This window comes from Phoxinus phoxinus (assembly GCF_949152265.1).
Source record: "Phoxinus phoxinus genome assembly, chromosome: 8".
Lineage (NCBI taxonomy): Eukaryota > Metazoa > Chordata > Actinopteri > Cypriniformes > Leuciscidae > Phoxinus > Phoxinus phoxinus.
This window is the reverse complement of record NC_136883.1, coordinates 17,752,691-17,813,638: the sequence shown is the minus strand read 5'-3', so window position 1 is coordinate 17,813,638 and position 60,948 is coordinate 17,752,691. Positions and strand designations below refer to the sequence as shown.

The window sequence follows — 60,948 nt, the reverse complement described above, 5'->3', positions numbered from 1 at the left end:
TTCATTAATGATTGCCTCACTAGCAACTAATGAAGAGTCTGTCTGATTAATATATTAGTTCAGAATTGTTATTAATTAAATATGTAATTGTGGATTAATTCCATAATCACTTATTTTATTAACTAATAGTGTTAATTAATTTGTTAATTACCACAATGAGCCAAAGCCTTATATTTCAACTTCCAGATAATACAGGTAAACTAATATGCATTAATACATTATTAATTACAGCATTAGTAGTGTGTCAATTACTACAATTACTAAATGATGAGTTAATAATGATGTGCCTCAACAAGTCACAACATAATGATATATTTGCAAACCATTAGCTAATGATTAATTAATAATTAAAGACCATCATTACCGTTTATAAAAGCTGTTTATTAAACACTGTGGTTTCCAAAAACACATTTCCATAACACATTACATTAAAATAGTGAACAAATATAAAAATGGAATAATGTATGTGTACACCCATTTCTATGACAACTGTTAGCTTAAACACTAAAGAAAAAGAAAAGAAACTAGCTCCTGGGCTGAGCTGTACTAAATAAAAAAGGGAAGATTATTCTAAATTCTTATTCTAAATTATTTAACCACTAGAACAAAAGCAGTCATAACCAGTAACAACACTGCTTAAAATATACTTGTTTGTCATAGCTTTCAGGGCAATGTAACTACTTTTTAAGAATGTCTAACAGGTCATTGGCCTGTTTCATGGAACATATGAGACTTGCATTTGGCTCTAAAATGCACTGAGACAAGCATTTGCCTGCAAATTTTTGCAGACTGTGTCCTTTATGGAAACCAGACCTCAGGAGCTTGAACATGTCAGGGTTAACTGCAGCCAGCTCTGCAATTGGTGCCTGGTTGACGATTGTGTTCCGGTCAACCCCCACGTGTCACAGTGTCTGGTGGTTCCCTGGGTTTAACACTAGAGGTCTCCGTTTTCACGGTGTCTAGGCATTTTCACTACATTTCCCATAATCCTGTCTGTCACTGATTGTTAATTTCCTTCAGCTGTTTCTCGTCACCTTGTTTGCACTTGTGTATATATACCCTGTCTGTTTCAGTGTTTGTCACGGAGTCCTTGTATATTGTCCCCACACTTCCGTTGTTATTCCGAGCCTGTTTTCTAGTGTTTGTGTTTTATGTTTTTGGATTGCCTTTTTGGATTTTGACCTTTGCCTGGACTGGTTGTGAGTACGGATTACCCTTTATTAAAATACTGCTTTTGGATTTCTAATTCCCTGTGTGTGCGTGTCGTGACAGAAGGACTCCGTCATGCAGAGATCCAGCGGTATGGGGTCTCCTAAGTCTCCAGCCACTGAGAGGGGGAATTCTCAACCTAAAGAGATTCCTCCTCGTATGAACATTTTTGAGTGTTTTGCTTATTGGGCCCGATTGACTGAGGAAGCTGATAGGAGGAAAGCTTCCACACCCCTTTCAGAAGCTCCCAGAGAGTCATTCGAGGGAACCTGGCTGGCAAAATTTTCTGGGACCCGCGGAGGTCATAGGAGAGGAGGTACTAGAGGGGAGTCCAGGTATCACTCTCCACCTCGATCCTTCATGGAACCTGAGGTGGTGAGGTCCAGCCCAGACTTCCATCCGCCGCCGATCCCATCCAGTCCAGAGCCTGCCTGTCGCCATCAGAGGCGGCAGAGGAGGAGAGGGAGAGCTTCCTGCACTCCTGACGTTCCCGAACAACCCACTGTTGTCCCGGAGACCGTTCCGGTACAGTCCGCTGTCATCCCGGTGGTTGTTCTAGTACAGCCCGCTGTCTCCCTGGAGGTCGTCCCCGAGCAGCCCGCGGCCGTCCCGGAGGCCGTGCCCGTGCAGCCCACTGTCATCCCAGAGATCGTTCCGGAGATACCCACCATCAGTCCGGCCACGGTAAGGAGGGCTGTCTTCCTTTTTTATGCTGTGGCAGTACTGCGTGCTTGGAGGAGGCACAGCACGTCTGCCGATCCAGAGCCTGTTCACGTCACGTCTGCCGAGCCTGTGTCTTCGGACAAGATGGCTGCCACAGAGATTGTTCACGTCACACCTGCCGAGCCTGTGTCTTCGGACAAGATGGCCACCGTCGAGCCTGTTCACGTCACGTCTGCCGAGCCTGTGTCTTGCGACAAGATGGTCGCCGCCGAGCCTGTTCACGTCACGTCTGCCGAGCCTGTGTCTTCGGAGAGGATGATCGCCACCGAACCTGTGCCTGAGCCGGTGGTGTCTGTTCCTGTGCCTGAGCCGGTGGTGTCTGTTCCTGTGCCTGAGCCGGTGGTGTCTGTTCCTGTGCCTGAGCCGGTGGTGTCTGTTCCTGTGCCTCAGCCGGTGGTGTCTGTTCCTGTGCCTGAGCCGGTGGTGTCTGTTGCAGTTCCTGAGCCGGTGGTGTCTGTTGCAGTTACTGAGCCGGTGGTGTCTGTTCCTGTGCCTGAGCCGGTGGTGTCTGTTCCTGTGCCTGAGCCGGTGGTGTCTGTTGCAGTTCCTGAGCCGGTGGTGTCTGTTGCAGTTCCTGAGCCGGTGGTGTCTGTTGCAGTTCCTGAGCCGGTGGTGTCTGTTGCAGTTCCTGAGCCGGTGGTGTCTGTTGCAGTTCCTGTTCCAGGGTCTGTCCCTGTCCCGCCTTGGTCTTCACCGCCATGGCCGCCCGAGTGGTCGTCTTCACCCTGGTCGTCTCCGCCGTGGCCGCCCGAGGGGTCTTCACCGCCGTGGCCGCCCGAGGGGTCTTCACCGCCGTGGCCGCCCGAGGGGTCTTCACCGCCGTGGCCGCCCGAGGGGTCTTCACCGCCGTGGCCGCCCGAGGGGTCTTCACCGCCGTGGCCGCCCGAGGGGTCTTCACCGCCGTGGCCGCCCGAGGGGTCTTCACCGCCGTGGCCGCCCGATGGACTGTCTGCTTCGCCCTGGCCGCCCGATGGACTGTCTGCTTCACCCTGGCCGCCCGATGGACTGTCTGCTTCGCCCTGGCCGCCCGATGGACTGTCTGCTTCGCCCTGGCCGCCCGATGGACTGTCTGTTTTGCCCTGGCCGCCGCTTAAGCCATTCCCCCTTGTTCCTGTTCCCCTCCACGGACCTGGCCCCCCATCCCACCTCCTGATCCTCCACCTTTCCACCTCCCGCCTGGACTCTTGTTTTGTTTGTTTCTTGTGGTCTTGGAGCGTCTGGTAGCCGCTCCGTAGAGGGGAGGTTATGTCACAGTGTCTGGTGGTTCCCTGGGTTTAACCCCCTGAGGTCGGCAAACGCGTGGGCGCGTTTTGCTCGTTTTTTTTTACATAGCAGCAAAATAGACCTAAAATACTCCGTCGGTTTTGGTCATACAGACTTAAGAAATATGAAAAAATAAGCTGTTAAATGTCTACTTTTTTATGTGTCCACTTACAATCGAAATAAAACATTGTGCTTTTGTAAAATAAAGAAAGTAAACAGGGAGTGCTTTATGCCTCTCCGTCTCCGTGAACTTTTTTTCTGAAGCACTTCTCTAAACTCAAACAAAACTCAGCGAATACTTTTCACTCAGACATGAGCTATATATCTCTATAATCATTTAAGTGTGTAGTTTTAAATTATCTAATTCAAATCTAAAACAAATATTCTCTGTTTATGTAATCTATATAAAAAGAGCGAGAGATCAATTGTGCTCATTATCGTTCTGGCACCTCATTACTCCGCTAATGTGACACGCCCATCGAGAGCGCGCGCTATTCAAACACAGATAATCTGGAGCAACACATGCAAACCAGTCAACGCCCACAACAGCTGGACAACACACTCGCTGTGAGGAATAGCTCTGCTAATAATATCGTGATTATCCTGGAAATTTTACCTCAAACGTGCTGGAGTAGCCGAACAACGGATCCAGCTGCGTAAGTGCTTTGTTCTAATCGCGATATGAACTGGTGTCTGTAAATTAATCCGCAAAAGACTGTTTAAATTTGAATCGCGTTTCTGTGTTTGAATGAATGCACGGCGCATGTGCATGCGTTTGTTTACTAACGTTACAGCTCGCGCGTGTCTGTGTGTGTGAATGAAATATCTATTGCCTACTGAGATGAGTAAAAATCGACTGAATACGTTGAAATAAAATGTCTTTGTATAAGCAACATTTTAAACTGCAAATTAACATTTATGCCCTAATATAGGCTATATTATAAAAGACGATATGTTACAGACGAAATATGAAAGACAACATTTCGTTTTGGATAGATTATAAAGTTTGTACTGCCACATCAAAACCTAATTTCCAAGGTGCAAACAAAATCTTAAAAGGTCAATATAAGCCTTCTCTTTAAACTATTTTTGTGTTTTATTAGTGACAAATTTGGGGAGAGGATAGCCTACATAATCCAAAACTTTCTGAAAATACGAATGAGAATTAACTGCACAATTACTAGAAATGTTTACCTTGGATATTATACAATTTGCAAGCATAGGCCTACACAGTTTGTGGAAAAATACACTTTTTTTTTCAAGATGTTTCCAACTCTGAACCAATTCTGTAGATGTGTGTGTGTATGTATGTATGTATATATATATATATATATATATATATATATATATGTGTGTGTGTGTGTGTTGTCTTTGCATTCTTTGCATTCTGTGTGGCTCAGTGACACACTCAGTGAAAGGCTCATTAGTATGCAGCATTAGCAGGTCTTCTTTGTCTCCAGGTGTGAATGAGGACATTATTCATGACCTTGTTGGATCATTCACGCCCCCCTGCATATTGCCTTTCCAAACAAAAAGTGTCTTACAAAATTTAAATCAATCTATTGTTTAATGTGAACGATTAGCCCGGATGATTTTCAGATCATTTTGAAGTAAATACTCTAGCCGACAAGATCCATTAGTCAAAAGTATTGTGGGAATATGTGAAGTTGGTCGTTTGTGGTCTTATATCAGAACATTTAAGTTTGAGTTTTTTTAATAACCACGCATAAATAATATTCTCTCAAAAATGCAAACATGTACATACATGTTGCTCACATATTATGATAGTCATGTTCGTGCTAAATAGAGTGTAATTACACCTTTGCCATTAATATGTTTATAAGCAACTGAAAAAAATACAAATATCAGGTCATGTCAAAACATCTCAAGGACCCCAAAAACACCTTAGACTCCAGAGGGTTAACACTAGAGGTCTCAGTTTTCACGGTGTCTAGGCATTTTCACTACATTTCCCATAATCCTGTCTGTCACTGATTGTTAATTTCCTTCAGCTGTTTCTCGTCACCTTGTTTGCACTTGTGTATATATACCCTGTCTGTTTCAGTGTTTGTCACGGAGTCCTTGTATATTGTCCCCACACTTCCGTTGTTATTCCGAGCCTGTTTTCTAGTGTTTGTGTTTTATGTTTTTGGATTGCCTTTTTGGATTTTGACCTTTGCCTGGACTGGTTGTGAGTACGGATTACCCTTTATTAAAATACTGCTTTTGGATTTCTAATTCCCTGTGTGTGCGTGTCGTGACACCACGCTGTTATAGGCATCGGTCTTTGTTGAGCCACTTTTGACAAGTCGGAGGACTTTCTGGTATCGCAAAACACACTCCTCAGGAGTTCTTACTGGAATAAATGCATGAAAGCAGAAAAACAAATGAGAAATCATTCCATAGACAAAGCCTGCTGCTACTACTAACACTAATAAATGCAAATATGGAACTTTTTAAGGCCATAGCACTGGCTTAAAATCAATCTAACCCAAACCATTCAATCATGTAGTTTTAATTAAAGCTGATCTATTATAACAAATTTTAGAAGTTACACACTGATGGAGATATCTAAAAAGAATGAAGGTGCGTTTATTCAATTTACAGACAGTGAGTGTTTTTCGGTTAAAAATAAATATAATGACAGCTCTGGTCTCTGTGAATACATTAAGAGACAATAGTAACTAGTAAAGTAGTACCTCTTTAGAAATCACCGCCCAGTGATTTCTTTTATTTCTTCTTTTTTGATTTCTTTTTATCCTTCTTTTTCTTTCATGAAGGCTCTGATGAATCAGAGCTGGAGTCATCTGAAGATGTTGTATCTTCAGATGACTCCAGCTGGGATGTTGTAGGGTACTTGGACTGTTCCGGAATCTCAGCTTTCAGTTTAAGGGCTGTGACAGACAAAATAAAATGTACAGATAAGTATATCTTCTTTGAGTCTTGAACTACATATAGGCTGCGTTTACACTTGGCATTAACAGGTATCTGGATGTTGTCCACATACACATTGAAAAGACAAGTGTAAACGCGCTTCTGATCGGAATGTTATCCGATCAGCGTGTCGAGGTTCGGAGGTAGTCGAGGACGCATTGTGATCGGATCTCAGTTTAATATAAACGCAATCCAGTCATCGTGTCTGCATTCACAGGTGGACGTCATATAAATCCCCGCCCAGTCTCCCCACGTGCTGTCAGAAAATAATGGCCAGATGCAGTTTAGACAATAAATTCAATTTATTTGAACTTTACAATAATTGTCAATATTTAAAACAGTTTATTAAGACTTACATGATACTGTGTGTGTCATTTTTCATTTTAATTGTGCAACATTATCTGAAGAGGCGATCGCCTGTACAATAGCAGCTGTGATCATGAGATCTTAAAGTCCCACTCTGATCATATTTTGAGCTATTTTTAAACATTCCCAGTGGTCTTTAAATTATGATTATGCCATTTTTAGCCAAAATCTCAAAACCTGTGTTGTTTTCTGGGACTTCGCTTCAGCAGAGCGGCAGTAGCTCATTAGCAATTCGCCTCTGCGTTGTGGGCGGAGCCGTTGGCACGGAGACGACCCTCCCTCTCCCCGTTGCTGAGAGCTCTGATCACCGATCATTATTTCACTCCGAGACGTCGCGGTAAAAAACAGCTCGACTTCGCCTCGATATTTCATCCCTCCCACAGTGATCAATAAGGACATATTTAGTATCAGTGGATTGCTCGGAATTTTGGGATTATTATGATGCTAATGTCACCGCTCTATCTGAAAAACTGACTGACTCTCTCACGAGTGATGGGCTTGACACACGAGGGGACAAACGACTGCGACAGGCGAAACTCGACGGTGAAAGTGACTTACTGTTACAGTATGTGTTCCAATTTCAGCGCCACTATCGGAGCTCTGTTCACAATGACATGCAATGGCTTGTGTGTGTGTATCTGACCCTGCTGCTGAGTAAAATTAAACACAAAACACAACTTCAAAAAAGCCCCTGTAAAACGCATTACATTACATTACATTATAATCTACATCGCTTTAACACAGATGAAGTTAAGTTAACAGAGAGTTAACTTTTTTAACTAACTAGCCCTGCCCAGTGGAGTTACTACGTCACAACTCCAGTCTATTTTAGATGGCATTTTAGCGTCTGCTACTGATTCACAGTCATTTGAATGTAGAAATACTCAGAAATACAACTTTGAGCTTATTTTTCTCAAGATATGTTCTCTAACATCAGAAAAATGCCACAAGAACATGTTAACACCTAGAACAACATGATTTTTATCGGAGTGGGTCTTTAAAGGAGAACTCTGGTCAATTTTAACATTGAGCTCATTTTTTTGTAAATTTGGAGTGCTGTCAATACAGAGAACAACGACACAAATCGGTGTTGCCTACACAGTGTTATCCTATTTTTAAAATTTGCACCCTGTTGACTTGAATGGGGCACGTTTTAAACCTGCTTTTAGCCTCTTAACATCTTTGATAAGTCATTACAACACGATGAATCTGACTACAGTAGATGTGAAAGATATTAATAAAAATGATGTTATATATCAGCCAGCGCTCATACCTGTATTTACATCCTGTTTGCGGTCAAAGTCCAAAGTAGTCGATTGTCGAGTTCACGCAAGTGATCATAGGTAACTAAACCTATGCGCGTGAAATCGACTACTTATTTTCACTTGCATGTCTCTCTGGTGTTGAGGACTAGTGCATCTTTGAGCCTATATTAAGTATGAGTAAAATACTTAAGAACTGTTAAAATCAGATACTCTAACCCTTTTACTCAAGTCGTATTGGAATTGGGGACTTTTAACGAAGACATTTTTGTTCTAAGGTATCTGTACTTTTACTTAAGTATGGTTTTCAGGTACTCTTTACACCTCTGAACTCACCATCTTCCAGTCTCTCTCTGAGAAAGTTTCTCTCTTCAGTCAAAGACTCCACTTTTTCCTCCAGAGCATGGATCTTCTCCTTCAGCAGCTCAACTGTTTGTTTTGTTTTGGAAAGAGTTATATTGGAAGTTGGAGCCTCTTCTAAAAGACAAATCAAATAAAAATATGTAGGAGTGAACAAAGAGTACAATTGACAATGAAATATTTGCATAGTGTAGGGCTGCACGATTAATCTCATGATAACAAAAATAACATTGAAAATCGCGCTTAAACAATTTGGTTAGTGTGATTATTAAATCACAAATGCTGCGATAATTTTTTTGCGCATCATGTCAGTGACGCACAGCTCTTTGATCGGTAGTAAATGCTAATCCATCTGAATTCTGAAAGCACTGTGAGTTTCAGTCACTTATAATGTGCATTTAAAAAAGCAAAGCACGCCAAACATCTTTCCAAACATGAAAAGCATTTATTAACCTCTTGTCCAACAACATTTAGTAACATGTTTTTACTCCAAAATCACTTCTGCGGCAGGGCATATTTGGAGTTTCTGCGCCAGAGCGCCCTCTGGCTTTCAGACGGAGCATTTACTACTGATCAGAGCCGTACTTCACTGACAAGCTGCGCATAAAGTAATCGCAGCCTTTACCAAATCGCTTTTGGTTTAATTGCGATTTATCATTCAGCCCTAGCATGCATATTGTCAGAAATTTTAAGTTTTATGCTGCTCCTACTATGAAAGTTTTAATATTCCTTCTTTAATTTGTTATTTCTAAAATAGTAGTATTTCCAATGTTCAACATTTTATCACAAATGTCCTGTTTAAATGATCAACAAAATCATTTAAATGACGAAAGTACCCAGATTTCCAATGTTTTCACGGACCAACTTAAATGTATTTGGTAAATATAAATACATTTCGATTTGAATGGCTGCAACACACTCCAAAAAAGTTGGAACAGAGGCATATTAGAAGTGAAAAGATGAAAGAATATCAGAGTTAAACTGTTTTAAAACAGTCCACAATAAGCAGGTTGTCACGGTTGGTAGATCCGCTGTCTCATTCTAGTCTGTGTGTTTACGTGTGTGAGGGTGTGGGTGTGTCTCAGTTCATTCATTGTTTCATGTGGGCGTTGTCACTGATCATCCTGATTAGCGGCAGCTGTCACAGCCTATTTAATGCCCTGTCTTTCGTCTCATGTTTGTCAGATCGTTGTTTGATGTTTCCCCGTCTGCGTGCCGGTTCCTGTTACCCCCTCGTGTTTCGCCTGCACTGCACTGCACTGGACTGGATTATTCACCGCCGATCTCACCACGGATTCTTCACCTGCACTCTCACCACGGATCGCCTGTCTCAGCCCCTGTGTCACGCTCTCCTCTTGCTGTGTTCCTGGCGATCTCACCAGGAGGAATCCGTTGCCTGTCATCAACCTGGAGTATTTGTTAATCAATAAACATATTGTGCACTCGCACTTGTTTCCTCTCAGTTTGTCGTTACACAGGTGAATTGGCAATACAGTTGGTGATTGGATGTAAAATGTGCATCTCAGTCTTTGCCAGGAAAGCTAGATCATGTCTCATTAGTTTATGCCAAATTTCATGACACACTGTACATTTTCAGCCATCTGCTTGCTTTTTGATGAAGAAGTATGCTGATGGCTGTTGATACAAATATTTACAGTGAAAAGTAGTTATATTGTGGGCTGTTCTCACCTAAAACCATATGGATTGCTTCAGAAAAGATTTAAGTGACTGAAGTTTTGGTGCCCGCTCATTAATGGTGCGTTCACACGGGACGCGAATAGTGCGTCAGGCGCGAGTGATTTCAATGTTAAGTCAATGCAAAGACGCGTTACGCGCATAAAAAATTCCTGCGGCGCGAATGAGGCGTAGAGTGCCGCACGGTAGATGAGAATATGCGAATTGGGCATCTGGCGCGCTAAACGCAAATTATTTTATGTAGTGCTTTTTGTGCATTCACGCGTTTGACACGAATTCGCGTCTGCCGTCCGAGTAGTAAAATCTGAACTTCTGCGTCAATTCATGCCGCGTTAACCAATCGGAGCCTGCTTGCTGCTGTCACGTGGTGAAGTGACGTGATAAACACGGGCAGGCCCAACATCTTTTTAAATGTTTGGCCTCAATAACTTATTTTGTAATAAACACTTGCAGTCATAGGCTACATTTCTGAATGAGATGAAGAAAAACTCACATAACGTTAATTAAAGAAGTCGTTTGACCTACGTTATAACGAGTCATTAATGTATCTTAACTTATATGTTTCATATAATAGAACCGAGGCTATAGATTGTGAATTTAAACATTTCTCGTTTACCAGCGGCAAAAGTCAGGAGGACTAGTCGAGGTAAGGCTGTTCCAGGCGGGTAATGTGAGCGCCCGGATCTCACAACTTCTCACACTTTTTTAAATAGGCGCTATCTTTATAAACAAACCACAGATTTGAGCTTTAAACAACTACAATCTCGACTGAACAACTCTTAAAACTACATTTCGTGACACAATGACAGTAGTATTTTAAAATGTCCCGCCTAGCACTTGCCCTTTGCCCTAACGATTTCGCTTTGGACGCGCAAATGCATTCAAAATGTTCAAGCATCAAACTAGACACGGCAGACGCGAATTTGACGCGTTATTCGCGTCTGGTGTGAACACACAGTTACACTGAAATTACCTTAAAGAGTGGTTTTCCTTCATTTAAATTCAACAGAATAAATAAATTAGACATCTTGGATGATGTGGTTAAGGAAATTGTATGGAATTGTGGAATTGTGAGAGAATTTTCATTTTTGGTTGACCTATTCCTTAAGGTTAAGAAAATACTGTAGGATTCATCTCTGAAGATGTCTGGCTCAACTGGAGCAATCAATGTTTAGTCAAGACTCACAGAAACCTACCCTGCACATCATTCTCCACCTCCTCCTGAGCAGGTTTGCGGACTGGCATCTCTGATGGTTATGAAGAGTAAGGGGGTGGCAAAGACATATTCAGATATAAAAAAAAACAATTTTCATTCCATACAGTTTCTTCCAGTTTGTGATACTTGTACTTGAGAAGTTTTTTTTTTTAATGGAAGCGGTTTCCATACGCATTTCCACCACTAAATAAATGTAAAAAAGTAATTGCGAGTTCTCTCAGAATTCTGACTTTTTTCTCGCAATTGAGAGAAAAAGTCAGAATTGCAAGTTTATATCTCGCAATTCTGAATTTATAAGACACGTTGTGCATTTATATAATGTTTTTCTTACTTTATAACTCGCAATTGTGAATTTACATCATGCTATTTTAGTTTTTTTTTAAAGTCAGAATTAAGAGTTATAAAGTAAAAATTGCAAGTTTATCGCACAATTCTGCCATTTATCGCGCAGTTCTGAGATAAATATCAGAATTGTGAGATGCAAACTGTCAATTGTGATTAAAAAAAAAGTCAGAATTCTGAGACAAATAGCTACTCAAACATCTTTTAATTTATTTATTTTATTTATTGGTGGAAATACGTATGGAAACAGCTTCCACACGTTTTAGTTGCAATAACATGCTAGCAGCACAAGTCGGCCTCGTGCACGTTACCTTCAGTAATTCTGCTGAATGTTACTTTAACGGGGTGGTTTACTGCTTTTTTTTCTTTGCATGATTGTGTTAATGGGGTGCAATATAACATGTCTTCGTTTTTTTAGTTTTTTTTGCCTTATTTTTCATAAATTTCCCCTTTATTGTAAGACGCTTTCTCCTCTGTCATTTGAACGACCGGTTGACTTCCTGATTCTATGAAACCACTCCCTCAGAAACAGGCAATGGGCTCAGATTGGTTAGTTGGGCCGGTGCATTGTAATTGGCTAAACTACGCAGTGCACGTTGTCCGGAAACTTCACGCCCATCACCTTTACGGGCGAAAGTTGCATGTGCTCTGGTCAAATGTAAATAATGGTTTCAATACTGCCGTCAGTTTGAGCCAGAATCAGACCCAGAAAGCGGCAATGAAGAGAGTCAAGCAGAACCTCCCCAAACACGGCTCTTACAAAACGTTTCTGAATGGTACATTTTTTTTATTATTATTATTCTATTCTACTATTATTATATAATAATTTCGATACGCTGTTACTTGAAAATGCCACTGCTGACACTTGTTAGCTTTTGAGATACGGGTTATTCTCCTGATTAAACATTTAATATAACTGAATAAATGACTGAGTAATACCGCAGCTGAAGTTTGCTGTTGCGATTACATATGTATTTTTTTTTAACTTTATACACGTTTGTCTTACACACAAAATAGCATCGAACTAACTGGCTACTATAAACAAACAGCTTTGGCATTGGTTTACGTTCTTGATCAAATCGAAAAATTACTTCATAAAGTAGGAAAATACATTTACAAAATTAGTACATAATTACAAATTGCAGGTTCAAAATGTTTGAACGCGTTTGTCATAGAAATAGCATAATTAAGTGGCTATAACGCGAGTGCTGGCATTTGTTTACGTCCCTGATAAAACTAAAACATTACGTCTGAAATTATACATGCAAACATTTAAAATTATTAAGTCTTACTTACAGGTTGTGGCCCAACAACGGCTGCCTCTGGGTTTAAAGTTGGAACTGCTTCATGTTTTAGAAACAGTTTCTTGTTTAATCCGGCATTGAATTCGTGGGGATTCTGGAAGCTGTCTTCCGTAAAATGCGCAGCACAGAGAGCTACGATTGTAATTTTCAGGAACATAATAAAACAGAAATTGTAGCCATTGTTGACGAACTACAGCGTCCATAGGAAGCCCGAACACCGAAGACCTGACAGCTGGGTGAAAATAACACACTTTCGACGGCATGGCTACAGCTCTCCACTATAATTCTTCCTCTTCCACAACGCCGCAGAAATATGGCCACGCTCCATTTTTTGCATATTCCGGAGGGAGGGTTGATGTAAATGTATGGGTTAGCTACGTATAAAACCCGGGAAGTATCTCGTTGTAGTCCCATTCGAGTCGTTTCTGTAGGCATTAAACTTCCTGATTTTTAAAAGACGATATCTCTGCTTATGTTGAACTTTCAGCGCAGCAACTTTACAGATACTGTTCATGCACCAACAGCAACATTACACACTATTTAAAATGAAAAAAGTGAAATCGCAATCAACCACCCCTTTAAGGCAAAGGTCTCGAACATAACTGCTAGCTTTACTACTCACCAAACACATCAGAACTATATTTAGATGGTATTTTGCGATTTATCCGCTTACTTCATTTCGTGCTTTGGCTTGCCATTGCTGCTGTCACAGTTACAACGTCTTTGTATGTCTCCAGGTGCTTGCACGCGTCTTGCTGCGTGTCTTCTGTCAGATGGTTCGGTCCGTCATCCTCATCAGGAAACATTGGTTCCACTTTAATCACAGAGACCTGGCGCTCCCCCCTAAACACAACGTGGAGCTCAGGTGGATCTTGTACATCTTTGGTGTTGTCAAATGATGTAACTAATGTCAGAGTGGGTGCTATTCCATATATTTGAACTTTGTTTAAAATGCGTAAAATATTTACACCCCCCGGGCCCTTCTCCTTCATGTTCGGTTCGTTTTGTTATGCAGTTCGTATAGGTGGCCAGATGGTGGCCTGGCTTGCTTTTCTTGTACGAGTTAGTATGTAAGATATGTAAGTCACAAAAAAAAATAATATGGCTGACTGAATATTATAACCAATATTTTACGGACACCGTTTATTGTCTTCACTATTTTAGACAACCACTATTTTGTTAACAGTTTAAACAAATTTTTTTTATCATTTAAATAACTATTTTCTGCCACAATATGTTATCTACATAAAGTTAATTTGTCACCAATAAATTATTTAAACAAACCTAACCCCTTATGTCTATTTAAAATGATAAATGTTCACAGGAAGTATGGTGTGAAAGTTGCAAGGTTTACAAAAGTCAAATAGTCTCGTCAATATCGTGGTGCGCATTTTCGCGGCTAAATTTGGGGTCATGAGGTCAAGAAGTCGTCAATTTCACACTGCAGGTTGACTCTCTTTTGGTGTACTAGTGTACACACATTTGTATCACTGCTTGTAAAAAAAGAAAGAACATGAATCTAACGACAGAACTGTTACTTCTGCTGATCGATAAGCCAACTAAGAGGACTACTGCAAGACTCGTAAAATGGCTTCAGAAAAAGAGACTTCTATCTAGGAAGATGTTGTGTCATATGTGGTCGTGGCATGAAGATGAAAAGACGACATGACATATCAGACGGCTTTCACTGGTAGGTTGTATTATTATCATGAATACCCTCTAGTACGGTTTTATTTGACCTCTTAAATGCTATTTTATGCCAAGTAGTATACATGCCTGGTAACTTTTGTCCCACCTAACACCGTAGTTTTTAATTAAAGACAGAACAAGTAACAAACATAGTGTGGCGACCGAGTTCTTACAACAGGGACACAAAATAAATAAACCAACTACGCCACCCTGGGGGCTTTTTACCAGGGAATCGCCCTTGACATACTAGGAGCACACAAGGCTCACAGGCTCGTATCGGCTGGAGTCAGGCATGAGACATGGGTGAGGTACAAACAGTAAAATCACTTTTATTCATTAAAATGATCCAAACAATCACATAGAAGGAAAACCACGATCAACAAAAAGGATATACAAAATTGGACGCTCCTGGTGACGGAAATTGGGGACGGCAGCCAAGTCCCTCAACCCAAGGGGCCTCTCTATTCTCCTAAAAAGAAAAAAACAAAGAAAACGTACTTGGTTACTAACGTAACCTCGGTTCTCTCTAGAAGAGGGAACGAGTACTGCGTCGAAAGACGCTACGGGAAAGATTTCTTTTCCGAGATTGAAGCCTAAAAATTAATCCTTAATTTTGTAAAATTTGTAAAACGCTTTTCTGTAGCATACAACCTTAGGCGGAGCAATTTGCGCGCCTATTGGCTGCTCCGCCAGAAAAGCACAGCCTATGCGAGGCCAGTGACGCTTGACCAATGAGGGCGCTTCGCGCCCTCTGCATCACCTCCCGCCGAAACGGGCGTGGTCTTGGCCTTTAAATACGAGCATAGCTGTCTTCCACTCTGATTTTCGCCACTGAAGCGACGCAGCGTGGGCACGCACGGCCTGAGATGCAGTACTCGTTCCCTCTTCTAGAGAGGACCGAGGTTACGTTAGTAACCGAGTACGTTGTCTTACGTAGAGTTCTTTCGTACTGCGTCGAAAGACGCTACGGGAACCCCTGTAACACGCCGTGCGTGCTCTTGGACCGACACAGACACCCAAGGGCGCGCGCCCTGGCATACAAGCGCCTACACCAAGAATGTATAGGGAGAGCGGCTAGAATTAGCATCATCCCTTCATAATAGTGCCCCTGAGGGCATAATAACATATATATGTAAATAAATAGATATATATGAGGGGTCATAGCATGCTCATGGGACACATTGTCAGTGAGTGATGCTTAAAACATTGGAATGACCTGGGCTGCAGCGCGGGGCAGGAACACCATAGTCTTCTAGACCGAGAGCAGTTTAGCCTGCAACGCAGGAACCTCTAGGTTATAGAACCTTATAAATGTAGACGGGGAGGCCCAGCCTGCCGCCATACTGATATCTTGTAACGAGATCCCGCTATACCAAGCCCACGAAGAGGCCATGCCTCTCGTAGAATGTGCTCTGATGCCCAGAGGGCATTCCAAACCTCTAGATGCGTAGGCCAACGCAATGGCGTCCACCACCCACCGAGACAGACTCTGTTTCGTCGCGGCTCGCCCCTTAGAGTGCCCACTGAACGAAACGAAGAGCTGCTCCGTCTGTCGAAAAACAGCGGAGCGGGACACGTAAGCTCTTAATGCCCTGACCGGGCAAAGGGAGCTATTTCCGTCCTCAGAGGCCGGCAGAGCCGACAGGGAGATGACCTGAGCCCTGAACGGTGTGTTGAGGGACTTAGGTACGTACCCATGCTTCGGTTTCAACACGACTACAGAGTCGTTGGGCCCGAACTCCATACAAGACGCTCTAACTGAGAGTGCTTGCAAATCCCCCACACGCTTCACTGAAGCAAGAGCCAAAAGAAACACGGTCTTGAAAGACAGGTGTTTCATGTCAACTGAGTGAATAGGCTCGAAAGGGGCCCCTTTCATAGCGTTCAACACCGTAGAAAGGTCCCAAACGGGGACTGAAGGAGGCCTTGGAGGATTTAACCTCCTGGCTCCTCTAAGGAAACGGACCACCAGGTCGTTTCTGCCCAGTGAACGGCCAAGCGTTGGATTAACGAACGCTGATATGGCTGCCACATAGACTTTGAGCGTGGATGGGGTTCTACCCTTATCCAATAGCTCCTGCAGGAAGGAGAGAATCTCTGTTTCCCCGCACTGAAGGGGTGACAGACCTTGGTCTGAACACCAACCAGAAAACACAGACCATTTGGAAGCGTAGAGCCGTCTAGTAGACAGAGCTCTAGCCTGCTCGATCGTGTCTAACACTCCCCTTGGGAGGTTAGCGGGTTCCCGTTTATGGCCCACACATGTAGGGACCAGAGATCCGGGCGAGGATGCAAAATCGAGCCCTTGGCCTGCGAGAGGAGTCCCTCCTCACTGGAATCTATTTCCGCTCTGCCGAACGTTCTCCACAACAGGCGCACTGTCTGTGTGTGTAGCGACCACTCTCCTGTCGGAACGTTGTTCCGTGAGAGTCTGTCTGGGCCTACGTTCAGGTGACCTGGCACATGCATTGCTCTCAGCGAGCGCAGGTTGTGCTGGGCCCATACCAGGATGCGTTCCGTCAGCCTGAAGAGGTTTCGGGATTTCACGCCACCCTGGCGGTTTATATAGGCTACTACCGACATGTTGTCCGAACGGACCAGGACGTGGTGCCCTTTTATCCGAGGACGAAAGCGCCTCAGCGCAAAGTCCACCGCCATCATTTCCAGGCAGTTTATGTGCGGTAGTCTGACTCGTTCTGCCCACTGGCCAAAGAACGGTCTGCCCTCGAGCAGCGCTCCCCAGCCTGAGGTGGACGCGTCTGTGGACACCACCTTCAGGCTCGAGGAAGTCCCCAGGCTTACACCTGACCGGTACCAGTCTGACGCTCTCCATGGTGTCAGGGCTGAAATGCATTCCTGATTGACCTTGAGGCGATAACGACCGTGAACCCATACTCGGCGCGGTACACACGCTCCCAGCCAGAACTGCAGTGGGCGCATGCGCAGCAGGCCCAACTGTAGTACTGCCGAGGCTGAGGCCATGAGGCCTAGCATTTTTTGAAATCTCTTGAGCGGCACTATATGACCGCTGCGGAAGGATTTCGCCATTTGCAGGGTGTTTCGCCTGCGCTGTGATGACAGCCGTGCTGTCATAGACAGTGAGTTCAGATCCAGTCCTAAAAAGGAGACCCTTTGACTGGGAAACAGTGAACTTTTCTCCCAATTGACTCTCAGACCTAAGCACTCGAGGTGATTGAGTATTAGGGTCTTGTGGCGAGTGAGTTCTGAAGGTGATTGAGCTAGAATCAGCCAATCGTCCAAATAATTCAGAATTCGAACGCCTCGGAGTCTCAGGGGTGCCAGCGCCGCGTCCATGCACACTGTAAATGTACGAGGTGCCAGGGACAGGCCGAATGGCAGGACTGTGTACTGATATGCCCGGCCCTCGTAGGCGAATCTCAAAAATCGCCTGTGACGTGACGCAATTTGTATGTGAAAATACGCGTCTTTCAGCTCTATTGCCATAAACCAGTCTCCTCGGCGAATCTGCGCGAGGATTTTTCTGGTCGTGAGCATTCTGAACTTTCGCTTTGTTAGCGCTTTGTTCAGATGCCTCAGATCTAAAATGGGTCTGAGACCCCCGTCTGTCTTCGGTACCAGGAAATATCTGCTGTACAGACCCCCTTCGATCTGAGCTTGAGATAAAGGCTCTATGGCCCCTTTGCTCAAAAGCTTCGCTATTTCGGCTCGAAGTAGATGTGCTACTTCTGCTTTTACCGTGGTTTCGACTCTCGCCGTGTAACGGGGAGTGCGTCGATAAAACTGTAGCGAATAGCCTCTTTTTATAGTCTCTAGCACCCATTCTGAGACCCTGGGAAGTCTTTCCCATGCATCTGCACGCGTGACTAGGGGTTGAATGTAATCTGGGCCCTGGTCGCGAAATGGCGGCGACACGAGAGCAACCGTGTGCTGTAACATGGACGCCTGTTACACACATTACACCATCAGCCGTGGCCGGAACACCAGAAATTAAACTCTTTTTTAGATTTATCTGGGTCGCCGTGAAAACGGCGTTTGTGTGCAGGCAAACGGGCTTTACGGCAGGTTTGTTGGCTGCTGAGTACACTGGTACAAACGCGGAACTTAGGGCTGTACAAGCGGGAATCTTTGGTGGAAGTCCGGCCGCGGCGGGACCCGAACACCGTCTTTTTCCTAGTCGGGCTAGGATGGCGCCGAGGCCTCGGGCTTGATTGAGATCTTAGGCCGAGGTCCACGCGGCGGCGGGCGGCGGGGCCTGTCTCGGGCCTGTTGCTGCTGAGCTGGCGCGGCGGGCGCGGGGCGCTGCTGAGTTTGGACAGACGGCTGTTTAGGGCGGCCTGTTGCGGAACTGGAGCGCTTCGGCAGGAAATGTTTCATGGCCTGCGATGTCTTCTGTACCTCAGCGAATCGGTCCGCGAAGTCTTTGACGGACGATCCGAAGGGGCCAGTCGCTGAAACGGGAGCGTCGAGGAACGCAGAGCGCTCTGACTCCGCCATTTCAGAGAGCGTCAACCACAAGTGTCTCTCGGAAACAGTTGCTGAGGCCATAATCCTACCGATGGCGTGTGCGGCGGACTTTGTAGCACGAAGAGCGAGGTCTGTGGCGCTACGTAAATCCGGCACGTTGATCGCGCCCGGGCCTTCCTCGTCTAGCTTGCGGAGGAGGTTGGCCTGGTGGATCTGAAGCATCGCCATGGTGTGCAGCGCCGATGCAGCTTGTCCGACGGCGGAATACACGCGGCCGTTCAAAGCTGATGACTTGCGGCAAGCTTTAGATGGTAGGACTCCCTTAGCCCGCCGTCCCGCAGAGGGTGGGCAAAGGTGAGTCGCTACGGCCTCCTCGACCGGAGGGAGAGCGTGGTAGCCTCTGTCTCAAGCACCGTCCACAACGGAGAATGCTGGCGAGGCAGAGGTACATACCCTGGCTGAAAAAGGCGCCTTCCAGGATTTCGCCACCTCTTTGTGAAGCTCAGGAAGAAACGGGGCGTGTCTGGAGGGAGGCGAAGCGCGGTCTCCAGAGAGGAAGCAGCCATCCAGCCAGTTGAAAGCAGGCTCTTCGGGCGTCGACCAATCGAGGCCGAGGCTCGACACGGCCTGTGAGAGCAGACGCATCAGCTCTGCCTCGATGCTGATCTTCCCTCCTCGGCGTTCCGGAACAGCGGGGGAGGGGAGGTCCACGGAGCTCGCCCATCCCTCGCTTCCTGAAGCGAGAAGCGAACAGCAGTCGTCATCCCCCTCAGATAAGGCTTGCTGGTCGTCGTCCATGACGGACAAGGCGGCGGGCTGCGGCCGTTGTCCGTCGGTGAGCGATTCCAACGAAGCGGTGAGAGGAGCTAGCAGCCGCGAGCTCCTCGTGGAGGGAGGTTCCGGGACCCGCTGAGCGCGGAACTTTTTACGGCGCGGCGCTACAGGGGGTGGTGGAGCAGCTTCGGTGAATGATGCGAGGCGATTCCGCAGAGTTGCGATGGGCATCATATCACAGTGATGGCAGCCGCCATCACCGAGAGCGATAGCTGCATGTTCCTCGCCCAAGCAGGAAACACACAACACGTGGTGGTCCCCGTCGATGAGCAATCACGAGGCATCTTGATAAAGACACTCGTACTCTTTTGTGATAAAAAAATGTGTGACGGAGCGGCGAACACACACAAAACACACACAAAGTTGAAAGGATATTCCACGCCGGAGAACCGCAGCAGGGAACGACAGCTGAAGGCGGCGAAGACCAGCGGCTTCAGGTAAAGGGCTCGTCCTGCTGAGGTGCTTGTATCAGACGGCTGTGGCGGCTCGAATCCAGTCCTACGATGCGTGTAGCTTCGTGAAGAATAAGAAAATCAGAGTGGAAGACAGCTATGCTCGTATTTATAGGCCAAGACCACGCCCGTTTCGGCGGGAGGTGACGCAGAGGGCGCGAAGCGCCCTCATTGGTCAAGCGTCACTGGCCTCGCATAGGCTGTGCTTTTCTGGCGGAGCAGCCAATAGGCGCGCGAATTGCTCCGCCTAAGGTTGTATGCTACAGAAAAGCGTTTTACAAATTTTACAAAATTAAGGATTAATTTTTAGGCTTCAATCTCGGAAAAGAAATCTTTCTCGTAGCGTCTTTCGACGCAGTACGAGAGAACTCTACGTAAGAGAACCACAAACACACGTGCACTCACACTACACTCAGTCAAACACCTCCGGGTGGCACAGCAGTCACTCCAAAATACCACCACCAAGATGAGGAGGGCTGCCGCCCTTAGTTTCCTTGCCGCCCAGGCCTACAATAAAGAACACAGACTCGCACCACAAAAATGAAGAAAACCAAAGGAGAAGACAAGAAATACACAAAAACAATTGTTTGACCAAAATGCACAATGTTCATCTCATTTCAGTATGATAAAAAGCATTCTCATCAGACAGATACGTTCCAGATGATCGTCACCTCACAACATTGTTGGATTTTACACATTCACAAATGATAAATAGATTCAAAAAAGAAAAGAAAAGAAAAAAACTTAAATCAAAACAATGAACAGTGATGACTAAGAATAATGAGCATCAAAAGCCACTTTAAATACAGCTCCTTACATTCTGAGTAGCCTACCCAACGAAAACATCCACACCAGTTCTCATGGAATGAAAGAAAACGTTGACGTTATTGGTGCCGTTGATGTCGGAGATGTCGCAGTGACGCTAGTCAATAAGGCCACACAGCAGAGCAGCGCGTAATCAGTTTGCGGTCGCTCAGCAGTCATATATCCGTGAAATCAAGCCAAACAGCAGCATGCAGTAAGTTTGTGGTCACTCAGAGGTCATATATCCGTGAAATCAAGCCAAACAGCAGCACTGCAGTAAGTTTGTGGTCGCTCAGCAGTTTAAGTTATGTCGAACCGGACTTCTGATTAAAGCGTCCAGTGAACAACAATGACGACGAAACAACCCACCATAACCTGAACAGGCATATGAAACACACATGGATTAAAACAAAGAGGAAACTCACTAAGCGGACCTAAGTCGGACTGAGGCATTAAATATAAAAGATTGAAAACATACCTGAACAGCACGTCATTAAAGAACCACGAAACTCATCCGCTTTTCTAGAAGTTCGCACAACAACGAGCGCCGCCGAGTGTATGCCGGTTAGTTCCCCTGTCCACTACAACAAAGAGTCAACATCACCCAGTGCCACAGAAATCATTTGCAACAGAGTCGCTAACCAGTACCTCTCCAGCTCTTGCACACCGCGCCGGAACAACAACAATGACATCACGTCACGTGTAATGCCCTCACAGGTAATGTACACCAACCCCATTTATAGTCCTCATAACTAAAGCCAAATCACCATCCAGCCGAGCTTTAATAGGCGGAGCCGATGCCTACTGCTACAATAGCATAGCATACGAAACAAAGTGTGGCATAAATTGGTAACAGGGGATCCAAAAATAATTTCATATTATTTTAAACACGTTAACTTAATGACTTTTTGTTTCTTACCAATTTTAGAGAAGACATAAAGCAATCAAATTCTACTCTAAACACCTTAAATATTGGGGATAAATTTACATATTTTTGTTTATGTATAACTTTTGCCAGCAGTATAATGAATTAACAGTGTGTTCAAGACCTTTGTATGTATTTCTTTAGTTGTATTATTAATACATTATTTAAAGGGGTTTAACCAATCAGTCTTTCAATTAATATTATCAACAATTGAGTTCCAAAAAAATTTTTTTTTCTATTTTATTTTGTTTTTGAAATATTGAATTTTTTTATCAGTCAATTCAACACCGTTTAATATCAATTTTGGATTTTTCATTAATGTTGCGTTATACTGAATATGACTTTTAACAAGATGAATCAGAGGAGAAATAGCTTTAACAACAGAATACAATTCCTTAAAATGCACAGTAAGGGAAACTATAGGGTTCGCATGAATTGTTCGGAAGTTAAAAGATTTAATAAATTTTATCAATTGTCAAACATTTTGATAAACAGATTAATATCCCTGTTAAACCAATTCCATAAAAATAAGGATTTATTGGCAACCAATGTATTGGCATTATTCCAAATAAAGGAAGTGTGAGGAGAGAAATTGTGTGAGTAGCAAATGTTCCAGGCTAAAATAACTTGCTGGTGGAATTTGGACAATTTAATAGGGAGTTTAGAAATATTAAAGTCAGTTAACAGAAATACTAGACCACCTATTTGGTTAAAGAGACTATGTGGAATGTGGTTCCAGAGGGAGTTACCATTAATCAAAAATCTTTTAAGCCAATTGACTTTAAAAGCTCTATTAACGTCTTCAAAGAAAAGTACCCCCAGTCCCCCTTCAGCTTTCTTATTAGTAAGAACCCTTTTCTTAAGTCTTTGGGATTTGTTTTTCCAAACAAAAGACCACCTAACACCGTGTCTACATAGGACGCGAGCGTCAAAAGACAATATGACCCATTATAGTCTGTGATATTGTCTACACTGGATGCGGCACAGCGCGATGTGACAATACATAATACTAATACATAATACAAAGGATCACAGAGGAATAAGTACTTTTAATTATATTTAAAGTACAGATGATGTATCTAGATATTATTATTTAACATTGATTTAACTTTTCCTTATAACCATAAGGGAATGCAGACATCGAAGCCACAGAGGCAGAAAATGCAGTAGGACTGTCAGAGCAAAATCACTTTTTCAGAATTCAAAAAAATCCCTTTCTTCATGGATGACATTTATTTACCGGTAAGTCAACATATGTCAATCTTAACCGTTATATTTCATCAGAAACGACCTGAAAACAGGGCTTAAAGTGTAAAATACCGAACTTGTCCTTTAAGTGTTACCGTATAGTTCTGATTCTCTTTTACTTGCCATGACTCAAGAGCACATCCTGGAATATTAACTAGATTAAATATACCACATTATGTTTGAAGTTTGTTTAATGTTAACATAATTCTGTTTTGAATGCATTTGGTTAAGAAATAAATGTACTAAACATGACTGTTAACATTAGAGAGACATTTTGTTTTAAATCCAAAAAGTACTAAAACATGTTATATTATAATGCTTTTTCTCTTGACTTTATTTACATATCTGACCTTGAAGTAAAACAGAAATAATCAATTACATTGATTTCATGTTGTTCTGTATAGGAATACATTATTATTACAATAACCCTCCAAACCTGTATTTGGCATAATCTTACCTAACCTGAAATGCCACATAGTTTGTTTCAAGAACCATCTGGAATGTCATCCTAAACTGTTTACAAAAGGGTAGACATGGGTGATTGAATGAATGTCTATTTGTCATGGACTAACTTACTTCAACCAATCAAAATAACAAACCATATAAGAGGAAACAGAATTTAATTAAAGGGCAGTAGAGTAAAACATTTTTTGCCATTGAGAAGAGCCTTCAGTGCCATTCTTTGCTCTTCTTTCAATAAAGAAATACTCTCCAGTCTTGATATAACAGATGCTGTATAGTAACTGTGTTGTTTTAAAATGAACAGTCACTTCTGTCATCACACCTAAAACACCCCCGTAGCTTCCGGGCATGTTAAGTGAAGCAGTCAGTAATATGAAAAATAACTAAGCTATGCACTTATCTTCAATGCCACCAGGTTCTCTCAAGGCTTGCACCTCAGACAAATCGACATGATGCAAGATGGGATTGCAAGAAGTTCCCGAACTATGTCCAAGATGGCTGAAACATTAAGAAAGGTTTGCAGGTGTGCTATGAGGCGTTATACAAGAAGAGGTGCGCAAATTATTGGAGATGCCAGAGAATTTGCTGTTATTGACGAAAGCAGCTTCCGTCATAAACGTAAGGTGAGTTAAAGGGTGTTCTCTATTACCATGGAATATTTACACAATGTGAAGTCACAAAGGATTAACCTACAGTGGAGATCATAAATAGAGAACAATTTATGAACACGTGATTTTTTTCTGAAATAATGTTCTTCATCATTCAAAATTTGAAAGAATTTTAGTTGTGGCCATTTAGTTGAGGCATTTCAACAAAAAGCTTTATTTTGTGGAAAACACAGTGATCAAAATTAGAGAACCGCAATGATAGTTGCACGAAGAAAGATTACAACTAAAATGGTTGATTACAGCAGTCAAAAGATAGTAGGAAGTGTACCGCCCCTTGCTTTGAATGACTTCAGCACATCTGCGGCCACAGGACACCACTAGTCTCTCATACTGCTCTGTTGTGATCTTGGTCCACTCTTCTTCCAGTATTTTCCACAGGTCGGTGACTGTAGTGGGTTTCTTAGCCATTACTTTGTCACCAAGGATTTTCCAGAGATTTTCCTTCAGGTTTAGGACTCTGGGCTGGACATTTCATTATTTCAATGTTTTCAGCTTGCTTTCATCACTGAAGTGAACTTTGGACCATTTCTCCTCTGTCCACAACATGCTCCTCAGCAAAGGTTAGTCTAGCCTTTTAATGAGAAGTTTGGTCACTGGGACAGCAATTCCAGCTGCAGTGTTGAACCGATTGACCATTGAGATTCTCCGCATTATCCTGTCCTCTCATGCATTTGTCTTTCGTAGACGACCAGCCTTTTTGGGGGACTTGAGATAGTGACATTGTAAAGATGCAATATTCTATAAATCACAGACTTGAAACTACCAACTTTTCTTGCTATGACACTAAAGGGTCATCCCTTAGGCCTTCATCTGAACATCCTACTGTCGAAGGGCTCACCATCTTGCAAAATCAGTGGAAATTGTAAAGTTAGGCTGCCAGTTAAATAGGGTTTGTCAGATAATTAAGAAAATTAGCACCGGGTGCCAGATTAAGACAAATAACTGGGAAGTATCTAAAAGTGTTGTCTAATTTTGATCAGTGTTCTTTTTCAAGTTTTTATACTGTGCTTCAGAATATATTTAACTCTTGAAATATGCTTAAAAACTGCACTTTCACTCCTATTCGGATAACTTAAAATAGGACTAAGCAGCGACCTCAAAATTTAGGAAATTGTAGGTTGTTTTGTAATATTGATGTCCACTGTATTTTAATAATAACTTTTGTGTATTAACTCTAATTTTAAACTATTTTTTTTTAAACATTGTGCTCCTGAAGACATTATTATTCATTATTCATTATTATTATTCATTGTAACTGCATTCGCTTTCCTCTTTAATAGTAACTTCTGTCAACTTTGAGCAAATGACAACGGACTCAAATTATTTTCTGTTTGTAATTAATAGTATATAATACATATTTTGACCCATTACAGGCATACTAAGCATGCATATGTATTTTTGAGTGCTTATATGGAAGCCATTTCTGTACTTTTGCCATTGAGTATATATTTTGTTTTTGTGTCAGGTCTTTGCAGACTAGACGTGATATAATTTGTTTTAACTTTTATTACAGTATGGCAAAGGGAGGGCAGCCACAACTTGGAGACGAAAAAAGTGAGTCTTTGGTATACTAGGAGTAAAGGATGAGCGACGACGTCCAGTATTACGACTTGTAAATTTTTATTTTATTTATTTATTTGTTTATTTGACAGGGACATTGTACAACAAATGTGTTGCACAGACCAGAAATAGCTACAAGCTCATTTTCATCTGTAGTCCCTGGACAGAGGCAAAGTGACAGCAGGTTAACCCCCTGGGGTCGGCAATCACGCCGGCGTGATCTGCTCGCTTTTTTTCTTATCAGTGCAAAAGAGATTCAAAATACTTTGTTGGTTTTGATCTTACATTTAAGTGTTTTACATCATTCGATCCAGTTAAGTTTCTATTTTTTTTGTGTATACTCACAATAAAAACAAAGTGTTGTGTCTTTCGCCAAATAAAGAAAAATAAACATGATGCGAGTTCTGCCTTCTCTCTGTCAGGGAAGTCCATTCTGAAACGCGTCCGAAAATGAACTGTAACTCAGCGAATACTTGTCACTCAGGAACGAGACATTTGTCTTTATGAAGCTAGAATTCTCTTCTTTTAAATGAAGTAATTTATATTAAAAAATACATATTCTTAGTTTATGTAATCCGTTTGAAACCAAGGAGAGGCGCAGTTTTTCGTTCTCTCTTCATTATTTTTAATGAGCTGATGCCGCCACGCCCCCCGGCGCTATTCACATGCTAATAGTTGAGGTGATCTATACGCATCGCACACGCCCTCCGATCAATGCCATGATGAAAACAGAAAACACGCAGTTTCTCGTCAGATTCACGGATAGTTCATCGCGTTTTGAGGATGGCACGCTTCTCCGGTAAAGATCGTCCTCCAGATGATTATGGACAGCGAGGAAGAATTCACCTTTTCCTCAGAGAAACGGTTGCATCTCAGACGGAGAACGGCTGCATTTTCAAGAGCGAATTGATCCCACAGAGGATACAAGTTCGAGTAAGTTGTTTAGTGTTTATATGATTCTTTTCTGATTATATAGAACTCATGTGAATTTTCAGACTATATTTTGCTTAGTTTTGGTTAGCTTTTGACATATTACAGGAAAGATTGCCTTACAATATCCCTAACATTCGTATATGGTCGTGTTTCAATGTGATATTACTCTCTAAACATATTTGTATTATATTTCAATCCATTTTGATTAGCTTATGACACTGATTATCATGCTAAAAATACTGACTTTTGCGAATATCTGCTTAGGTGTAAATATGATTTCGTGCAAATATATTTCAGCCTCCGGTAAAATGTGATAGGCTACTGTCTAAATACTAGACATTATATTTTTATATATAAATGTTCGGTTTTGGTTAGCCTATGACACACGCTAAAATATTGCCACAGATGATTGTGAATGCAGGTGTAAATGTTTGAAATGCGTGCGCAGATAATGGCCATCAACAGCGCGATCTATGGCCCATAAATAGATATTTCTCCGTCCTATGGCCCATCAACAGATATATAGACTACATGCATTGTGCGTCCATACCCATTAATCGCCCATCTTTGGATAATGTATGCTAACAGTTGTTTTTATTTTTTTAGGAATGTGTTTGCATCACACTCTCCTTCTCCAGCACCACAGAGGACGCAGGTGTCGTTCAGTTCTCAATCGAGAATGATGGTAAGTGCACAGACGTAATATTTTACTGATGAAATGTAATTGTGTTTACAATATACATAATATACTCGTCATAATATACAAGTAGGGCCTACCTATTCTTGTGTGAAATTACAAAATCGTTTGTCTTTTTCTTAATCCATGGCCATAGTGATTGATAGCCTCCGGAACAAACAATCGACTCGGTGGGCAATCGGGCGGAGGCGTTACCCCTTCTAAGGCCGACTTGACCTTCGATTCGACCTCCCATGTGAGTGTGGAGATAACTATCTTCTCAGGCAAAATGCACTCGGGAGTAACCGGGCGTTCGGATGGATCAAAAATGCGAGATAAACAATCGGGTTTGATGTTCTTGGACCCGGGGCGGTACGAGAGAGAAAAGTCAAAACGTCCGAAAAAAAGTGCCCATCGAGCCTGCCTGGAGTTGAGTCTTTTAGCAGATCTAATATATTCAAGGTTCTTATGATCGGTCCAAACGATAAAAGGTACCCCCGACCCTTCTAACCAATGACGCCACTCCTCCAACGCTAACTTGACGGCCAACAACTCTCTGTTACCAATGTCATAATTACGTTCGGCAGGTGATAAACGGTGGGACAAAAACGCGCACGGGTGCATCTTGTCATCTGAGGAAGAACGTTGGGATAGAACTGCACCTACCCCCACCTCTGACGCGTCGACCTCCACCATGAACTGACGTGTGGAATCAGGGGCGACTAAGATGGGAGCCGAAACGAAGCGGCGTTTGAGGTTGACAAATACAGCCTCGGCTGTATCGGACCACCTGAACGTCGTTCTGGGGGAGGTCAAGGCGGTCAGAGGCGCGGCTAGTTGGCTGAAATTGCGAATGAAACGCCTATAGAAGTTGGCGAACCCCAGAAACCTCTGTAGGGCCTTACGGGAATCTGGACTTGGCCAATCTACCACAGCCTTAACCTTGTCAGGATCCATACGCACTCCCTCAGAAGAGACGATGTAACCTAGGAAAGGAACAGACTGTGCATGAAAAGCGCATTTCTCCGCCTTGACAAAAAGCCCATTCTCTAACAACCTCTGAAGCACTCGTCTGACATGTTGAACGTGTTCCTGGAGAGACGAAGAAAAAATCAATGTCATCCAGGTAGACCTGATCTACCATGTCTCTCAACACATCATTGACGAGTGCCTGGAAAACCGCTGGGGAGTTGGATAGCCCGAACGGCATAACCAAGTATTCAAAATGGCCCCTGGGGGTTTGAACGCGGTTTTCCATTCATCCCCCTTCCTGATGAGAACCAAATGATAGGCATTACGTAAATCCAATTTTGTGAAGACGGAGGATCCCTGCAACCGCTCGAAGGCTGAAGACATCAGCGGCAAAGGATAAGTATTATTTACCGTAATGTTGTTCAACCCTCGGTAATCAATACACGGTCGCAGAGAGCCGTCCTTCTTCCCCACAAAAAAGAACCCCGCCCCCGCTGGAGAAGAGGACGGGCGGATGAATCCGGAGGTTAGAGAATCAGAAATATATTTCTCCATGGCCTCCCTTTCCGGAACAGAAAGCGAGTAAAGCTTGCCCTTAGGCGGAGACTTACCTGGGAGTAAATCTATAGCACAGTCATAGGGACGATGCGGAGGGAGAGAAGCAGCACGGGACTTACTGAACACCTCCTTCAGGTCGAGGTACTCTGCGGGCACGTTAGATAAATCCACTGCCTCCTGCTGAAAAACAGAACTACACACAGACGAACAGGCAGACACAAGACAAGACTCATGACATTGAGTGCTCCAAGTTGAGACAGAATGGTGTCCCCAGTCAACCCTCGGGTTATGTTGGACCAGCCAAGGGTGACCGAGGACAATGGGAGCCAGGGGTGAGTCCAGGATGAGAAATGATACTTGTTCTGAGTGATTGCCAGATGTGATAAGTGTCAGAGGGATAGTGGTAAGTGTTATGGCGGGGAGTTCTTGACCGGTGAGTGCACTGACTGAAATGGTGTTCTTGAGAGAGGTGACAGGTATCTTGAGTCTCTGTGCTAGTGTAAAGTCCATAAAATTTCCCTCCGCCCCAGAGTCCAGAAGAGCCTGACAGGTGTGGGACCGGGCTGCCCAAAGCAGTCTTACCGGGAGGAGAGTAGAGGATGATGTCTTACCGACAGAGATCCCGCCCGACAGTAGCCTCCTGTTTACTGTCGAGCTTGGTCGGGAAGGGCAGGTTTTGAGGAAGTGTCCGGCTCCGCTGCAGTAGAGGCACAGACCCCTGGACCTCTGTTATGGCAATTCCCTTAATACAATATTAATTAACAGCATCAACAGGTAAAGAAAACTTTCAGAGGCAAATTGTTTTATAGAGAAAAGGTTTATTCTCTTAGAGAGGTCTGGTCAGGCCACCACAGCTACCTAGCGACCGGAAGACAGAACCTAACAGACCCATAAAAGGCATAGCTTTTATACAGTTTACTCCTCCTCCCCAGTTTCCGTAACTTTCCGTACTGATAAACCCAGATCTAGCTGGTTTGAGTTGGCTTCTACCCCCCTTAGGCAGGTCAAATTGTTCTTTGTCCCCGGGAAGTCAAAAAGCCCTCCTGATGAGGGTATGGGGCTTCACTTTATTACTGAATGACCCCTGTATTCTCCTGGCTAAAACCTTTCTCGGGCCCAGGTGTTACAATCTCCCCCTGCCCATCTGTTTTATTGTGTTTGTTCTTTCCTGTCTTCCGTCAGCTGTTAAGACACTCAGAGAAATACATGATTTGATGAGATCAACAGTAGTAAAAACAAATGAAACATAGAAATACAAATTAAACATGGAAATACTGAATTTTCCCAAAACAATTCCCGCTTTTTATCATTCTCTGATAAATTATTTCTTGAAAATTCACGCCTGTTTTCTAATTAATGCATGATTATACTATTAAAGGGTAATTACAAACTATTCAGTTAAAACTTGTCAATCCTGTAAATGGCTACATTTTCAAAATCAAAAGTCAGGTAAACATTTCAAATGTCAAAAATCAAACAATTAATTCAATGTAAAACAAACCCACAACGTCCCAAAAATGATTATAATTGTTTCAAATCTTTTCATCACAGTTATACTCTTCATTCTGATTTTTGTATATCTGATCATTCTACTTTAAACTTTTCAGAAAGAAGATAATAAAATAATCAAAAAGAATATTAATAAAGCTAATAATCAATAAGCAATAATTTCAAGCTATGAAAGAAAATAAAAGCTAAAACATAGAAATCCCTCTTTTTATGTTCTAGAAAGGCAAAACAAAAACAGTTTATCACATTTCTGTGTAAATGTCATCACTCTCATAATCGTCACATTGTTCTTCATCAGCTTTTTGATAAACAGTCAGTTTCACTGCTTGAATGGACGTCCCAGCCCTGACTGATCTCTGTACTGAGCTTGAAATGCATCTTATAATGCATGGCAAGCATAATATAATCAGAATTCCTATTACTACAATTGGCAGAACAGTCTGAATTATCCAGTGCATCCAATCTCCCCAAAAGGACATAATCCACCCCGCCCATTGGTTGTTGGCCCTTTCAGGTTCCTTTACGGCCTCTCTCATGTGTTCAATTATGTTGGTTATATTATCACTGTAATCAGGAATGTTAAAACAACAAGATATCCCAAGCATTTTACAGACTCCACCCCTTTCTGCCGTAAGCATATCAAGAATTAAACGGTTCTGGATGACTGCGTCCCTCAGTTGCCTCATTTCGTCACTTATCAATGTTAAAGCGTTTTCTGTGCTATTGGCTATTGCTAAAACAGTCCATGCTAACCCATTAATCTTATTAATCGTTATCGCTGTACCCACCCCTAAGAAAATTGACCAACCTATATTTGCTCCTGGTGTTGTCCATGGATCCGTAAGTGTGTACCCTGCGTAATACTTTGGCAAAACCCCTGGCAAAATTGTAACATCCCGTCTCTCCCTCTTACCTATGCTACTTGGCAAATACACAGAAGTTCCCACGTTCATCAAAGCTGGATAACAGCAACCTGACCAGTCTTTCTTAGGCAAACGGTGATACGCCCTGTCACCACACACCCACACTGCCGCTGGTGAACTTTTGTTCGGTTTGTGGAATGGGCACGTGAAATTAATTGCTGTGTTGTTGATGGTCGCTGTACAATTGTTCATAGCTCTGTCATGTACGTTTATTTTGACTCTGCAGTCAGACCACCCAGTTTTTAACAGTCTCGGTCTGTTGAAACATACGCAAACATCACCCTGGGCATACGTTACCCTCAAAGGTGGAATTACTATCTCAGTGTTGTTGTACTGCTGTATGTGCTCACAGTCGTCAGCAGGCTGTTTTGTCGGTGTCCTTCCTTCCTCCAGATCCACAACAGTTTTTAGCACATCAGTCATTTGTTGAGGAATTAGACACTTAGTTTCTTTGACTGTTTCTGCCATCAGGGGGACAGCTTTCCAGGCATGAGACATTTGTAGGCACATCCAGCAGCTAGTTTTGATTTCCAGTTCCTCTTTCTGCAATATTGCCAGCGCACAAGCTTTGTTTCCCTGGCATTTCATCATGGCTTTCTGCACTTCAGGATTTATCTGACCTTTGCTTGTGTCTCCATTTCCCATCCAGGCCAGTTCCTCTTCAGTGGCCTGTTCGGCCTCAGGTGACAAAAAAGGTGTCGCCGTCGTTGCTGTTCGTGGTTTGGTTGCCTCGACTACCATAATGTCTATTGTTTCATACCAGTCAATCCCAGCCAAGTCCAGGGCGCAGTAGTATCTGCCTTGGTCAGCACGAGTTGCATGTCAATTCCACTCTCATCCCGTATCTGTTGTTGCCCATTTCGTCTTCATTCCGCACCAGAAATCTGTTATCGTATTCCGACTTGTGGTGATAAGCGTATGCCTTTACGTCTGTCTACTTACATGGGCTCTCGCAGAAGTAGAAATGTGCGTACTCTTCAGTATGTCCATCGCACTCGTGACAGTTCTTTTGAAATGGGTTGCACTTGAAAGTTACACTTGATCCTTCTTCTATCGTGATGGTGCTTCCCTCCAGTCCTTCCACCGGCTCCACTTCTGTGAATGTGTCTCTTTTATCACGTTGTCTGATGGTGCTGTTCAGCACGGCCGTTTCAGTCCCGTTGGTGTGGTCTTTCCGCAGACCATACTTTCAAGTCCTCATTGAAACATAAAATGATCAAACAAATAGTCACTGATATCAAAGTCAAAATGAATGTAGTTTTACAAGGTCCGCACATTCCTGGCAATCTGAATGTGTGCCATGGTTTCGAACGATCCATCCTGTCTAGTTATTACAGCTCTTTGCCGTGATCAATGTCTCTGGTTGTGGCTATACAACTGGCTTTACCCTGCACACCGGCCTTACCACTCCTCCTGAGTGATTTTTGCACTTGCACTTGGTGTTTGGGTTTGATCTCGGGCTTATTGTTGAACTTGTTGCTGCTGAGGTTCCTCCTGCTGTTGCTCTTCCGATATGGGCGGAACCTTCCTGCAGTGATTGGCGTGAACCCACGTAGCTCTCTCTCCGATTTTCACCGCCGTGTGTGTTATCAGCAGAACTTGATACGGTCCTCGCCACCGCTTCGCCCTCCAGTTTTTTCTCCTCAGGTCACGGATCACCACAAAGTCACCCGGCTTGATCTTATGCAGGAACGTTTCAGCAACCTTCCCCTGGGTAGCTTTCACCTGCACAGAAATATTGGATAACAGACAGGACATTTCTTTGCAGTAATTTAACATTTCATTTTCACACACATCAGTTGATGGAAGCCTGCGTTTCCCCCCCTTCTATTCCCATGAATGGTGGTCTACCAAAGAGAATTTCGAATGGGCTTAAATTTGTTTTGACTCTTTTTCTCATTCTCATGTACATTAGCACGGTCGGGAGCGCTTTAACCCATGAAAGTCCAGTTTCTTCACAACATTTTGCCAATTTGTTCTTTACTGTCTGGTTCTCACGCTCAATAGCGCCTCCGCTGGCGGCGTGATAAGCACAGTGTGTTCTCATATTAATTCCTAAAAACTGACCGACCTGCTTTATTGTCTCATTGACAAAATTGTGTTCCGTTGTCAGAACTGATTTTTCTTGGAATTCCCCATCTCGGAACAATCTCGGTTAGCAGAGCCTTTGCTACTGCTGCTGCATCTTGTTTCGAGGTGGGGAAAGCCTTGACCCATTTGGACCACATGTCCACCATCACCAGGCAGTACTTCTGTTTTCCACAGGGGGTCAATTCAATGAAATCAATCATTAAATATTCGAATGGCCCCTCTGGGGCTGGCTGACTTGCCAGTGGTGTTTTAATACCCCGTGCAACGTTATACGTGGTGCAAATAACACATCTTTTGCAAAAATTCTCAGCGTATATTGTGAACCCTTTGGTAAACCACAGTGTTTTCATTTGTGTGATCATCCCGCCTTTTGATACATGGTCCAACCCGTGTATCAATTTAGCATAATGTTGAAAGAAATGTTTGAGTAAACAGGGCGTTCCATCGACTGATGTCCACACGCTATCTACAAGGCTGCAGCCTGACGCCTTCCAGTGGTTTTTCTCAGCTCCTGTGGAAAAAGACTGAATGCTCTGTAGAGAAGGAGAAACGTTAAGGTTAATGTCAACTTGTGCGCAAGTGGCGCTTTTACTGTCATCTTTGGTCTGATCTGCTGCCGCTGCTTTCGCAGCCATATCAGCTCTGGCATTTCCTGTAGAAACAGAGTCTTTATTATTAGTATGCGCAGCGCATTTGCAAATTGCAATCTTGTCTGGCAACAGGATTGCTTCGAGCAGGTCCGATACCAGAGACGCGTTTAGTATCGGCCGTCCATCTGATTTAAAAAATTTTCTGTGTCTCCATAAAATTCCGAAGTCATGCGTAACTCCATAAGCATAACGCGAGTCTGTGTAAATCGTCACACATTTATCAGTCATTAGTTTACATGCTTCAGTCAAAGCGACTAATTCAGCTGCCTGCGCAGAATAATGTGATGGTAATCTGTCGGATTTCACAGTTTCAAATTCAGTCGTTATAGCATAGCCCACTTTATTCTTTCCTGTTTGTGGATCTTTCGACGCAGATCCATCCACAAACAGGATATTGTCACAATTATCAAGCGGAACGTCCAATAAATCTGGACGCGGTGTGCACACCTGTTCAAGTGCTGACAGACAACAGTGATGCTCCTCCCCATCTTCTTGCGTTGGCAGGAGAGAGGTAGGATTCAGAGTTGTGCATCGTTTTACTGTGATATTTGGCATATCTAGCAGAATCATATGGTATCTTAGCCAGCGAGCTGTAGACAAATGTGACGTTCGCTGCTCTTGCAAAATCATGGAGACGGCATGTGGGACCTTTAAAGTTAGATCAGAGTAGCCTACAAACTCTCTTGAGGCCATTACAGCCAGTTCAGCCGCTGCCACTGCTCTGAGACAGTGTGGCAGGCCCGCTGCAACAGGATCGAGTTTTGTTGAAAAATAGGCCACAGGTCGCAATCTGTCACCATGAGTCTGCAAGAGAACAGAAGTCATAAAACCATTCTTTTCATCAACCATCTGTACAAATGGACGGTCTACCACCGGAAGGCCCAACGAAGGAGCCATAGCCAACTGTGCTTTCATGTTATCAAATGCTGTCTCAGCTTCACTTGTCCAAACAAGCCTGACACATGACCTCAGCATTTTTCCTGTTGTAAGGCTTCTTAAAGGCTGTTCTAAAATGGCATAATTAGGAATGAACGTACGACAGTAAGCACACATTTCTAAGAATGACAGCATTTGTTTTTTTGTTACAGGTTTTGGCACCTCTTTTATGGCCTGCACCCTTTTCTGAGACAGTGTTTTGCTGCTGTATTTGATAACATGCCCCAGGAATGTCACTTCTTCTTTCACAAACTGCAGTTTTGAAAGACTCACCTTGTGTCCCTCTTTTTCAAGATGCTTCAGGAGGGTCAAACTGTCTAATACACAAACAGATCTATCAGCCGAACAGATCAAAATGTCATCGACGTAAAAAAGTAATGCGGTTCCAGCTGTCAAAGTCAGATTCTCAATGCTTTTCTTAATTGCCATGTTGAAAATCGTAGGGCTTTCAGTGTAGCCCTGACATAGTCTTGTAAAAGTGTAACCCTTGCCATTAAAATCGAAAGCAAACCAAAACTGGCTTTTCTCATCCACCGGGACGCTAAAGAAAGCATTAGCCAAGTCCACCACAGTGAAATATTTTGCATTTTGCGGAATTTGGGACAAAATAGTATAAGGATTTGGCACTCGTGGTGCTCTGGCAATGACAGATGAATTCACCATTTTCAGGTCCTGCACAAAACGCCACTCTGTTGGATGATTTTTATCTCTTATTTTTTTTACAGGAAAAATTGGAGTACGGACCGGTGAATCGTTACAAGGTCTAATTATTCCCGCTTTCAACAAAGAATCAAACACTGGTTTTATGCCCTCTAATGCCTCACGTTTTAGGGGATATTGTGCCTGGCACGGTCTGTAATCAGATTTTGGGATGATTACGACTGGCTCGCATCCTCTAATAAGCCCCACGTCATATTTATGTTTCGCCCACAAATTTGGTGATATTTGTGCCAAAGAAATATCAATTTCTGAAGCAGAAATATCCCCTTTCTCCTGTGTTGTCACATTCTTCCCAATAGCAGTCACACTTCTCACAACCCCCACATTGAAGTCACAATTTGATTTAAATGCCCCCACACTTTCACTCTCAGCTGTGTGTGAGTCAATTTTCACCCAGTCTGTGGCTAGTAAACATTCTTTTACAAAAAGCCCTACACCTCTCCATTGCTGGTCTATGGCTTTGGACACAGATAAGTGACACGCAGTGTTCTCTGTCATAAGATAACAGGCTTTCTGATTCTCATTCAACACTGCAGAAAGCGCACACACATTTTCTTTCCAGAAAATTGTGTCAAATTTCACACTTTCATTATCTACAGAATTAAACCACATCTTTTCAAAGTCTGAATCTCGCTCCGTTACGACATGTGATGTACAATGCATTTTATCATGCGTCATAAACTCTGTGTTGACTAGGCTTGTTCGAGCTTTGGCCAATTTCAAAATCTTCTCTGCCCAATCAACATCTGTTATCTGCCACTCGTATGCCCATTTTGGCTCACATGTAGCACATGTCATTTGTGGTGTTTCCCCGATGCTAATTCCGTAGTACTTTCGTTCATTTCATCGGTTAATTTTGGTACACATGGTAAATCACATGGTCGTAATGTGGAATGACAAGCTCCTGAATCAACAAGAAAATCGATCGCTACCCCATCAACTAATAACGGATAAATTGGCATTTCAGAAAACCCTGTGCTTTTGTGCAATTTTACACGCTTATCACTCATGACATTGCTCAAACGTTCATCAGTCACACATAAAGATTTGCAAGCAGATTTTTCATTGCAGGTAGCAGAGAGTAAATCAGTGTATGTGTTTGTGTGTGCGTGGTGTGTGTGTGTGTTAGTAAATATAATTTCACTTTCCTTTGCTGTAGTCAGAGACTGACTTCCCAGAGCTGGACTCTTTCCTTCCTGCTCTCCTGACCTCTCGGTTCAATCTGACTTCACGTAGGGACACGCATTTCTCCAGTGTCCGTCTTTCTTGCACACTCTGCATTTTGTACAGTCTCGGAGCGCGTGTGCATTTGTGGAGCAGACATAACAGTTCCACTTCCCTCCCGCAGCTTTTCCTTTTGGCCTTCTTTGATTCTCAGAGTTTGAATTGGAAAACGCAGGTTTGTTAGGTTCATGTTGCACAACTACCATTGTGAGGGGTTTTTTCTTGTCCTTTTCCTCAAGCTCATCTTCAGCGTGTATTGCGTGCTGCAGTGCTGAAGCCAAACGTCCGTTCTTCCATTCCACATAACTTGATTTTGTCCCTCGCTTAACTTCGGGTCTCAGTCCTTGCAGAAAGTAGCCCATCAAATGACTCTCCCACGTGCTAGCTTTCGTTCCCCTGTCCTCTGGCTCTGTTAAACCGCTGTGTTTTGCAAATGTTTCAAAAAGTCTGTAATAATAGTTGCTTACCAGCTCATCTTTCCCCTGGGTGCAGCACGTGATTTTTTCGGTGTCCACACGCGCAGGAAAAGCTGTGCTGATGGCGTTGGTGAAATTTTCCACTTCTTTCTTATACGGAGCGTTGCTTACATGGTCCCAGTCTACGTGTATCCGTCTCAGGTTTGTGTTCGCCAGATTACCGGCCACCTTGCCCCAGTTCGGAGTGCCCATTTTCACAGCGAGCAGCCGTCTCAGTTCTTGTGTGGTCGGGCTGAATTCCCGGCACATTGATAACAGTTCATTTCCAAATCTTTCGCCAGCGTCCTGCGGGTTTGGTAAATGCACCATAACATCCTTCATATCAGACATTGTCCAGGCTCTGAAAACCAGCATTGGCCCGTCCGAGCCAGCAACTTCGACCATTGGAGCCGTTACATTACTTTTGGCGCTGTAAAACTGACCTTTCCTTGATCTTGTCAGTATTTGTCCACTTTGTCCCGGTCTTTCATTATTCGGAGTGTCTGGACCTGTTTCATACCCATCTCCGAAAACTTCCTGCTCTGTGTTCTCTTCTTCGCCGCTTGTTCCGGCCAGTGCTGAAAAGTCTGCCTCCCCCTGCTGTACTGGAGGTCTGGGTAGTTGTGTTCGAAGCTGTGCTGTTAGTTTTTCTGCCACTCGCTCTGCAGCTTCCGCCCCCGCTCGCGCTGCTCTTGCATCTGTCTCTGCCTGCGCGGCTCTTTGAGCTGTTAATGCAATTTGTGCTCTTGCTTCAACGAGTTGTTCTTCTTGGGCTGCCATTCGTTGTGCGATTTGTGCTCTGTTCTGTTCCAGTTCTTGCGTTGGTCTTAGGAATGGTGGAGAGCGGTCCAGATCGAGATCCAGCTTAAGGGCCGTCAGTTCTGCCACTGGATAGTGATTGTTATATGCCGGCGGCGGAGCCGTTGCAACCTCGGTCACATGTGGAAAGACACATACATTCGGTTCATTAGTAGTATTCTGTTCCAGTGGAACGGTTTTCACACACATAACATCTTTCACTTCATTCATATCATTACATGCCAGTTCTTTCTGTATTTGCTTTCGTTCTCGTCTTTCAGCCTCTTCTAACCAACATTTTATAGTTTGTTCACATTCTTTACACACATGTCGAACACACACACAGCCATTCTGTTTTTCATTGTTCCCTTCTATTGATTCTTTTACCACATTAAGTCTAATCTTACTTAAAGTCCCCGCCTCGGGGAAATTGTGATATTTGATCAACTTTTGTATGTCTACCATACATTTACCCCCGTAATTATTTCTCATTTGACAGAAAATAGGCGTGTAAAAATGATCTAGCCTACTGTTAGATGACCCCATCTTTGGCTGAATCTCCTCTTGGATTTTTACTTTTGATGCGCGTCTTACTAATCTGCCGAACGTCTTCAACAGACCTGATCTTTTAACCCAAAATCAGACAGGTTATAGCAAATATGCTCTGTATTCAGTTGTGACTCTTCCGTTCACTTACTTAATCAGCTGTGGCTCTTCCGTCCACCTACAAGCTAGTTTTCAGAAAATTGACCTGACTTCCTCATGTCAATTTTCCGCTTAAAAACTCTGCTCGCACCAAAGAGACAGTCTCAGCCAATATGGTTCACCCACAGTCAGCCTATATCAATTCTACACCCAACAATAAAAGTAAAATAGAATAAAAATAAAACAATTTGCCGTTTTCTTACCCGGAGATGCTTTTCTGTTGTTATTTGCCACGGATTCGTTCTGATCCCGGTGAGGATTTCTTCTCTGGCCCTGAAATCAGGAGTTGGCTCTCTCTCTCGTAACCTGTTGAGCTCTCTCTCTCAAACCGTCGAGGTATGAGACCAGTACCTGGTACCGGGGCGATTCACTCCGTCAAATCCGTCTCAGGACCAAGAGAAGAATTTTCCTCACGGAATCCCACTTCTGACACCATTTGTTATGGCAATTCCCTTAATACAATATTAATTAACAGCATCAACAGGTAAAGAAAACTTTCAGAGGCAAATTGTTTTATAGAGAAAAGGTTTATTCTCTTAGAGAGGTCTGGTCAGGCCACTACAGCTACCTAGCGACCGGAAGACAGAACCTAACAGACCCATAAAAGGCATAGCTTTTATACAGTTTACTCCTCCTCCCCAGTTTCCGTAACTTTCCGTACTGATAAACCCAGATCTAGCTGGTTTGAGTTTGCTTCTACCCCCCTTAGGCAGGTCAAATTGTTCTTTGTCCCCGGGAAGTCAAAAAGCTTCCATTTATGACTTAATTACCCTCCTGTTCCCCTCCTGATGAGGGTATGGGGCTTCACTTTATTACTGAATGACCCCTGTGTTCTCCTGGCTAAAACCTTTCTCGGGCCCAGGTGTTACAATCTCCCCCTGCCCATCTGTTTTATTGTGTTTGTTCTTTCCTGTCTTCCGTCAGCTGTTAAGACACTCAGAGAAATACATGATTTGATGAGATCAACAGTAGTAAAAACAAATGAAACATAGAAATACAAATTAAACATAGAAATACTGAATTTTCCCAAAACAACCTCCGTCGCTCTCTCTCCTCCCAGGAAAGCCGAGCTCTACCCACCTGCATGGGCTTGAGATCGAGAACGGGCCTTACCGCATCGCCGGCACTGGCCTGAGGGCATCCGACGCTCATGGAAAGCTGGGCCGTCCTGGTTCGTTGCTCCAGTCGGTGTAGGTGAGAGTCCACCCTCAGCGCCAACTCGATGAGCCCGTTGAGACTTCCGGGCAGGTCCAGGATGATGATCTTCTCTAGGATGCGGTCAGCCAGCCCATGCAGGAACATGTCCCACTGCGCTTCCTCGTTCCAGTGGCACTCGGCAGCCAGGGTTCGAAAATCGATTGAGTACTCAGACACCGAGTGATTACCTTGGCGAAGGTCAGCAAGTTGACGAGCTGACTCCCGTCCAGCAACCGTCCGGTCAAAAACACGTCTCATCTCTCTCGAAAGTGCCTGGAACGAGGAACAGCATAGATGTTGGTTTTCCCACACCGCCGTTCCCCACAGAGCCGTCCGTCCTGACAGTAGTGTGAGCACAAGAGCCACCTTGGATTCCTCCGTGCTGAAAGTCTGTGGTTGGAGGGAAAAGAACATGGAACATTTAATTAAAAATGCTCTACAATAGTTCGGCTCACCAGAATAAGACTCAGGGGTAGGTAGGCGTGGTTCAGGTGGGCGGCTGGATACTGGTAGTGTGAGGGGAACAGGCGGTGGGCGGGGCGCAGTGGAACAAGCTAGATGTTGAAGCTGTTGGGTGAGCTCGGACACCTGTGCTACCAAGGTTTGTACTGCTTGTCCTGTGCTGGTCAGATCCTCCTCCTGTAGATCCATTCTGGAAGTGAAGTGTGACTGGAACTCATGCAGATTTGAAGTAGCTGAATCCATGATGGTCAGAGCGTTCTGTCAGGAAATGATACGAGGATTCAAGTGCAAGTACTATAAAGGTTTATTTCGAGTGTTGGTCAGATGCAGGTTGAGTGATGATGGGTGAATGTCCAGTGAAGGCACTTGGCAGCACAGGGACGCTGAGAACAGCCCGATCCTCTCCTGTGAAGAGATTGTGAAAATGATGACGATCAGGGAGACGAAGCGGGAACTGGCAACCAGGAAGTGGATGGCATGGACCAGAAGTGCAGGAACAACAACAAACACAGGAGACGGAGACGGCGACAATCGCGGTAACTGGAAACCGGGAACTGGAAACAGGCAGGAACACACATGGGAACATCCACAACGCTCTGACAAAGACAAGGTGAAAACAGAGGGACTAAATAGGGTTAACTGATCAGCTGCAGGTGGCACACTGATCAGACACAGCTGGTGTGCTGATCAGCTGCAGTGATCAGCGACCCCGCCCACATGCACACAGACACACACTGCAAGACGAGACGAAAAGGAGACAGTGAATTCATACACCGTGACATCCGCTTATTGCATTTTCTGCACAATTCGCGGCGCTGTTTCTCGGCAACCTCAGAGGGTGCGTTAAATTGGACACAGTCCCATTATAGTAGAGCTACTACTTTAACGAAATACAAATGTTCAGCAGTTTTTACTGTAGAATATTTTTTTAATGAAGCTTTAAACTTGACACTTTACACAGTGCACAATGAGCCGTTTGATGTATTATCTGCCCATTTCGCGGCGCTGGTTCTCAGCCGCCTTGGAGGGTGCGTTAAATTGGACAATATCCCATTATAGTAGAGCTATTACTCTAACGAAACCCACATTTTAACCCCCTGGGGACTAAGCCCTTTTTGGTCCGTTTTCTCTATTTTTACATTTGGGCTTATAAACCATATGTAATGGAGATGGAACACCATGTGTTTGGTATCTATGGATTCAGAAGACCCTAAGCTAACATAATCATGCATGTTATGTGTTTATAAAGGAAGTATGAGTGAAAAATTTACAATAATCGAGAGAATTTCAAAAACGAAAATTAGATTTTTGTCATTTATTACTGAAAATCACACCTCACACAACAATAGTGAACAGTTTTTGAACCAAAAAAATATTTGTCAAACCCTTTGCTTGACAGACATTTGTAATTGTTTAATCAAATGTGTTAAGAACAATGAAATAAGGAACTTTTTTTACAAACAGTCCCAGGCGTGAAAAAGCGGTCTGCTTCGAACTAAATTGTTATGATGGTGAGGAAGTACGAACCCAATCGCAGACAGTAGTCAGGGCAACACGATTTATTAAACAAATAACGGGGAAAACAAAACCCACGAGGGGGCAAAACATAGACAGGACAATGGAGACTAACTAGACTGTGACAGATAACTACAAGAAAAACAAACAACTAATACAGGCAATGGCGCAACAGGACAACAGCTCTTCACAAGATACTCACAGACTGACAAAGGTTTGACAAGGATTAACAATGAACCGACACAGGACAGCAAACACAAGGGGATTAAACAGGGAGACTAATGATAACATAACAGGTGACACAGGTAAAGCAATAAAGACGAGACTAATGATAATATAACAGGTGACACAGGTAAAGCAATAATGACAAAACGAGGATAACAAGGAGGGCGGGGCTAGAAGACGAGACAACACAAGCACATGGCCCAACAAGGCCATGTGTTTGCACATAAAACATGGGTCTGTCATGATCCTGCCTCAAGACTTAAAGAAAGACAAGGACTAGATGGCAGAATCATGACAGAACCCCCACCTTAAGGAGCGGCTACCAGACGCTCCTCAAGGAGACATCAAACACGGGACATGACAGACTGAGACAAAGACACAAACCAACTAAACATGACAAACAACAATAAGGGCAGACACGAAAACACAACGACAGGGTTGGGGTGCAACAATAAAAATAACAAACACTGGAGGGGGGGCGGAGGAACAAGAGAGTTCATAGGGGAATGTCCAGGGTGGGTGGGTGGGACTGTGGTCTTGGGTTTACGGGGTGAGGGTTGAGGGCGAGGAATCCGGGCAGACTTGGAAGGGGACACATGAGGAACAGTCTTGGGGGAAACAGTTCGGGGCTGAGTGCAGACAGGGCTGACCGGGGAAACACAAGGCGACTTGATAGGAGTCTTGATAGGGACAACAGGGGGCGACGATACGGGACGAATCTTGATGGGGGAAACAGTAGGAGATGAAGCAGGACTCAAGACAGGGGATGTAGTAGGTGGCTGGGCAGTGGAGAGAGGCAATGCAGCAGCAGGCTGCAGAGCTGGAACGGGGTCATAGAATTCTGCAGACGAATCAGAACCAGCGCTCCTCACATCAGACTCGGAAGATGCGCTTCTCATGTCCGATTCAGGATTTGCGTTCACTACAACCGACTCAGGAACAGCGATCTCTGCAGCTCTAGGCACGGGGTCTGGGGACAAGACAGGCTTGACAGGGACTTCTAGGATTCTGACGAGACGTGACAAATAATCAGACAGGGTCTTGGCAGCAATGACGACCGGCATCTCCTGACTAGCTGAAACCGACTGTAACACTGCTTTAGCAGCAGAATCGGCCGCGGCTCTCTCTTCAGCTCTCACGACTGCAGACTCATGAGCAACCCTCTCTGCTGCCGGCACTGGAACAGCGTTGACTGAAGCGGGCTCTGGAACAGCGTTGACTGAAGCGGGCTCTGGAACAGCGTTGACTGAAGCGGGCTCTGGAACAGCGTTGACTGAAGCGGGCTCTGGAACAGCGTTGACTGAAGCGGGCTCTGGAACAGCGTTGACTGAAGCGGGCTCTGGAACAGCGTTGACTGAAGCGGGCTCTGGAACAGCGTTGACTGAAGCGGGCTCTGGAGGAGACAGAGATGGAGGACAGAAAGCTCCCTTCTTCCTCCTCTTTCTCCTTGGCCGCGGAGCAGAGACCAAAACCGGGCTTGTGACCAGTAGGGGAAGCTCAGCAGGGACCGTAACTGGTGCTGGGAGGACAGACTCTGGCAGGGTTGACTCCGTCGCTGAAGACTCCGAAGCAGACTCCCACGAGATCCGTCTCCCTCGCTTGCCGCGGAGACTTACAGGGGCGGATGACGCTTTAGGAGTCGAAGTGGGGCACCCTTGTTCCTCCTGCGTAACAACGCCTAAGATGCGACTCTCCTGGATCACAGGCAGACGGGCAGAGGGTGGAGATCCCGAGGAAGAAGTCTGTGGATCCTCCTGGGAGAAATGATCCCAGAGTCGGGCATAATTCTTCAGGATCCACTCACCCTCGGGCGGGACCGGAAAGTTGACCCACTTTCTGTCGGTGGGAGACGACAACCAGCATTGTTCACGGAACTCCGATTGTCGCTGGGAGGACATACTGTCTGCTGGGTTCTTCTTTGGTCGGTTCATTCTGTTATGATGGTGAGGAAGTACGAACCCAATCGCAGACAGTAGTCAGGGCAACACGATTTATTAAACAAATAACGGGGAAAACAAAACCCACGAGGGGGCAAAACATAGACAGGACAATGGAGACTAACTAGACTGTGACAGATAACTACAAGAAAAACAAACAACTAATACAGGCAATGGCGCAACAGGACAACAGCTCTTCACAAGATACTCACAGACTGACAAAGGTTTGACAAGGATTAACAATGAACCGACACAGGACAGCAAACACAAGGGGATTAAATAGGGAGACTAATGATAACATAACAGGTGACACAGGTAAAGCAATAAAGACGAGACTAATGATAATATAACAGGTGACACAGGTAAAGCAATAATGACAAAACGAGGATAACAAGGAGGGCGGGGCTAGAAGACGAGACAACACAAGCACATGGCCCAACAAGGCCATGTGTTTGCACATAAAACATGGGTCTGTCATGATCCTGCCTCAAGACTTAAAGAAAGACAAGGACTAGATGGCAGAATCATGACATAAATGAGAACTGCTTGCTCTGAAGAACAGACACACTCACAACCTGGCAGATTTACTTTCCACTAACTGTTCCAGAGCTTGTTCTTGTACTGCCTACCATCATAAAAGTGCTAAAACAATACAATAATAATGCTATTTAAGTTATTCTGTCTCTCTCTTATATAGATCTCTGTGCGCTCTGTAATACTCCGCTCCGTTCGCTATCTGTCTCATTCTCCGTCCACATGACGCTGTTTGTTTGCACATGTTGAAGGCTACAGAGTCCTCTGATTGGCTAGAATACGTCATGGTAACCTTCCTCTGATTGGGTAAAAAAAAAAAATCCTCCCAGCGGCAATTTTTCCATTTGGTGGAATTTGCCTAACAACATCGATTTCATTGGCCTTTTTATGCAGTGGTATTGCGCAACAGCGAAGTGTGTGTATAATACAAAAAAGACCGCACCTCTCTATCATTAATAGTTTTGAAGATAATTGCACATTTGTAAAAGTATGCCATTTTGGGCGGTACCGCCCAATTCGTCCTCAGAGGGTTAAGAAGTTTTTACTGTGGAATATTTTTTTTATGAAGCTTTAAACATGGCCCTTTGAATATGGCCACAATGTACAATAATCCGCCTATTGCATTTTCTGCACAATTCGCGGCACTGTTTCTCGGCAACATCATAGGGTGCGTTAAATTGGACATTATCCCATTATAGTAGAGCTACTATTCTAACGAAATCCAAATTTTAAGCAGTTTTTACTCTGGAATTATTTTTTTATGAAGCTTTAAATTTAGCACTTTACACAGTGCACAATGAGCCGCCTAATGTATTTTTGCCCATTTCGCAGCGCTTGTTCTAAGCCGCCTCAGAGGGTACTTAAAAACTGCTTAAAATTTGGATTTCGTTAGAGTAGTAGTACTACTATAATGGGATTAGGTCCAATTTAACGCACCCTCTGAGGCGGCTGAGAAACAGCGCCGCGAAATGGGCAGAAAATGCAATAGGTGGATTATTGTACATTGTGTAATGTATCAAGTTCAAGAATTCATACAAAAATAATTCTACAGTAAAAACTGCTTAAAATTGGCATTTCGTTAGAATAGTAGCTCTACTATAATGGGACAGTGTCCAATTTAACGCACCCTCTGAGGCCGCGAAATGGGCAGAAAATGCAATAGGCGTATTATTGTACATTGTGTAAAGTGCCAAGTTTAAAGCTTCATAAAAAAATAATCCCACAGTAAAAACTGCTTAAAATTTGGATTTCGTTAGAGTAGTAGCTCTACTATAATGGGATAATGTCCAATTTACGCACCCTATGAGGTTGCCGAGAAACAGCGCCGCGAAATGGGCAGAAAATACATTAGGCGGATTATTGTACATTGTGTAAAGTGCCAAGTTTAAAGCTTCATAAAAAAAATATTCCACAGTAAAAACTGCTTAAAATTTGGATTTCGTTAGAGTAGTAGGACTACTATAATGGGATCATGTCCAATTTAACGCACCCTCTGATGCGGCTGAGAAACAGCGCCGTGAATTGGGCAGAAAATACATTAGGCTCAATGTGCACTGTGTAAAGTGCCAAGTTTAAAGCTTCTTAAAAAAATAATTCCACAGTAAAACTGCTTAAATTTTGGGTTTCGTTAGTTTAGTAGCTTTTTTATAAAGGGATCATGTCCAATTTAACGCACCCTCTGAGGCAGCTGAGAAACAGCGCCGCGAAATGGGCAGAAAATACATTAGGCGGCTCATTGTGCACTGTGTAAAGTGCCAAGTTTAAAGCTTCATAAAAAAATAATTCCACAGTAAAAACTGCTTAAAATTTGGGTTTCGTTAGAGTAGTACCTCTTCTATAATGGCATTATGTCCAATTTAACGCACCCTCTGAGGCAGCTGAGAAACAGCGCCGCGAAATGGGCAGAAAATACATTAGGCTCATTGTGCACTGTAAAGTGGCAAGTTTAAAGCTTCATAAAAAATTAATTCCACGGTAAAAACTGCTTACATTTTGGGTTTCGTTAGTTTAGTAGCTCTTTTATAAAGGGATCATAACTACAAATCTCAAAACTACAAACTTTTACATACATGCTGCTGACATATTATTGTAGCAGAGTTGGGGCTGAATGCAGTGTAATAGCTTTAGCCATGAAAATGTCACAAGTAACAGAAATAAGCACAAATGTTAGAGCATGTCAGAACACCTCCAGGACCCAGAAAACACCTCAGACCCCAGAGGGTTAATATAAAGTGGGACCTGTTGCATTTTGCGGAGATTTAGTTCTGTTTAGAAAAGTGAAGCCACACTTTGGACTGCAGACGCACGCTATCCATGTTTGACTCGCTCGGTTATGTCAACACTTCCGGTGGACGCTTCTTCGTTGGTGTTCAGCGGTTTCTTCTTCCGGTCGGCGGACTGTGAATCGAAACTAGGAATCGAAATTTAAACTTTTGAACGATTCCGGGAAAATCGCAAAGCTAGTCCCGGTTCCAATCAATACTCGATACACAAGCCTACTAATAACTCGTATATAGGCCTAATAGAGAATATCTACGTAAATAGATAACGCAGTCAGGTAATATTAGCCTATTTCTGTTCAACAAATTTAATCTAATATACTTTTTGTTTGTAAGAAATTAGCATATATGCAAACCCTCAGGACCGCTACTGACCTTTTCTGTTGACAGTGAGAAAGACAAAGGTCAACCGCGGGAAATGAATCAAAAGAATAACACGAAATTCAGTGCGGTCAATATGACCGTCTATGGCTGAAATAGGTAAATATGCTCATTAGTTCCCTTTCAAGGGAACTCGAGCTGCGTCGAGACGCGGTGGGAATGCCCTGCGTGATTGCGTCGTGAAGCAAGTGTATAATCAGTCCAATGGAAAGACGAGACGTCATAGGCGGGTGACGTCATCGACCAGGAAGCTATAAAGCACCCTTGAGACCAGACCCCACTAGCTTCTGCGCCTTCAGCAAGCAATCTGTGTGTGTCCTTGTCATATTTATTGTCTGTCAAGTTGCAATATATATATATTATGGCAAAAGAGAGCAAGCAAACATTGTGTTGTTTCCTGCCCACGTTATTTCACGGGTGGGACACACACACATCAGCTTGTGTTGCTTGTTTGGGAGTGGAGCATGTTAACAGTCAGGTCTCGAGCGGGCTGGCTGTGAGCATTGCGAGAGCTGTCCGTTAGGACGCTCGGCTCCCACCGGGCGTTCTTCGAGGAGGATGGTTCAGTTCGCGTTCCCGAGGCGCGGGTCCCGCTGTTGCCGAGGCGCGGCGACTCGCATTGTGGGGTTTGCAAACGGATCTGACAGCGGGTTTGAGACGGGCGCCGCCCTTTCACGGCTTTCACCTGTTAGATCCAGTGCCTTATCGCGGGGAGAAGCACGCTCTGCTATAATATATGCTTTTATATTATACATTTTTATATTATACATTTTATATTATAAAATTTATATATTTTATAATATATAAATATATATTTATATTTCTATTTATAATGAATAAGGCAGATGTTTATGAGTTTTCAATAAATAAATAAGTCAGCTCATAACTCTGTTGAATAAAGAGGAGCTTATAAAAGGAGGTTTTATTTTGTGCTTTGCTACGTTAAATATTTACTGGCCAGCCAACATTTTGAGAGTGAGAATATAAGGAAAACTCTATATCTCAGCCTCCTCGTCGAGGAATGCCGTTTTTTCTCTATCTCCACACTGAGGTGTTGAGATCGTAGAATAAACCGGTTTCTATTTTATGTGTTTTTCCCCAAAGTTCTACTATAGTAATGTTATGGGTATTAAATATCATGGTATGACACTGCCTCAGGTTAAAGAGACGCTTACTACCTATCTCTCTTCCGGCGTCATCATTACCCCGATGTTATCCATCAGCCTTCATAAAAAATAGATAAATATTATTAGGCAGCATTGGTGGGTAAAGTATATGGAAACATGGATGAATGTGAGGATGTCAGCACTGACGCTATTCGATAATTGCGTCGCGCAACAGATAAACTATACCGGGGAGGGACGGTTTCGAGAAATCATTTCTCCTCGGCGTCCTCTGGGGGGCGACTTTCTGAGGAGGGTCGCAGCTCTCCCAGTTCGGTTGTTTCCTGCTGGTGGCCACGGAGTGATATATATATATATATATATATATATATATATACACGTTTTTCTGATGTAAAGAAAAATAAAGATAAAATATGTCTGTTCCTCTGAACGCTTCGCTTTCAATAAAACGAAGATATAAACTATTCAGCGGCGTTCCAGAGGTTACTTCCTCACCGATCTAATGTTCCTGAGACTGCTGGGTGGGAGCAGTCTCAGCCTACTAAAGCTCCTCGCAGTATAAAGTGCTGCAAAACAGAGCGTCGCCATTCGGGCTCATCCACAATCGAGGGGGACCTGGGTGGCGGTCGCAGTCTAGCCAGTTAGAGATATGCAAGATCTGAGGACTGTTTTATCTCTAAAATAGCTTGGAAGAAGAAGCCCTGACGCCGAGGCTGCAGGCTTCTGAGGGTGGTCCCCTTCTGAGGATGGTTTTGAGAAATCGTTTCTCCTCTGCGCCCTCTGGGGTGCGACTCTCTGAGGAGGGTTGCAATGCTGCCAGTTTGGTTGTTCCCTGCCGGTTCCCCGTTCAGGGCACCGAGGTGTCAGTGTCCCCAAACGATCCTCCAAGGAGGGTCGTAGAGCAGTCAGTTCGCTTTCCCTAACGGTTCGCCATTCAGGGCGCCGAGATGCCTGTTTTTTCCAGCAATCCTCAGAGGAGGGTCATAGGAACTAAGCTAGTTAGAGGTAGGCAAGATCTGAGGACTGTCGTTATCTCTAATGAAACTTAGACAAGAACTCCTGACTCTGAGGCCATCAGGCTTCTGAGGGTTCCTCCGGGGCAGGAACGGTTTTGAGAAATCGTTTCTCCTCTGTGCCCTCTGGGGTGCGACTCTCTGAGGAGGGTCGCAGCACTGCCAGTTTGGTTGTTCCCTGCCGATTCCCCGTTCAGGGCACGAGGTGTCAGCGTTCCCATACGATCCTCCGAGGAGGGTCGTAGAACGGTCAGTTCGGTTGTTCCCTGCCGGTTAGCCGCTTCAGGGCACTGAAATGACTGTTCAACCAAATCCAGAGGCCAGTCTCGAGAGACTGGTGCACTTAGTATAATTTCTGGCAGTGTGGAAACTACTGCCACATATTTCTCAGTGGGTCCTGCACACTATAGAAAAGGGTTTCAGAATTCAGTTCGGTTCTCGTCCGCCCAGATTTCTAGGGGTCCTCCCCACAGTAGTGGACCCCGAGCAGGCTCTGGTTATGGAGCAGGAAGTACTGACACTTCTGAAAAAAGGAGCTCAAGAAGGGGTTCCTCCTCCCAGCAGATAGTCAGGGTTTTACAGCCGCTACTTCATTGTTCCGAAAGAGGATGAGGATGTCCTATTCTAGACCTGCGTCAGTTAAATAGCAGGTTTCAGAATGTTCATCAGAATCAGAAAGAGCTTTATTGCCAAGTGTGCTTGCACAGACAAGGATTTTTTCTTGGTACTGAAGCTTCCAGTCAACACATACAAATACAACAAGAACATAGTAATACAAATACAAATTCTAAGAATAAAATATAAAAAATTTAAAAAGTATAAAAGTAGGGTCACAGTTGGGTTTAGTCCGAATAAACATTTACAGATTATGAACATATTTACAGTATTTTGAGTAGTATAAATAAATATAAATATCGCCTGAGTTAGAGAATATTGCACTAGACAGTGTGAGTATTGCACTTACAGGCATATGCCTTGGAAGGTATGTTAAGTGTTCAGAAGGGAAATGGCCTGTGGAAAGAAACTGTTCCTGTGCCTGGATGTTCTTGTGGCCAGTGATCTGTGTCACCGTCTTGACGGTAACAGTTCAAACAGGTGGTGTCCAGGGTGAGTGGAGTCTGTGATGATTTTACCTGCTCTCTTCCTCATTCTGGAAGAGTACAGGTCCTGGAGGGTTGGCAGGGGGGCACCAATAATCCTCTCTGCAGTCCGGACTGTCCGTTGTAGTCTGTTGATGTCTGATTTGGTAGCTGAACCAAACCAGACAGTGATGGAAGTGCTTAAAACAGACTCAATGACGGCTGAGTAGAACTGGATCAGCAGCTCCGGTGGCAGGTTGAACTTCTTCAGCTGGCGAAGGAAGTACAGTCTCTGCTAGGACTTTTTCACAATGGAGTTTATGTGATTGTCCCACTTCAGGTCCTGAGAGATGGTAGTGCCCAGGAACCTGAATGACTCCACTTCTTCCACAGTGCTGTTCATGATGGTGAGAGGGGGGAGTGCAGGGGGGTTTCTCCTGAACTCCACGATCATCTCCACTGTTTTGAGCGTGTTCAGCTCCAGGTTGTTATAACTGCACCAGACAGCCAGCTGTTCCTCCAGTCTGTAAGCAGACTCGTCACCGTTTTGGATGAGACCGATGACAGTGGTGTCGTCTGCAAATTTCAGGAGCTTGACAGAGGGGTCTGTAGAAGTGCAGTCATTAGTGTACAGGGAGAAGAGCAGTGGGGAGAGAACACACCCTTGGGGGGCGCCAGTGCTGATGGTGAGGGTCCTGGATGTGAGTTTCCCCAGTCTCACTTGCTGCTGCCTGTCCGTCAGGAAGCTGGAGATCCACTGACAGATTGAGCTGGGTCAGTTTGGCTGTGAGAAGATCAGGCATGATAGTATTGAAGGCCGAACTGAAGTCCACAAATAAGATCCGTGCATAAGTCCCAGGTCTGTCGAGATGTTGCAGGATATAATGCAGTCCCATGTTGACTGCATCATCCACAGACCTGTTTGCTCTGTAAGCAAACTGAAAGGGATCCAGCAGGGGTCCAGTGATGTCCTTCAGGTAGGCCAACACCAGTCTTTCAAACGACTTCATGACCACAGACGTGAGAGCGGCAGGTCTGTAGTCATTAAATCCAGTGATTTTGGGGTTTTTTGGGGACCGGAATGATAGTGGAGCGTTTGAAGCAGCAGGGAACTTCACACTGCTCCAATGATCTGTTGAAGATCTGCGTGAAGACTGGGGCCAGTTGGTCAGCGCAGGCTTTTAAACAAGCAGATGAGATGCCGTCTGGGCCTGAAGCTTTCCTAGTCTTCTGTTTTTTGAAGACTCGGCTCACGTCCTCCACACAGACCTTAAGCTCAGGTTGGATGGCAGGAGGGGGGAGGAGAAGAGGGTGCAGGAGGTGATGGTGAATGTGTGAAGTGCAGATCAGAGCGGGTGTGAGGTGTGAGGCTGGGCTTTTCAAACCTCCAATAGAATGAATTTAAATCATCAGCAATTTGTTGATTGTCCACAGATCGGGTGGATGGTGTCTTGTAGTTTGTGATGTATCTCAGGCCTCTCCAGACTAATGCCGTGTCAGTGGCTGAAAACAGTTTTTTCAGCTTTTCAGAGTAGCTTCTTTTAGCAACTCTGATCTCCTTTGTCAGTCTGTTTCTGGCCTGGTTATACAATATTTTATCCCCACTTCTGTAAGCATCCTCTTTGGCATGACGAAGCTGTTTGAGTTTCCCAGTAAACCATGGTTTATCATTAGTGAATGATAAGAATGTCCTGGTAGGAATGCATGTATCCTCACAGAAACTGATATATGATGTTACTGTTTCTGTGAGCTCATCCAGATCGGTGGTAGCAGCTTCAAAAACAGTCCAATCAGTTTTCTCCACACCTTGGTTAACCTCAAATTCAAGGACCTTTCAAGGACTTTCCAGGTCCAATAGCCTAAAATTCAAGGACCTAACCCTCTGGTCATCTTCATTTAGGGGTCACACTTGGCTCTGTCGCGGTCAAAAGTGACCGAAGCCTTGACATGCAACTTCTTTTTTCCCCCCAGGAAAACCAATGTAATATATTTTTGTTCAATAATATATTGATTATTTAGAATTTTGAAGGGATTTAATGATACTACGCAATATAAAAAAAAAATTATGAGCTATTTTTTTTCCATTTGAACTAATATATATATATATAATTTTTTTTTTTTTTTCACATTTCACATTAAAAGTGGAAGCCTTTAAACAAATGTTTGAAGTGAGAAAAGTGCCATTTGGAGGCGTTAAAGAAAATAAAAACTTGTTATGTCCTGTAACCAACTGTATAGCTCCCTATATAAAGGCTAGAATGGCTTGAGGAGAAGTAAATCATGGGCTAACTTTCATTTTCAAGTGAACTTCTCTTTTAACGAAGCACGTAAATGCTAAATTAATATAAATATAAATTTATACTTCTGCGTCGGGAGCGCGCATTATGTACGGCGTAGCATACGCATAGACGTGTACCATACGCCGTACCCTGACGCGCACCTCCTCAAAAATGTGACTACACGTCGCGAAGACACGGACCGCAAGATCTGTGATTGGTCGGCTTGGTAGCATTGCGTTTCCTCCTGCGCGTTTCCGGCGTGTTCTTCTGCACCGAAGTTCTGTTAATTCAGAAATTTCACTAAAATGTACTGTTTTTCCAACTCGATAAGCTCCAGCTCCAACATGATCCGCTCTCTTTCAGTCGCCATTGCTTGTAGTAGCCAAATCAAAACAGCCACGAGGAATCTATACACAGTGGAACATTAAAACCCGCCGCCGCCAACTAGCGTTTCGGCGATGTAACTGCAGAGCAACGCAGACATAAACGCGGAAGTATAAATGCTCAAGACGGCGTAGCCTACGACATACACTACGGCGTACACCCGACGCAGAAGTATAAATCAGCCTTAACTAACGTAAATCAAGCAAGCTAGTACGTATAGGCCACAAAGTGTTGCTGAAGTAACACATTAGCGGACCGGAGAGATATGGATTTTTTTCCAGAAAACTTCTTGCACAAAATAAATTCAAGCACTTTCAAGGACTTGTATCTATTATGATCGTTTTCAAAAACTTTCCAGGGCTTTGAAATCTTTTTTTCCGATTCACAAACTTTCAAGGATTTCAAGGACCCGTGGGAACCCTGCATCCAGCTCCGCTTGGACTGGATGCGATGTATTAGGTGTGGTCGAGGCTACACCTGTACGCATTTCCAGATATCTTTGCTCCCGGGAGTTACCCTCATCTGGAGTAATGGATACTATGGGCTCGGCCTCTGAGGGGGCCCAGCTCATAGATTCATGTCTCTCGACTGAGGTCGTGGAGACCATACTCCAGTCAAGAGCTCCCTCCACGAGAAGACTGAATATGCATTGAAATGTAAACTGTTCTCTGCCTGGTGCGGAGAACGCCTTCTGAATCTTGCTAGTACTTGATTTCTGCAATGAATGTTTCTTTGCTGGGTTATCTCCGAGGAGAGATCCTTATTTCGTCTTCTCTGTGGTACATGAGGCTGAGGCCTGCATACTTGGATTTGCACCTGGTATAGTGTTAGTCTTTCTTCACCCCAGCCTTCACCTTTGGCTGTCCGGGCCCACTCTACTAGGAGTATGGCTGCCTCTAAGGCTTTAATTTCAGGATTTTCTCTCCACGACATCTGTAATGCGGCAGGCTGGTCCTCACCGCATACATTTGATAGATTTTATGACTTGGATCTTGTCACCACTCCAGGCTTCTTCTTAGTGTGCGCATTGACTTCACACAGAAAAGGCATTTGTCATATGGCGCCGTGGGTATAGGGTTCCCACCGTGTCTCGACGTGCCTTGAAAGGGAACGTCTAAGGTTACGTATGTAACCCTGGTTCCCTGAGAGGGAACGAGATGCTGCGTCGCCTTGCCATACTCCCGGCATTCCTGTGATCGACTTGCTTCAGGCTTTTCAGAAGCTAGTGCGGTCTGATCTCAAGGGTGCTTTATAGCTTCCTGGTCGATGATGTCACCCGCCTATGACGTCTCGTCTTTCCATTGGACTGATTATACACTTGCTTCATGACGCAATCACGCAGGGCTACCACCGCGTCTTGAAGCAACGTCTCGTTCCCTCTCAGGGAACCAGGGTTACATACGTAACATGAGACGTTTTTTTTGCCTTATGTGTAATTTATATGAAAAACATTTTAAATGAAAATACAGACACTTTTAGGAAAAGTCAGTAACCAGCAGGATTTTTTTTTTTGCAGATATACAATTCAAAACGGTCAAAATGACCGCCATGGCCGTTCTAGTGTTAAAAAACTAAAAATTTAAGTTTCTGAAATAAGGCCACAAAACACATACTAAATATGTGTCCACAATATTTTTGGCTAATGGATGTTCTCGCCTAGAGTTTTTGCTTCAAAGTGATGTGAAAATCATCCTACCTTCTCATTTACATTAAACAATACATTGATTAAAATTATGTAAGACACTTTTTTGTTTAGAAAGGCAATATGTGTGGGGGCGTGAATGATCATGAATAATGCTGTGATTCACATCTGAGAAAACAATTACCTGCATAATGAGCCAATATATGTATTGCTTTTAATTTATTATTATTTAGAATATAGTTAACAATATTTCTGTCAGGACCACTATCGTCAAATATGATTTGACAATTAGCATACAGTTTGGATTGACGGTATGGTTCCGTTCTGGGTGAGAACTCCCTGCGCATCCATGCAGCCTAGTATGGATAAGAGCAGGGAGAGCAGCAATTACCCCCCTTGGGGTAAACAGAACAGAACCAACATGAATGTATGCAAATATATTTAATTCAAGATTTTAAAGTACAACATAATTCGAGAATTTATTTTGATTTTAGGGGAATCAGAATGCCAAATCCTGACTGGGCGAGAGGAGGAGCTGGGGATGGAGGAGGGTAATTCGCTCCTGAGAAACGCGATAGCTGCTGATAATACTGAAGGAGCATGCAAATTGTATAATATCCAAGGTAAAAATTTCTAGTAATTGTGCAGTTACTTGCAGTACAGAACTTGCCTGGGAACCTGTCTTTCAGTGGCTTTCAGGTAAATGGACGCTCGAGATAAATTGGTGTGTTTGAGCACTGGTATATTGGAGCCCTTAACATTATAGACACGTTTTAGTAAGTGCTAGCTCCCAACTTAACTGACCAGTTCATGTTGCCTACAAGCTTGGGATGCTTGTGTAGTTACATTTTTGAATTAATATTTTCGTCTCTTTATAAAAATACACACGTAGCACTTACACTGATTGTGAGTTTCACGTAGAATTTAACAAATAATAATAGTTCAGTAAAATATTGTTATAATAGTTTTCTGCTATCACTGTTAGAATGCATTCAGAACATATTTCATTTATTCCTGTACCGTTGGCATTTTACACTCACTCATTTGCATGTATGCAAAGCAAGGCTTCTGATTAGGTGGCAATGGCGTCAATGGTAAAGCGTCTCTATTCAGAATTGTAATGTTCAGACATTCCAATGCTGTGTTAAAGGTGCTATAGCATTATGTGTCAGATTGCGCCTCTATCAGCTTTAGAACCTGGTTAGACAATAACAGCTATATTCGACATAATCCTATCCCTGAAATTGAAAATCTAAAACAGTGAAATTAAAAAAGCCATTTCACTACATGTTCTCTGCAAAAGTTGAGCAATATCCTTTTCTCTGCTCTCCTTTTCTCACACCAAACAATGACGTACGACGTCATCAGAAAGCATGTATGGATCCGTATGCATGGATCCGTTCGCATTTCTGTGTGTTTCATGTAGAGCAGGGATTCCCAACCTTTTTTGTGCCAGGGACCAGCATATTCCTAAAAAAAATTCCGGGGACCAGTTTATTTTAATACCTCAATTTTAAGATGCATCGTTTTTAAACATATCACTGTGTAAAGCAGTAACAGACTATCATTTATCTGCAGGTAATGAAATAGGTGGCAACTAAGGCTAATTGTATGAATATAGCAATCTTTTTAAACTTTTAAGACCAGTTCACAAAATGTTTCCCCTTTCTCCCATACAATTAGGCCTATTCCAAAAGAAACTCCCACAGCACTCACTCACTTACACCGTGTCCTAACCAGACGCGATCCGATAAGATCCAGCGACAAATAATTTGTCTGTCCACACTAGACGCGACTGAGAGATGCGTACAAATCAATCAAAACCCAGAGCCAATCAGAACAGTGTGTGGGCGGGCTCTCGTGGCGAGTGCACAGCACCAGAGAGTAATCTTGACGGCAATCGCAAGAAAATGTATAAGTAGCTATATTAACAAATTCACAAATATTACACCAAACAGTATTCAAATACATAGGCTACTGAGTTACTAAAACAATCTTTGTCAAATAACTTGTTTCTTCAGTTTGAACGTTCTTGTTTCACTTTGTTTCATTTCAAGATCTGAGGTAAATTATCCATTGTTGTTTTTACAGCTACAAATGATATTCAAAGTCACATTACATGCTTTTAACATTAAATAAAGCACATAAACAGTGCCTGAGATTATCATTCCCACACTTTGTGTTTGTTCCAGTGCGACGTCGCAGAAAAATAGAAACAGTTTCTAAAATAGAATCGTCGCGTGTCGCCGGCGTGGGTGGTTAAGACCAAAACTCTGATTAACCCTCAGGCGGTCCTCGGTCGTTTCTGACCGAAATATTTTCTGTTTTGAATTTTTAAAAATCACAGCTTCATCTGAATGTTATGAAACTTGGTGACTTTTATGGCATTAGGTATGTGAATACAAAAAAAAATTGAGGTCATGAAAATTGAGCATGTTAAGTGGTCGTGAAAAAAACAGTCACACTTGTGGTCCTCGGTCAAAAATGACCGACCCATAGGAAATGAATGGGAAATTTACAAAAATTCAAAAATTCTCTGCATTTTTGTGTGTACAATCTACAAATCGGACACAATCCTAAAAAAAAGTACACCGCAGGAAAGGGGGGAAACTCTACAACATCAAGAGTGCAAAACAGACACACCCACCCACACACACACACATACAAACACACTTTTATACACATACACACCAATAAATTCAGATTACAAAAAATATGTTTTGAATTTTTAAAAATCACAGCTTCATCGGAATGTTACGAAACTTGGTGACTTTTATGGCATTATGTATGTAAAAAAATTGAGGTCATGATCCGAGCATGCTAAGTGGTCATAAAAAAAATAGTCACACTTGTGGTCTTTGGTCAAAAATGACCCCCATAGGAAATGAATGGGAAATTGACAAAAACACAAAAATTCACCAAAATAATTTTTTAAATTTTTTTTTAAGTACACAGCATTAAAGGGGTGACACTCTAAAACATCTAGAGAAAAAAAAAATTAACAAATCACAAAAAAAAAAAAAAAAGTAAATGTGTCCATTAAACAGCTGGGGAAGTCACATGCCTCTCAATAGAGTGCTGTTTATGCCATCTGTGGTTACAACATGGTTCTACGCTTTCTCTCCATACTCTCACCAGATGGCGCTAATCTGCTTCAACCATTTTTTTTTGAAGGCCTAGACTCTATATTAAACTAAAATACTGCATTAAAAAAAATTAAAAAATTAAAAAATGTGTATTATTTTCAATGGCAAAAATAGACCATAAATATTGCATAAATATTAATAAATTCAATCAAATTCTCTCAAAATACAAAATTAAAAAGAAAAAATATTATAGAACAAAAATAAATTGCATTGGTTTTACTGGGATGAAGGAAATTGAATTTTTAGGTGTCCGGTCACTTCTGACCGGGAAGGCCCAGGAGGTGACTCCGAAACGAAGACCGTCAGAGGGTTAACATGGAAAATACGCATTTTATCGCGTGTTGCGTCGCGTGTTAGGACACGGTGTAAGGTGGTAATAACGGCAAATTGTATGAAAATACCAGCCCATTTCCCTGTCAAATCTCTCCAGAACCACTAAAGACAATCACTTCAACAGCAACTCAGTGTTTTCACTCGCCGACAGGAGACAACAAAGGCTAATAGTATGAAAATAAGAGCTAGTTTTAACAGTCAGACAGTTTCAGAATACAATAGCAACACAGTGATTTCATCCTTTCTAAAAGTATAAAATTAGAGATCAAGCTTAATCTTTAACAAAAAATAACAGACCAGACCAACGAGAACAAAACTATTTTAATGTAAGCATGTTACTGTATTTTTAGCCGTGCACAAGACAAGCTGTTCTTCCTGGGCTTCCATAAAAAAACATATGCATCCAAAACCATGCACACAAATTCCAGGTAGGGGTGGGCGCTATACCGGTATGAACGTGACAACCGGTATTATGTTGTGCCATGATATGGATTTTGCGATACCGAGAATACCGGTTGATATTCATAAATTCAAAATTTGTAGTTATATTGTTTTGTTCAATTTGGTGCTCTTTTACAACTTTTAACACTATTAATGACGACACAGAATCGAGGCTGAACTGAACATTTACCTTCTCCTCTACTGTGTGTGTCCAACTCGCGGGATGCACAGGCATTAATAATCAAACACCGAGAACATGGTAACAGTCCAAGTTAATAGAGCACAACCCGCCTCCTTAATAAACACAACAGCAAGAAAGCGCGCATATTTGCAAACGCGTGAGATTTAACAGAGCTGCCAACGCATTCCTCGCGCCACAGGAATTTTTTACGCGCGTAACGCGTCTTTGCATTGACTTAACATTGAAATCATTTCGCGCCTGACGCGCTATTCGCGTCCGGTGTGAACGCACCATTACACTTTCACATGATGACACACATCCATTTTCTCACGCACAGAAAAATCGCGAAGCAAAGAGGACACGGAGACCGACAGACAAGACAGAGCAGGTTACGTTACTTATGATATAAAAAGTCTCAGCTCTCAGATTCAGAAAATATTTTTTCCCGCTTGTAAATGTGACGTGACATCCTATAGTGCATCAGTTCAAGCGGCACGTGAACCGATCATCTCTAGGCTAGTAAATAAACACGAATGAACAATGTTGAGAGATACAACTTACCGAAATATTCCTCATACTCATACATAATATCGATCAATCAGTGTTTTTCAACTGCGAAAAGAGGTCAATAACAGCTGGAGAACAATTATGTCCATAACATTTACCTCAGGAAAGCCATTTAATGACCATGCATAGAACGTTAGTTGGCTAGAAAAAAAGAGCTATATAGAGTATTTAGCTAAATACGTGCACTATATTACATATTTATTATATATTTTTTTACTTCATTAAATAAAGTTGTTATAATAAACGCATTATATTTAATTTGAGTTATTTTTAACCTTAAATTATATGCCATTACCAGCTGATATAGGGCTCTCTATGTTTACAGCATTAGGTGAGGGGGTTTTTTCTTGAGAAAATGAACACCCATCTTGTGTACCTACCTAATATGTATCCAAATGAGTCAATATTATCAAATCACAAGAATTGAATTGAAATCGTGAAATTTGTGTCAAGCTATAATACAAAACCATAGCTTACCAGAAATTGTAGGTACCATGTAAACATTTTACCCCATTAAATTGTAAAAGATTTTTCATTTCTATGTCCAATGTAATCCCTCACCTGTTTCTAGTTATATAGGGTTTAAAATGCATATTTTTCCTGCCATTTAACTAAGGTGGAAATGTGATTCCAAATTTTTTCTCTCATATCGCAATATAATATCGATATCGTCCGGACATCGAAAAATATTGTGATATGTATCTTTGCTCATATCGCCCACCCCTAATTCCAGGATATGATAAAAACAAAATTTAAAAAGGATTGTTTTGACGGCTTTGTCACCGGGTGAAAGAACCAGATATTCTAAAAAATCCCTCATTGGTCCCAATTCTGGCTGTGCTTGATTGCTGGCCATAACGAGCGGCAGCTGAGGTGAATCAGCTGCGCTTCATTGAAGCACGCGCTCAGGACAAGGGAGCATAAAAGGGAAGTGTTTGAGCAGTGAGAGTGTGGTGTATCTGGGCAAGTGTGTGTCTCCCGACAGCAGTGTGTGTCTTGACAGCGGCGCAACAAGAGAAAGCTGAAGGTTGAATGTCTGATCGGTGTTCTATTGTGAAGTTTCCCCGAGACGTGCTCATTAAGTGAGTTTTCTGAAGCAACCATGAACAGCAGCACCACAAAGTAAGTGAGGAGATTATACAGCAGAAAAAGAAGTGACTGGCCAAAGTGAGAGAGGAAACCATCGCAGGATTGGAATAACACACCGAGGAAAAGTTAAGTGCACCCTTCATTTGATTTCCCTTTGAGAAAACCACATGCGAAGCTTGTCCATCACCAGTGCGTGACTAACCTGTGTTGTGGGCAGTGTGTGTTATC

General features: G+C 43.3%; 1 protein-coding gene and 2 long non-coding RNA genes across 3 annotated transcripts; 1 reads left to right on the top strand and 2 right to left on the bottom strand.

Annotated features, from left to right (window-relative positions):
* Positions 1 to 447: 447 nt before the first annotated feature.
* Positions 448 to 13,362, bottom strand: LOC307003093 (uncharacterized protein). Its single transcript, XM_079621206.1, has 7 exons — positions 13,348 to 13,362; positions 11,009 to 11,059; positions 9,421 to 9,524; positions 8,094 to 8,234; positions 5,978 to 6,089; positions 1,772 to 1,960; positions 448 to 903 (listed from the first exon to the last, which is right to left on the bottom strand). Exons 3-7 carry the CDS (start codon positions 9,518 to 9,520, stop codon positions 678 to 680), a joined length of 768 nt encoding a protein of 255 aa, XP_079477332.1. The 5' UTR covers positions 9,521 to 9,524; positions 11,009 to 11,059; positions 13,348 to 13,362; the 3' UTR covers positions 448 to 677.
* A 1,202-nt stretch (positions 13,363 to 14,564) lies between these two features.
* Positions 14,565 to 22,282, bottom strand: LOC307002816. The gene is made up of 3 exons (XR_013798545.1): positions 21,548 to 22,282; positions 20,501 to 21,480; positions 14,565 to 14,832 (listed from the first exon to the last, which is right to left on the bottom strand). It is a non-coding gene; the product is annotated as an uncharacterized lncRNA (long non-coding RNA).
* LOC307002830 lies at positions 21,487 to 24,151 on the top strand. The gene is made up of 3 exons (XR_013798559.1): positions 21,487 to 21,616; positions 22,953 to 23,066; positions 23,950 to 24,151. It is a non-coding gene; the product is annotated as an uncharacterized lncRNA (long non-coding RNA).
* The last annotated feature ends 36,797 nt before the right edge of the window (positions 24,152 to 60,948 follow it).

Excerpts from the sequence above, each read along its gene's own strand:
- LOC307003093 (XM_079621206.1), bottom strand. The coding sequence starts at position 9,520 with ATGACAGGCAACGGATTCCTCCTGGTGAGATCGCCAGGAACACAGCAA. Across the intron at positions 6,090-8,093 it reads CAGAGAGAGACTGGAAGATG|CCCTTAAACTGAAAGCTGAG; the intron begins GTGAGTTCAGAG and ends TGTCTGTCACAG. Across the intron at positions 1,961-5,977 it reads TCCAGCTCTGATTCATCAGA|ACGTGCTGTGCCTCCTCCAA; the intron begins GCCTTCATGAAA and ends CTGGATCGGCAG.